General features: G+C 44.0%; 2 protein-coding genes across 3 annotated transcripts; one reads left to right on the top strand and one right to left on the bottom strand.

The window, feature by feature from the left end:
• Positions 1–6,777: 6,777 nt before the first annotated feature.
• On the bottom strand, positions 6,778–7,782 carry LOC137320621 (F-box only protein 30-like). The gene has a single exon (XM_067982304.1). The coding sequence runs from the start codon at positions 7,780–7,782 to the stop codon at positions 6,778–6,780; it is 1,005 nt and encodes a 334-aa protein (XP_067838405.1).
• A 23,786-nt stretch (positions 7,783–31,568) lies between these two features.
• scamp1 (secretory carrier membrane protein 1) lies at positions 31,569–71,865 on the top strand. Of its 2 annotated transcripts, none has more exons than XM_067982674.1 (9): positions 31,569–31,805; positions 46,470–46,547; positions 49,253–49,354; positions 52,249–52,357; positions 53,128–53,256; positions 54,002–54,161; positions 56,509–56,610; positions 59,714–59,831; positions 69,183–71,865. In XM_067982674.1, the coding sequence occupies exons 1-9, from the start codon at positions 31,749–31,751 to the stop codon at positions 69,333–69,335; spliced, it is 1,008 nt and encodes a 335-aa protein (XP_067838775.1). In that variant the 5' UTR covers positions 31,569–31,748; the 3' UTR covers positions 69,336–71,865. The 2 variants fall into 2 exon arrangements, with proteins under 2 accessions (XP_067838775.1, XP_067838776.1); XM_067982675.1 differs by having other exon boundaries at positions 31,574–31,805; positions 49,256–49,354.
• The last annotated feature ends 224 nt before the right edge of the window (positions 71,866–72,089 follow it).

The raw sequence follows: 72,089 nt of genomic DNA, 5'->3' as shown, positions 1-72,089 counted from the left end.
AAATACTTACGGAGCAAACCTTGGACACAACTCTCCCTCCCAAAAAGAATATTTTAAATGCTTTGGAAGGGAGGCGATAAAATCATTAAAAACAAAATTTCAGTTTGTGAGAGTCCATCCTGCGAACCAGGCCCAGACCGCCAGGCGGGCCCCACTTCCACCAGGGTAGTGGCCTGGGTGTACTGGTTGCCACTTGAACTCCAGCCAATCTCCAGGCCAGGGCCAAGGAAACATCGGCTTGGAACTCCCTGCCTTTAGGCATGCCCTCTCGGATGGAGGTTCCATACCTTACAAGGCCCTGTAGATACTGGCAGCACAGGGCCAAGCCCGAGTGTATCCAGGAAAGAGAATGGTGTTTTCCTGTTCTTCTGCCAGAGCTGCAGTGGGAGTGCATGGAATATTGTCCCCCAGGTATGGACAGGTTCAGACTTACCTATGATGCTCCCCATCATGGAATAGCCTGCAACACTTCTCATGCCAATACAGGATCCTTAACTTTATAAATAGAAGCATGGAGTACAAAAGCAAGGAAGTTATGGTAAATATTTATAAATCACTGGTTAGGCCACAGCTGGAGTACTGTGTCCAATTCTGGGCACCACACTTTAGGAAGGATGTCAAAGCATTGGAGAGGGTGCAGCGGAGATGTATAGAATGGTACCAGGGATGATGGACTTAGGTTATGTGGACAGACTAGAGAATCTGGGATTGTTCTCCTTAGAGTAGAGAAGGTTAAGGGGAGATTTAATAGAGGTGTTCAAAATTATATGGGGTTTTGATAGAGTAGATGGGGAGAAACTGTTTCCACTGGCAGGAGTGTCGGTTTTAAGATAATTGGCAAAAGAACCAGAGAGGGGCAGTGGATGAGGAGAATTTTTTTTTACCCAGTAAGTTGTTATGATCTGGAATGAACTGCCTGAAACACTGGTGATCCTCAGCCGTGGCGCCATAGAGGATACAAGCTGGGGCAGAATTAATGATTTCCCACGTCGCAGGAAATGAACAAGGCCAGTTAGGCACCGCAGGCATGGATGTGCAGCAGCCTGAAGCAAGGTTATCTGGTGCCCATGCACGGAGGGGTTAAGAACCATCTGAAGCCCTGGCATCCCTCACAGAAGCTCAGCTGCCACCTCATTGTAGACTCCAAGCACAAGGGTAGCACTTCATAGAAGCACCAGCATACACTCCACTTCACTACAGACACAGGAGGAGTAAGCACTGTGGTGGCAGGCAGTGACATGATGTTCACACAATGGTAGAAAATAAATTGTTTGTTTTATACTTCCAGCCTTCTGGTACATTTTGATTTGTGTTGTCAGCATCCTAGAACGGTGTTCTACCTTCCAGATAGAGGGGGCAGTTTTGGGAGTAGAGACAATAGGATCGATTTTCCTGATCCTTGCCTCTGGTGAATGTCCAATGCCCCGGTGCAAAGGTCAGGGTAAAGATGCGGAGGCCCACATTGCCGAATCTCCGCCCACTTTTACACTACCCTGGGATTCCCGGTGCTTCCATTTGGGGACAAAGTTTGGCGTGCACCTACTGTAGGCGTAGGGTGGGTCAGAGGTAATTAAATAAGGTATAAGGCAGCATTCCCGGCCTTTCACCTAATTTTCCAGATCATTCATTGGCTGGGCACCGAGAAAACATGGCGCCATGGTCTGTCTCAAAACTCCTGCTGGCTGGAGGGTCCGCAGGAGTGCTGGGCATGCCAAAGATATGAAGGTAGGGCCATTTTTAAAAATGTCAACACTCCCCAGGATCTTCAAATTGAATTATGATCCTAACTGGCAGTCTGATATCCAAGGCCCGACATGCACCTGCAGGCCTGAGAGTGGTGTAGCTGTGCCTACTTTTCCTGCCCCTTCTGCTGGCACGAGGTACTGCCAAGAGATGGACCTGTTGTGGGGTGTGCCCCTGAGCCAGGTAAGTTGCCCGGGACAGGAAATGTCAGTGATCCTGGGAGTGGGCAGAAGGGTCACAATTTTTCTGTCAATCTCCAGGGCAGGCAGGGGGCCAGGAAAATCTGTCATAAGAACATAAGAACATAAGAAATAGGAGCAGGAGTAGGCCAATCGGCCCCTCGAGCCTGCTCAACCATTCAATAAGATCATGGCTGATCTGATCCTAACCTCAAATCTAAAGAACACAAGAAGTAGGAGCAGGACTCGGCCACTCAGCCCCTGGGCCCGCTCCGCCACCCACAGGGCCTTGACCGATCCGAACTCAGCTTCATGTCCAATTTCCTGCCCGCTCTCCGTAACCCCTAATTCCCTTTACTTCTAGGAAACTGTCGATTTCTGTTTTAAATTTCATAGAATCATAGAAGTTACAACATGGAAACAGGCCCTTCGGCCCAACATGTCCATGTCGCCCAGTTTATACCACTAAGCTAGTCCCAATTGCCTGCACTTGGCCCATATCCCTCTATACCCATCTTACCCATGTAACTGTCCAAATGCTTTTTAAAAGACAAAATTGTACCCGCCTCTACTACTGCCTCTGGCAGCTCGTTCCAGACACTCACCACCCTTTGAGTGAAAAAATTGCCCCTCTGGACCCTTTTGTATCTCTCCCCTCTCACCTTAAATCTATGCCCCCTCGTTATAGACTCCCCTACCTTTGGGAAAAGATTTTGACTATCTACCTTATCTATGCCCCTCATTATTTTATAGACTTCTATAAGATCACCCCTAAACCTCCTACTCTCCAGGGAAAAAAGTCCCAGTCTGTCTAACCTCTCCCTGTAAGTCAAACCATCAAGTCCCGGTAGCATCCTAGTAAATCTTTTCTGCACTCTTTCTAGTTTAATAATATCCTTTCTATAATAGGGTGACCAGAACTGTACACAGTACTCCAAGTGTGGCCTCACCAATGCCCTGTACAACTTCAACAAGACATCCCAACTCCTGCATTCAATGTTCTGACCAATGAAACCAAGCATGCCGAATGCCTTCTTCACCACCCTATCCACCTGTGACTCCACTTTCAAGGAGCTATGAATCTGTACTCCCAGATCTCTTTGTTCTATAACTCTCCCCAACGCCCTACCATTAACGGAGTAGGTCCTGGCCCGATTCGATCTACCAAAATGCATCACCTCACATTTATCGAAATTAAACTCCATCTGCCATTCATCGGCCCACTGGCCCAATTTATCAAGATCCCGTTGCAATCCTAGATAACCTTCTTCACTGTCCACAATGCCACCAATCTTGGTATCATCTGCAAACTTACTAACCATGCCTCCTAAATTCTCATCCAAATCATTAATATAAATAACAAATAACAGCGGACCCAGCACCGATCCCTGAGGCACACCGCTGGACACAGGCATCCAGTTTGAAAAACAACCCTCGACAACCACCCTCTGTCTTCTGTCGTCAAGCCAATTTTGTATCCAATTGGCTACCTCACCTTGGATCCCATGAGATTTAACCTTATGTAACAACCTACCATGCGGTACCTTGTCAAATGCTTTGCTGAAGTCCATGTAGACCACGTCGACTGCACAGCCCTCATCTATCTTCTTGGTTACCCCTTCAAAAAACTCAATCAAATTCGTGAGACATGATTTTCCTCTCACAAAACCATGCTGACTGTTCCTAATTAGTCCCTGCCTCTCCAAATGCCTGTAGATCCTGTCCCTCAGAATACCCTCTAACAACTTACCCACTACAGATGTCAGGCTCACCGGTCTGTAGTTCCCAGGCTTTTCCCTGCCGCCCTTCTTAAACAAAGGCACAACATTTGCTACCCTCCAATCTTCAGGCACCTCACCTGTAGTGGTGGATGATTCAAATATCTCTGCTAGGGGACCCGCAATTTCCTCCCTAACCTCCCATAACGTCCTGGGATACATTTCATCAGGTCCCGGAGATTTATCTACCTTGATGCGCGTTAAGACTTCCAGCACCTCCCTCTCTGTAATATGTACACTCCTCAAGACATCACTATTTATTTCCCCAAGTTCCCTAACATCCATGCCTTTCTCAACCGTAAATACCGATGTGAAATATTCATTCAGGATCTCACCCATCTCTTGTGGTTCCGCACATAGATGACCTTGTTGATCCTTAAGAGGCCCTACTCTCTCCCTAGTTACCCTTTTGCCCTTTATGTATTTGTAGAAGCTCTTTGGATTCACCTTTGCCTGATCTGCCAAAGCAATCTCATATTCCCTTTTTGCCCTCCTGATTTCTCTCTTAACTCTACTCCGGCAATCTCTATACTCTTCAAGGGATCCACTTGATCCCAGCTGCCTATGCATGTCATATGCCTCCTTCTTCTTTTTGACTCGTGCCTCAATCTCCCGAGTCATCCAAGGTTCCCTACTTCTACCAGCCTTGCCCTTCACTTTATAAGGAATGTGCTTACTCTGAACCCTGGTTAACACACTTTTGAAAGCCTCCCACTTACCAGACGTCCCTTTGCCTGCCAACAGACTCTCCCAATCAACTTCTGAAAGTTCCTGTCTAATACCATCAAAATTGGCCTTTCCCGAATTTAGAATTTTAACTTTTGGGCCAGACCTATCCTTCTCCATAGCTATCTTAAAACTAATTGAATTATGATCACTGGTCCCAAAGTGATCCCTCACTAACACTTCTGTCACCTGCCCTTCCTTATTTCCCAAGAGGAGGTCAAGTTTTGCCCCCTCTCTAGTCGGGCCATCCACATACTGAATGAGAAATTCCTCCTGAATACACTCAACAAATTTCTCTCCATCCAAGCCCCTAATGCTATGGCAGTCCCAGTCAATGTTGGGAAAGTTAAAGTCCCCTACTATTACCACCCTATTTTTCTTGCAGCTGTCTGTAATCTCCTTACATATTTGCTCCTCAATTTCCCGTTGACTATTTGGGGGTCTGTAGTACAATCCTATCAAAGTGATCTCTCCCTTCTTATTTTTCAGTTCTACCCATATAGACTCAGTGGGCGAACCCTCGGATATATCCCCTCTCACTACTGCCGTGATGTTCTCCCTAATCAAGAACGCAACTCCCCCTCCTCTCTTACCTCCTGCTCTATCTTTCATAAGAACATAAGAACATAAGAAATTGGAGCAGGAGTAGGCCAATCGGCCCCTCGAGCCTGCTCCGCCATTCAATAAGATCATGGCTGATCTGATCCCAACCACAAATCTAAAGAACACAAGAAGTTGGAGCAGGACCCGGCCACACAGCCCCTGGGCCCTCTCCGCCACCCACAGGGCATTGACCGATCCGAACTCAGCTTCATGTCCAATTTCCTGCCCGCTCCCCATAACCCCTAATTCCCTTTACTTCTCGGAAACTGTCTATTTCTGTTTTAAATTTATCTAATGATGTAGCTTCCACAGCTTCCTGGGGCAGCAAATTCCACAGACCTACCACCCTCTGAGTGAAGAAGTTTCTCCTCATCTCAGTTTTGAAAGAGCAGCCCCTTATTCTAAGATTATGCCCCCTAGTTCTAGTTTCACCCATCTTTGGCAACATCCTTACTGCATCCACCCGATCAAGACCCTTCACAATCTTATATGTTTCAATAAGATCGCCTCTCATTCTTCTGAACTCCAATGAGTAGAGTCCCAATCTACTCAACCTCTCCTCATATGTCCGCCCCCTCATCCCCGGGATTAACCGAGTGAACCTTCTTTGTACTGCCTCGAGAGCAAGTATGTCTTTTCTTAAGTATGGAGACCAAAACTGTATGCAGTATTCCAGGTGCGGTCTCACCAATACCTTATATAACTGCAGCAATACCTCCTTGTTTTTATATTCTATCCCCCTAGCAATAAAAGCCAACATTCCGTTGGCTTTCTTGATCACCTGCTGCACCTGCATACCAACTTTTTGATTTTCTTGCACTAGGACCCCCAGATCCCTTTGTACTGCAGTACTTTCCAGTCTCTCGCCATTAAGAAAATAACTTGCTCTCTGATTTTTCCTGCCAAAGTGCATAACCTCACATTTTCCAATATTATATTGCATCTGCCAAATCTCCGCCCACTCACCCAGCCTGTCTATATCCCCTTGCAGGTTTTTTATGTCCTCCTCACTCTCTACTTTCCCTCCCATCTTTGTATCATCTGCAAATTTTGATATGTTGCACTCGGTCCCCTCCTCCAAATCGTTAATATAGATTGTAAAGAGTTGGGGACCCAGCACCGACCCCTGTGGAACACCACTGGTTACTGGTTGCCAGTCCGAAAATGAACCATTTATCCCAACTCTCTGCTTCCTGTTCGATAACCAATCCTCCACCCATGCCAGAATATTACCCCCAATCCCGTGATTTTTTATCTTAAGTAATAATCTTTTATGTGGCACCTTGTCGAATGCCTTCTGGAAGTCTAAATACACTATGTCCACTGGTTCCCCTTTATCCACCCTATACGTTATATCCTCGAAGAACTCAAGCAAATTTGTCAGACATGACTTCCCCTTCATAAAGCCATGCTGACTTTGTCCTATTAAATTATGCTTATCTAAATGTTCCGTTACTGTCTCCTTAATAATAGACTCCAAAATTTTACCCACCACAGATGTTAAGCTAACTGGCCTATAATTTCCAGCCTTCTGCCTACTACCCTTTTTAAATAACGGTGTTACATTAGCAGTTTTCCAATCTGCCGGGACCTCTCCTGAGTCCAGGGAATTTTGGAAAACTATCACCAAAGCATCCACAATCCCTACTGCCACTTCCCTCAAGACCCTAGGATGGAAGCCATCAGGTCCAGGGGATTTATCCGCCTTGAGTCCCATTATTTTACTGAGTACCATCTCCTGAGTGATTTTAATCGTATTTAGCTCCTCCCCCCCGAGAGTCCCCTGTTTGTCCTTTTTTAAAAAAATTTTCCCAAAGTAGGACAACCATTCCTCGCACCTGCAGCAGACTGCCGCATACGTCCCTCATTAAGTGCGACACTTTTGAAAGCTGAGACAAACTGAAACCGTCTAGAAACCCAGCAACATGCTGCAAGATCTCAAAAGGCAGCCTGCTCAGCTGGTCAACTGACCCACCTAGGCCAGCTACGCGGTTCTCCAGGGCGTCCAATAAAACGGAAGGGACACACGGTTGGATCCCAAATGACTTCAGATGTCGGTCATGAATGACCCTGGAACCCTGGGTAGAAGGACAGAAGCGTCTCTGGGAATAGGTGCAGCCATAATAGGCCAAAGGACATCGGTGTTCCAACCAGCCATTGAGGCCGGCGTGAATGTCACCATGCACATTCTTAAAGTGAGAGGGGAACTCGTCCCTCCTGAAAAACTGCCCGCATACAAAAGTGAACATTGACCGTTGCTTTGTTTGGTACCTGGTCACACATTCCAGGACCAAGTCCAGCCCGAGTGTCTGGAAAGGGCTTGGATTCGACAGCTGAGGGTTCGCATGGTCACAAGCAGAGGCAGAAGCGATCTCTCCAACCATAGTATTTGTGGCTAATATGGCCGCTGGGAACGAGAAAGTCTGGGTCCCTAAATCGACACGGCTTCCATCAACACTGCGGCTGTCCGAAATCCCTCTACCACTGGGAGAATCCCCTAAACAGAACAATAAAGCAGCTGTGATCAGATCTATTCCCTGTAATTCCAGGGGGTCGTCATCCACCTCCAGATCCGAGGTATCAACTGCTTTGCTTTCCATTTTCTTCCTATACCAATTCAAATCCCCAAGATACGGCCTGCGCCCATTATGCCCTTCTAGCAGTTTGAAAGTGGCAACGTTCTTCAGTGCTTGGCGCTCAGCTGGTCTGTTTGGTAACTTTCTTGCTCCACAAGGATCTGTACCCTGGAACATTGAGCTGCCAGTCCTGCCCCTCCCTTAGCCATGTTTCAGTAATAGCTATAACATCCCAGTCCCATGTACCCATCCATGCCCTGAGTTCATCTGCCTTGCCCATCAGACTTCTTGCATTGAAATAAATGCAGTTTAATCTAAACTTCCCTTGGTCTTTGCCCTGCTTTCTCAGACCATCTGTCCGGTCATGTTCTGTACACTCTCCCTTACTGCCTTTTGTTTCTGTCACCACTTTATTTCCCACTGACTTCCTGCATCGGTTCCCATCCCCCTGCCACATTAGTTTAAACCCTCCCCAACAGCACTGGCAAACACTCCCCCTAGGACATTGGTTCCAGTCCTGCCCAGATGCAGACCGTCCAATTTGTACTGGTCCCACCTCCCCCAGAACCGGTTCCAATGGCCCAGGAATTTGAATCCCTCCCTCTTGCACCATCTCTCAAGCCACGTATTCATCTTAGCTATCCTGTCATTCCTACTCTGACTAACCCGTGACACTGGTAGCAATCCTGAGATTACTACCTTTGAGGTCCTACTCTTTAGTTTAACTCCTAACTCCCTAAATTCAGCTTGTAGGACCTCATCCTGTTTTTTACCTATATCGTTGGTGCCTATATGCACCACGACAACTGGCTGTTCACCCTCCCCCTCCAGAATGTCCTGCAGCCTCTCCGAGACATCCTTGACCCTTGCACCAGGGAGGCAACATACCATCCTGGAGTCTCGGTTGCGTCCGCAGAAACGCCTGTCTATTCCCCTTACAATCGAGTCCCCTATCACTATAGCTCTGCCACTCTTTTTCCTGCCCTCCTGTGCAGCAGAGCCAGCCACAGTGCCATGAACCTGGCCACTGCCACCTTCCCCTGGTGAGCCATCTCCCCCAACAGTATCCAAAACGGTATACCTGTTTTGGAGGGAGATGACCGCAGGGGACCCCTGCGCTGCCTTCCTACTCTTCCTCTGTCTGTTGGTCACCCATTCACTATCTCCCTCAGTAATTTTTATCTGCGGTGTGACCAACTCACTGAACGTGCTATCCACGACTTTCTCAGCATCGCGGATGCTCCAAAGTGAGTCCATCCGCAGCTCCAGAGCCGTCAAGCGGTCAAACAATAGCTGCAGCTGGACACACTTCCCGCAGGTGAAGGAATCAGGGATACAGGAAGGAGCCCTGAATTCCCACATCCCACAAGAGGAACATGACACGGCCCTGGGATCTCCTGCCATGACTTAACCCTTAAATTAGCTTAACAACAACTGCAATGTCAAGAGAAAAAAAAAAGGAAAGAAATACTAATTACCACTCCCTTTAAGGAGTTTACTCGTTTAAATTGTTCTCAATTTAGAGAATGTTAACTACACTAGGGACCTTGATTCACTAAAAAATAAACGCTACTTCCTATAAGACCTGCAGACCTTCCCTTTCCTTTTACTTCAGTTACTGTAGATAAGTAGAAATACTCACCTGAACCTACTCACCAATCAGGTGCCTCCCCTGTGTCGCGTCCCGATCTGATTCCTGACGTCACTTCGAACTCGGTCGCAGCTCCGCTCGGCTCCTCTCAGCTGCTCTCAGCGCTCTGAAATCCCGCCTTTTATCGGACGCTCCCTCCGCTCGGCTCGGCTCCTCTCAGCTGTTCTCAGCGCTCTGAAATCCCGCCTTTTATCGGACGCTCCCTCCGCTCCGCTCGGCTCCTCTCAGCTGTTCTCAGCGCTCTGAAATCCCGCCTTTTATCGGACGCTCCCTCCGCTCCGCTCGGCTCCTCTCAGCTTATTTAATGATGTAGCTTCCACAGCTTCCTGGGGCAGCAAATTCCACAGACCTACTACCCTCTGAGTGAAGAAGTTTCTCCTCATCTCAGTTTTGAAAGAGCAGCCCCTTATTCTAAGATTATGCCCCCTAGTTCTAGTTTCATCCATCCTTGGGAACATCCTTACCGCATCCACCATGCGGCACCATGTCCTACTATTTATTTAAGGATAAAGGGAAATATGTAGGGAGGACTCGAAATGGGAAGCTCAGGGGATTACTTAGGAGAAATAACCCCCAGTCATGATCTTCCCAACTCCAAAAACTCTCAACCTTAATCCTTACCCTGATCCTAAGTACCCTGGATCCTGACCTGGACCCGGAACCTAACCCAAAACCCTAACCCTAAAATATCCCCCAACCCAAGAACTGCTCCCCCCACCAACCCTAATCCTGACCACCCTGAATCCTGACCCAGGCTTGCCCTCTTTCCCTGATCCAGAATATGCCCCCAACCCCAGCTCCTAATGCTATAACCAACCCCCAACACTTAAATAAACCGCAGCCCCTATCTTAACCCTACCAGGGATAAGGAAAACAACTAGATATTGGAAAAACAGTACAAGAAGAAATAAAAAGCATGAGTCAAACAGGAGTGGCAGGCCCAAGTGTAACAGAAACTCCAACATTAAATGAGAATATGAAAACGAGAAGGGATAACCACCCTCTTGTCCACACCCCTTAACCCAACCCATTACTTTTTGAGTTAGAGACAAAAATTCTAACAACTGAGCCAAACTGACACCCTAATTCTGTCAGATAAACTTGCTCATGTCAGTGTTACAACAAGGATGACTGCCTGGAATACTGCTTATTAGCATGAATATTAGCTAGAGTATTAACTGTGTAAGACTGAAACATTGACATTTCAGCTGGAAGCCAACTAATGTTTGAATTTGTGTTTTCCCTTGGAGATCAATTTCCCAGTCTTGGATTAGTCATTTGGATAGAAAAGGAAAACTAGCTTGGGGTGGATAGAGGGTGGAGGTCACTTTCCCCCAAAGATACATATAAGATTCTGAGAGGGCTTGACAGGGTAGACGCTGAGAGGTTGTTTTTTCCTGGCTGGATAGTCAATAACTAAGGGGCATAGACTCAGGATGAGGGGTCGGCCATTTAGGACTGAGATGAGGAGAAATTTCTTCACTCAGAGGGTTGTGAAGCTTTGGAATTCTCTACCCCAGTGGGCTGTGGATGCTCAGTTGTTGAGTATATTCAAGGTTGAGGTCGATAGATTTTTGGACTCTAAGGGAATCAAGGAATATAGCGATCGGGCGGGAAAGTGGAGTTGAGGTCGAAGATCAGCCATGATCTTATTGAATGGCAGAGTAGGCTTGAGGGGCCATATGGCCTACTCCTGCTCCTATTTCGTATGCTCTTATGTAGATCAATTCCTGACTGGCTTATTAAGGCACAACACTTATGATATCTACAAACACGTCTACAAGGTAGACTGAAATGGCTTCCAGACCACAATACCTGAATGTGGACAGTCAGTTAGGGAGAAGAGAAAATGAAGGATAGCAAAACATTACAAAATTTAAGTATTTTGAAGCACTGAAAGTGGTTAGATACAATATAGCATTTCTAGACCATGAGCATGTTGCTGAGCATTCTTTTCTAATGAGCCATTTCATTACAGAAATATATAATTTAAATAAAATGTTACAATAATTTAAATAAAACATTACATGTCTGTAAATTCATTAACTTGGCAACTAATTAGAAACAGTGTGCCTGATTTCTTTTGTAATTTGTACAAAACAAACCATTTTATAACTTTACATATTCATAGAAAACTGCAGTAAAGTTTTTCAGACCAATCAGGAAAATAGACAAGTTCTCTGTCTTAATTAAGATTTTTTTAAATAATGTATGCCCAAATCATCCTTTGTGCAGTAATTTTTGAAGAGCTACAATTATATCTTCATGTAGAATACATGCATTAATCAACATGAAATATTGACATCCATCTGTTGGATCAGGATATGGAATAAACTATTCCCACGCCTCAAAAATAAATTTGCATTTAAAAAGAGTAGTTCAAAATTCATTTTTACAAATGTCTGTCCTGTTTCTAATTTGCATAGTTAATATTTTGTGTGGGGCTGTATTATATGGATATCAGTTATTAACGTTTGAATAGATCTGCAATCACTAACCTTTCAGTATTGACACACATGGGAAACAGTAAATCTAAATTCCACAAAGAAGAGCTGTTTTCGAGACCATGATTAAAGGTCCATCAAATATTATATAAAGTGTTACAGGGTGCATTAGGGTGGAGATGGCAGAAGCTCTGACCACAATTTTTCAATCCTCCTTGGATATGGGAGTGGTGCCAGAGAATTGGAGGATTGCAAATGTTACACCGCTATTCAAAAAAGGGGAGAGGGATAAATCCGGTAACTACAGGCCAATCAGTCTAACGTCAGTGGTGGGAGAACTACTAGAGACCATTGTCAAGGACAAAATTAATTCTCACTTGGTGAAGCATGGGTTAATAAGGGACAGCCAGAATGGGTTTGATAAAAGCAAATCGTGGCTGACTAACCTGATTGAGCTCTTTGATGAAGTATCAGAGAGGGTTGATGAAGGTAGTGCAGTAGATGTTGTATATATGGACTTTCAAAAGGCATTTGATAAAGTACCACATAACAGACTTATGTGGAAAAAAGAAGCACATGGGATTAAAGGGACGGTGGTAACTTGGGTACGTAATTGGCTCTAGGATCGGAGGCAGAGAGCTGGGGTGAACGGATGTTTTTCTGACTGGAGAGAAGTATGCAGTGGGGTCCCCCAGGGCTCGGTATTAGGACCATTGCTTTTCATGTTATGTATAAATGACTTGGACTTGGATGTAGGGAGTACAATTTCGAAGTTTGCGGATAATACATAGCAAAAAGTGAGGAGGATAGTAGCAAACTTCAGGAGAACATAGACAGACTGGTGAAATAGGCAGACACATGGCAGGTCCAATTTAATGTGGATAAGTGTGAAATTATGCACTTTGGGAGGAACAATGTGTAGAGGCAGTATAATCTAAATAGTATTGGCACCCCATCCACCACCCTAAACATTCACTCCCTTCACCACCAGCGCACAGTGGCTGCAGTGTGTACCATCCACAGGATGCACTACAGCAACTCGCCAAGACTTCTTTGACAGCACCTCCCAAACCCGCAACCTCTACCACTTAGAAGGACAAGGGCAGCAGGCACATGGGAATAATACCATCTGCACGTTCCCCTCCAAGTCACACACCATCCCGACTTGGAAATATATCGCCGTTCCTTCATCGTCTCTGGGTCAAAATCCTGGAACTCAACCTAACAGCACCGTGGAAGAACCTTCACCACACTGACTGCAGCGGTTCAAGAAGGCGGCTCACCACCACCTTCTCAAGGGCAATTAGGGATGGGCAATAAATGCCGGCCTCGCCAGCGACGCCCACATCCCATGAACGAATAAAAAAAAACAACATTGGTCGCAGATGAAACCATATGATTTACACTCTGGTCTACCAACAAGAGGGCTCGCAGCAGATCTCTTAATTACTTTGTTTCAGATACGCCCTCAGCACAATGACGACCCGGTGGATAATAACGGCAATGATCGCTCTCCAATCAACTGCCGTAGCCTGGGAGGCGCCCATTGTGTACATCAATAATGACAAATGTCTACACCCAGGACAATATGTTCAGCTCCCAAAGGGAGGGAAAGGAGAATGGATAAAGAAACCTAAAAAGGAGCTGACAGGATCGTTGGGTGAGAAGGGATCCGAGTGTGAACAGGGGACGTGGCGGTCTAAGGGGAACGAACCAGGTAGTCAGGTAGGACAATTTGTGTTGGGGAAACCCAGGGACTCATGCTCATTGCCCCAACAAGTATGCCCAAACAGAGGATGGGTTGTCCTCTTGGGATCAGGCAGGCGGGTGTAAACCTAGTACCTAAGGGTTGGGGTAAGGGGAAGCGGGGATCTACCCAGCTCCTGGGCAATAACAGAACCTGGCAGATGAGTGTAAACATCACGGCAGAACCCGGTAGTCAGACTGGGGAGGGAATGTACTGGTTCTTGTCCAGCCTCAGTGGTGGTACAAGGTCAGGGGAAGAGTCTGGGGTGTGTGACGGAGTAAAAATCACGACTGGATGGACTAATTTAGCACCATTTGTATGGGATCCAGGAGATGGAGAGAGCAATTAAGGATCTGAATCAGGAAGTAGAGGATGCATGAGGAGCTTTGCGTGAAGAAATAGCTAAGCCAGGAAGAGAGGCCAACCATTTGACATGTCCATAGAACCATAGAGCCATAGAAAAGATACAGCAGAGAAGGGGGCCATTCGGCCCATCTTGTCTGTGCCGACTTGAAGAACAACCGGGTGCACATTCTAATCCCACCTTCCAGCACCCGGTCCATAGCCCTGCAGCTTACAGCACTTTAGGTGCAGGTCCAGGTACTTTTTAAAAGAGCTGAGGGTCCCTGCATCTACCACCAATTCGGGCAGTGAATTCCATACACCCACCACCCTCTGGGTAAAAAAGTTTTTCCTCAAGTCCCCTCTAATCCTTCTTCCAATCAGCTTAAATCTATGTCCTTTAGTTCTTGAACTCTCCGCTAGGGGAAACATGTACTTCCTGTCTACTCTATCTGGGCCCCTCATAATTTTGTACATCTCAATCAAGTCACCCCTCAGCCTCCTCTGCTCCAAGGAAAACAACCCCAGCCTATCCAATCTCTCCTCGTAGCTGCAATTTTCAAGCCCTGGCAACATTCTTGTAAATCTTCTCTGCACGCTCTCCAGAGCAGTTACGTCCTTCCTGTAATGTGGTGACCAGAACTGCACACAATACTCCAGCTGTAGCCTTACCAGCGTTTTATACAGTTCCATCATTACATCCCTGCTTCTGTATACTATACCTCGGCTAATAACGGAGAGCATTCTGTATGCCTTCTTCACAACCTTATCTACTTGTACTGCCACCTTCAGGGACCTGTGCACATGCACTCCAAGGTCTCTCACTTCCTCTAACCCCTCAATATATTCCCGTTTACTGCGTATTCCCTTTTACTGTTTGCCCTCCCTAAGTGCATTACCTCACACTTCTCCGGGTTGAATTCCATTTGACACTTTTCCGCCCACTCCACCAACCCATTGATATCTTCTTGGAGTCTACAGCTATCCTCTTCACTATCAACTACACGGTTAATTTTTGTATCGTCTGCAAATTTGCTAATCATGCCCCCTACATACAAGTCCAAATCATTAATATATATCACAAACAGCAAGGGACCCAACACTGAGCCCTGTGGCACACCACTGGAAACGGATTTCCATTCACAAAGACATCCATTGACTTTTACCCTTTGTTTCCTTTTACTGAGCCAATTTTGGATCCAATTTGCCACATTTCCCTGTATCCCATGGGCTTTTACCTTTCTGACCAGTCTGCCATGTGGGACCTTGTCAAATGCCTTACTAAAATCCATGTAGACAACATCCACTGCACTACCCTCATCAATCCTCCTTGTCACTTCCTCAAAGAATTTAATCAGGATTATGAGCTGGAGGGCAGACTGGGATGCCAGAAAGCCATAACCAGGGGACAGGGGATGGTAGGAGGCGTTCTCGACTGGGAGGGACCACCGGCCCTCTATCATTACCCGGACACTGATCAGGTGTGGAAGATGATGGGAAGCCGATGCCCCTAAATGTGATCTCAACCCGTTCGAGCACTACGGGAAAGAACGATGGGGGAAAGACCACCCTCGTACAATCTGACCCATTAAAGCCTGACTGTGCAGGCTCTGGCCAGGGAACTTGGTACTATGTTACTATACCCTTTCCAGCAACGGAGGAGAGGGAGAAAACTTTTAAACATGGGAGTAAAAACAAGCCTGATAAAGGTCTTTCCCACATGAGATTTTTTAATCAGTTTAGAATTAAGTTAAGTAGGAAAAATTGGAGATTGAAAATGGAGTGCAGAGATGAAGGATAAATGATTTAAAAAGGGAGAGATAATAAGCTACAGAATATGTTCTTTTGTTTTCATTGCACTGTCTCTTTAAAATGCCTGTCCTTATTGTGAGTGCTTTCTGTTCGTCTTGCAGGCTACGCCCCCTTCTTACTGCTTGTTATGTGTTTTCCTCTTTTGTGTAATGTATCTGTTTTGTCTTGTGTTTAATTCTGATATTGCTGAATTAATATTGGAATAATTACGGTTAACTGACCTATTAAATTCTAGTTCTCATAAAATGTGACCATGTCAAATTCTGGACATGAAATCTACACATAAAAATTGGCATTTTGAACTTCGGAAATGCTTAATGATTTGAAGTAAATGTCGAGTGATTTGAAGTTTAAGTTGTGTTGAGAATTGGTGAGTGTGAATTAATCTGTTTGAAGTTGTGTTGAGTATGGTATTAGTGAATGTGAATTGATGTGTAAGGAGTTAATGTTGTGTGCAACTGTAAATTGAACGATATCTTGTTACCTAGTACAGGGTATCAATTTTGATAATTTTGGGATAAATCTTGGTTGTACTAAAATGTAATAGCTGTTAGCTCTGACAGCACACCCTTTTTTATCTTGTGATTGGCTGTGGGCAGGAAAAAAATAAGTGACTGAAAAACGGAACAGATTATAAAAAAGGATATCTGGTATCTCCTCGATAGGAAACCCAGAACAGCTCGGAGAGTTGGTTAAGATCATACCCACAAAAAGAATGTGGAGAAAAATGAATTAGAAAGCTATAGTTGTGTTATGGCAAGGACAGCAAATTATAAAACTTAAGAAATAATTAGAAACTGAGGGTGGCCTCAACAAAAAGTTGATCACAACAATCTGGAAATACTGGACTAACTAAAAACTAAAATGAACTAAGGGATATCTCCCAACACGAAATTTGTTTTTGAAGAATTTACATGAAAGCTACGTTGATGTATGCTGCGTCCATCTGATATCTGGCTCCGTCGTTTTGTTTCTGCAAAAATAAAGTTAACCCCACCAAGCAACAACCTTTGCATTTATTTAAAATAATTGACAAAATGAGATTTAAGTGTAAAAGAAAAGATAAGGTGCAGCTTTAAAGAATTACAAGTTATAGTTGTAGGATGGTCTCTGGTTATATATTAAATTGAACTTCTACAAAGCACTGTGCTATTGTGATTGATTCCTCCCCCACTCCTTAAGGTTTTGACAAGCAAGAAGTAACTAACCCTTATTCTGTATTGCTGAAGTTAAGTATTTGGACTGTACTAGTTTTTTTAAGAAGTAGGTCTGACACATTTGGCGTCACAGCTTTCTGAAAGTGGAAAGAGCAGTTCCTGTATGAACAGTTTTATTATCTCTGATTTTATAATCATAGGGTCCTCGCCATGCACCCCTGAAGAAAGGGGTGTCTCCCTTCGAACTTCACAAAAATAATTGTTTTTATCAATAATTATCAATTATCTCAATAACAAATCATTGTTCCCATTGTTCAATTACTGTTTTGCCTGCCAATTTTTGATTCCAATCCACCAGGGCAAGATCCCTTTTTAACTCACTAAAATTACCCCTCCTCCAGTTTGGTATTTTCATATTTGATTGTACCTTTGTCAATTTAAAATAGTTGACAAAATGAGATTTAAGTGTAAAAGAAAAGATAAGGTGCAGCTTTAAAGAATTACAAGTTATAGTTGTAGGATGGTCTCTGGTTATAAATTAAATTGAACTTCTACAAAGCACTGTGCTTTTCCACAACTATTCTAAACCTAATGATATTATGATCACTGTTCCCCAAATGCTCCCCCACTGAAACAGGCTCCACTTGCCCCGCTTCATTCCCCAGAACGAGATACACAACTGCTTCCTTCCTCATTGGGCTGGAAACACACTGTTCCAGAACTTCGCTTGTACACATTTCAGGATTTCCTCCCCTTTTTGCCCTTTACATTGTTACTGTCCCAGTCTGTATTGGGATAATTGAAGTCCCCCATTATCACTACTCTGTAGTTCTTACATCTTTTTGTAATTTGCCTGCAAATTTGCTTCTCTATCTCTTTCTCACTACTTGGTGGCCTATAGTTTTTTTTATTGTTCTTTAATTCTAACCAAATAGTTTCTGTCTTTGACCCCTCAACTATATCAACTCTTTCCAGTGCTATAAGTTTCTTTGATCAATACTGCCACCCCCTTCCTTTCTTTCCTTCCCTATCTTTCCAGAAAACCTGTAGCCAGGAATATTAAGTACCCAATCCTCACCTTCTTAGAGCCAGGTCTCTGTTATTGCCACTGTATGATAGTCTCATTTGGTGACTTGAGCCTGCAGCTCATCAACCTTATTTACCATGCTTTGTGCATTTACGTACATGCACTCTAAACTTACCTTAGACTGCCTCGCAATTGCCCCCTGTCTTATCCCTCCAATTTCTGAACTCTTCTTTACTCTAGTACTATTTGTCCCTCCCAAATAGGCTCACTTTCAATCTCTGATCTGTGCTAAATTAGCTGATTTGAACCTAGGCAATGTTTGGGGTACTTGAATTAGCTTCCATGTACTAGGGTGAGCTCTTGATCTCTAATTAATGTGTGGATACCAGGTTAAAACAGAATAGGGCTTAGATGTGGTACCCCCATGGTCAAATAACCTAACAGCACTCACCTGCCTAGGCTCACACATAAAGTGTTCATGTGGGCAAGCTACTGGAGGGCTGTCAGCCCTTTTGAACCTTATCTCAGAAAGAATAACCACCTTCAGGAGAAGAGGCATCAAACAGAAGAATGACAGAAATACAATTAAATCATTACACGTTCACTTTCATGTCACTTAATAATCTGTTAAAATGTGACCCCTATAACTGTGCAACATTACGTATAACTTCTGTATATATGTAATCAATGCACATACCTAAATATAACGTTCAATTAGTATCGTTGTCACTAAAATGTAAGTTATACACACGTACCACACTGTGGGATGAATTTAGTTCCTGGTGTCATGCCATTTTTTTGAGCTCATACTGTGGATAAACGTTTCTTGTGTCAAAAACAAAACCCTCATATAGATGTGTCACCACCAATTACAACCAGAATTCTCAGAGCATCATTAAGAGAAATGGCTCAAAAGAGTTACTACTGATCGTGCGAGGCAGATAGATTAACATGAACAACTGCAATATCAAAATTTTGGTGATTGTTTCAATTTCGGGATTCAGCTTCAGTGACCATTTCAGTAAGTGAGCCTCACATATTCTACAAACCAGTGGGCATTTACTACCCAATATCTAGGGAACTGTGCTGAGACTCATGGATCGAACAGATAACACTTGTCACTGATCTCTGACTGACTGGAATATATCACGAGCTGCCCATGATCTCATTCTCTTCGATAGATGGGAGAATATACACTCTATCAGATAACGGCTTAAGCTATGAACTTCTAGATAAATTGATTGAGCATTGTTAATGTAATGTACAAAAAATACACTTTATTCATAAAATTTGCAACAATACATACAATACAGTTGTCATATCACATTCCAAATGTACACAATACAGATTATACAATTTGCAAGATACATAAAGTACAGTTCAAATGTGATTCCAACTATACAGATCCACATCGTACATAATTACAGTTCATGACACTCTAGGGTGCCTCATTGCATCACAATCAATACAGATGATTGATTACAGATTCATTACAGGTACATTACATCAATTTGAATTTTACGTTCTGCCCGAGGGGGTTTTTCCCTGATTGCAACAGAATATAATGGTGGGAAGGTTCTAAACGGTTGCCTTTCACCACAGAGCCTTTGCGGCGGCCTCACCCAGCTTCAGTGCGTCCCCGAGCACGTAGTCCTGGACTTGGAATGTGCCAGTCTGCAACACTAGGTCGAGGACAGCTCCTTGCATTGGAAGACCAGCAAGTCTCGGGCAGACCAAAGGACGTCTTTCACCAAGTTGATGTTCTTCCAGCAGCAGTTGATGTCTGTCTCGGTGTGCGTCCCTGGGAACAGCCCGCAGAGCAGAGTCCCGTGTTACGGAACTGCTTGGGACGAACCCGGACAGATACCACTGCATCTCTCTCCATACCTTCTTTGCAAAGGCAAATTCCAGAAGGAGATGGGTGACGGTCTCGTCCCCACCGCAGCCTCCTCGGGCCAGCGCGCGGTGGCACTGAGATTCCGGGAGTGCATGAAGGATCTGACGGAAAGAGCCCTTCTCACCACCAGCCAAGCTAGGTCTTGGTGCTTGTTTGAAAGCTCTGGCAATGAGGTATTCTGCAAAATGACTTTGACAGTCTGCTCAGGGAACCAAACGACAGGATCGACCATCTCCTTTTCCAGCAGAGTCTTGAGGACGTTACGTGCGGACCACTTGCTGATCGCCTTGTGGTCAAAGGTGTTTTTCTGCACAAACATTTCCATGGAGGACAGGTGGGGCGGAACGGTCCAACTGGATGGAGCGTTCCATGGCAGCGTGGCCAGGCCCATCCTTCACAACACCGGGGACAGATAGAACCTCAGCACGTAGTGACACTTTGTGTTTGCATACCGAGGGTCCAAGCACAGTTTGATGCAGCCGCACACAAAAGTGGCCATCAGGATGAGGGTGACGTTGGGCACGTTTTTCCCCCCTTTCTCTGGAGATTTGTACATCGTGTCCCTGCAGACACGGTCCGTTTTTGATCTCCAGATAAAGTGGAAAATGGCTCGGGTGACTGTCGCGGCGCAGGACGAGGTATGGGCCAGACCTGCGCCATGTACAGCAACACCGAGAACACCTCGCACCTGATGACTAGGTTCTTGCCCATGATCGAGAGGGATCGTTGATCCCACAGTCCCAGTTTCTGCTTGACTTTGGCAATGCGCCCTTCCCAGTTCTTGGTGCACGCCCCGGCCCCCCCGAACCAGATCCCCAGCACCTTCAGGTAATCCGACCTGACGGTGAGGGGGACAAAGGATAGGTCGATCCAGTTCTCAAAGAACATGGCCTCGCTCTTGCTGGGATTTACTCTGACCCCCGAGGCCAGTTCGAACTGGTCGCAGATGCTTATCAATCTGTGGACCGACAGCTGATCTGAGCAGAAGACGGTGACATCGTCCATGTACAGGGAGGCCTTGACCTGAGCGCCTCCGCTGCCTGGGATCGTCACCTCTCTTATGCCCGCATCCCTCCTGATGGACTCGGCAAAGGGTTCGATGCAACACACGAACAAGACGGAAGAGAGAGGACAGCCCTGTCTGACTCCCGATTTGATCAGAAAGCTTTCTGATTCCCACCCGTTGATTGAAACTGCGCTACTGATGTCTGTGTAGAGCAGTTGGATCCAATTGCGGATTCCCTCCCAAAACCCCATTTTGGAGAGCACATCCATCAAGTATGTGTGCGATATTCTATCAAAGGCCTTCTCCTGGTCCAGTCTGATGAGGCAGGTGTTCATCCCCCCTGTCATGTATGTAGGCGATCGTGTCCCTGAGCAACGCAAGGCTATCAGAGATCATCCTGCTGGGTATAGCGCAGGTCTGATCGGGGTGGATCACCATCTCCAGGGCTGACTTGACCCAATTGGAAATGACCTTGGACAGAATTTTGTAGTCCACGTTAAGTAGTGAGATGGGTCGCCAATTTTTGATTTCTTCCCTCTCCCCCTTCTGCTTGTTGATGAGGGTGATAATGCCTTTCCTCATGGGTCTGACATACTGCCTGCCAGAAGCATACCCCCGTACACTTCCAGCAGGTCTGGGCCTATCCAGTCCCACAGAGCCGAGTACAACTCCAACGGTAAGCCATAGCTTCTGGGAGTCTTTCTCTTCTCGAAGGAACGGACAGCCTTTGTCAGTTCGTTCAGAGTTAGCGGGTGATCCAGACTCTCCCGCTTGCTGTCGTCTAGAACCTCCGTGATAGACGACAAGAGGGACTGGGAGGCCGTGCTGTCTGTGGGTTTCACGACATACAGTCGGGCATAAAAGGATTTGCAGATCCTCAGTATGTCGGGCTGCGAGGATGTGACCGAGCCGTCCTCTTCCTTCAGGCTGCTGATCACAGAGCTCGCTCTGTGCACCTTTTGGAAGAAGAAACGCGAGCAAGTCTCGTCCTGCTCCACGGAGCGGACTCTGGACCGGAAGATGATCTTGGAGGCCTCGGAGGCAAAGAGTGAGGCTTGCTGGTCCTTCACCTCTCTGAGTTCCTCCCCGACATCGACCCTCATCGACTTCAGCAGGAGCAGGTTCTGCATGCTTTTCTGGAGTCGGGATGTTTCCCTCTGCCTCTCTCTCACCTTCTGAACACCTTTGAGGATGAAGAACCTCTTGATGTTCGCCTTGATGGCTTCCCACCAGTGCACTGGGGAATCAAAGAGGGGTTTTATGGTTCTTCAACCTTTGTAATCTCTTTTTAGTTCCTCAATGTTTCCCAGGGTCAACAGTTTCACGTTCAGCTTCCATATCCCCCTGCCCAACCTCTGGTTGTCCTGTAGGTGACAGTTGGTCAGTAGGAGACAATGGTCAGAGAAGAACACCTTGGTGGATCTGACCTTGAGCACTGGGGACACAAACAGGAAGTCTATTCTGGAACTGGCTGAACCATCAGGTCTGCACCAGGTGTATTGACGCGCCGCTCCATCTGCAGGGTTGCTGAAAACGTCGCACAGCTTGGCGTCTTTCACCGCTTCCATCAGGAGCTTGGACGTGGTGCCCAATTTGCTGTCGTCTCTGCCGAATCGTCCAGCCGCATCGATGATGCAGTTGAAGTCACTACCGAGAATGACCGGCCTGGATGTCACCAGCAGCAGTGGGAGCTACTGGAAGACGGCCAGCCGCTCGTTCTTTAGAGTCGGGGCGTACACGTTGATCAGCCAGAGCGGAGCATTTTTGTACGTTACGTCTGCTATGAGAAGGTCGACACACTTCGCCAAGTGCATCTAACGCTATGCACGTTAATGGATGCGACTTTCAGACCTATTTTAACAACAGTTTAAAGTCTCACCCGACAGTCCGTTTGCCGTTTCCAGCTCTTGGCCATGTCCCTGCATCCAGGTGATCTGTGCAAACTGTCCCACACTCCCTGAGCTGAGGTACGAGTCCTGTTCTACCTCAGTGGGGGGGGGGTCGTTGTTCCGCTGGGGTGACATTGGCGGTGTGGTGTCGGATGGAGAGCCCGTGTGATCCTCAATCGGTTGAGGCTCCTCATTGTTGCTGCTCCCAGTTTCCCAGAGCTGGTCTTTGCTTTCTGCGGTGCTGCTCCCGGTGTCCCGGAGCTGGTGTGCGCTGGGCACTTCACTGCTCCCAGCGTCCCTGAGCTGGAGGGTGCTGGAGGCGTTGTCGCTCCCAGTGTTATGGAGATGGGGTGTGTCGATCGCGTCGCTGTCATCTTCAACGCTTTGACGCATTCGATGGGAAGCCTGGCTGCTTCACTCCTGTCGTCCCTCCTCGTCAGATGCGGGGTAGTCGGTGTAGTCCGACTGCGACTCGAGCGCTCGTTTGCTCCTGGTTGCAGTGTCGGCAGGAGTTCGTTTGCTTTCCTCTGGCTTCCTCTTTCTGTTCTTCCTGGTCACAAGCTGCCATTCTTCCTCTGGTGCTTCCTCCTCCATGGACTCTGTCGGCTGGTGGGGAGGCTTGGAGCTGGGTGTCAAGGTCTGGCAGTTTTCGGCTTGACCCTTTTCTCGCTCCTTGTCTTCCTGGGTCGGGCCATTTTCAGAGGGGGTCGCGGCGGGGCGAGGGCTCTTGGCCTTCTTTGGGGCAGCCTTGCTTGTTGCCCCTTCCTCCTCTGCTGTCTTGCTCTGGACGTAGCTGAAGCCGGGTTTGGGTCAGGCCCTGTAGAGATGGCCATCCTCCCTGCACAGGTTGCAGCACTTGCTCTCATTGCAGTCCTTAGTCTGGTGCCCTTCCTGCTTGCAGTTCTTGCAGACGGTTGCAGTGCAGGAGGCCGCCACATGGCCGGATTTGCCACAGGTGCGACAGACTTGGGTTGCCCCACGTACATGATGTACCCTCGACTTCCTCCGATGGCGAAGCTGGAGGGGGAGGTGGAGGATGTTGCCATGGGCATCCACCCTCAGGGTTGCCATGACCTCCCTCTTGCTGGTCCAGATCCTGAACCGGTTGTTGACGTCAACACTGTTCTCAGCCCCATTGACGTAACTGGCGAGGACCGTCAGGACATCGATGACTGGGACGTGTGGCTTGTACATGTGTACGACCAGCTTGCGGTTCCTCTTCGTTGGGAGGATGAACAGCGGCTCCGCAGTGAGAATCGCCAGCGGCCCTTTGCTCCCCTTCTCCTTGAAGATCTGAAGAAGCTCCTGGCATCCAGTGACGGTCTTGAAGGTGATATCGAAGTATCTGCTTCGAGGGAAATCCTGTATGCAGAAAATGTCCGCTGCTTCAAATCCGCAACAATCGAACAGGACGCACTTCACAAAGAACGCGCAATCCATAGGCGTAACTGTCTTTACCGCACGCCATGGCCTAGTTCCTGGGTGCCTTTCACTGCCATTGCAGTGTTGATGTAGTCCCTATGCAAATTTAGGGGTGAAGCCAGCACACGAATCGACCAATCGCAGCAAAGTCCGCACTTTGCGAGTGCATTTGGTCACAGCCAGCGTTCTGATCCGCTCAGATCCAAATAAGCCCTAATAGGAACACACTTGATCTTAGCCAAAAGGCCGAGAAGCAGTATACTCAGTATAAAGAGTATATACTTACAATTATTACAAAGTTTACTAATCCCCTTAAAAGATCAAAATCTAGACATTTCTCCTGCTCTAATCATCAACATAAAATTAATGAATGTGAACAAGTTAAGTGAATTGAACTATAGACTGCAACTCTTTTTTGGAACCGTAATGCATAAAATCAATTAAAACTCCTCATATCCTTCCTCACAACAGATAATGTAGAGGGGAAGTAAAAATAAGAGCCAGCATGCAACCTCTTACAGCACATTATGTCCTTTGCATATGTAGATTGGAGTGTGTTCCAGATTTATAGCTGAGGTCGGATGAGATCACCGCGTTTATGGAAGGCAAACCATTAACAATGGGCCGGATTTTGCTCAAAAAATAGCCCAACAGCGCCACCGTTATTTCAGTGCAAATCGGACAGCAACTTCCAGTGACCGCACAAGCACAGTTAAATGCAGAAAGCTGGAAGCTGCTGTCCGAGATGCCCTGCTCCTCCAGAAGCTTTGTGGGAAGGAGATCTCGCCGGCAGACTCAACGCTAAAATGAATGCAACAGTGCAAAGTTCCTCTACTGACTTGATGGAAATGAAGTAATTACGCCAGAAAAAGATACGGCAAGTTTTTTAAGTCTAATCAAACTTTTAACTTTTTTTATATTTCAAAACATACATTATTTCATAAAATTTAAAGATACCACAATTCCAAGGGGATACAATTCAAAACAATACAACACAGATCGTACACAATACGATTCCAATATTACAATTTAAACACAGTACATATCTTAAAATACATGCTGTACAATACAAGGTGGGATGGCCTTTCATGGTGGCCTTTCCCTATAGAGCCTTGGCATCGGTCACAACTCGTTTCAGTGCATCCCACAGCACGTACTCCTGGACCTTGAAATGTGCCAGGCGGCAACACTCGGTCTTGGACAGCTCCTTCAGCTGAAAGACCAGCAGGTTTCGGGCAGACCAAAGGACCTCCTTCACCGAGTCGATGGTCTTCCAACCGCAGCTGATATCTGTCTCAGTGTGCGTCCCAGGGAACAGCCCGTAGAGCAACAGCCTCCTGAGTTATCGAACTGTGGCGGATGAACCGGGACAGATAACAACACATCTCTCTCCACACCCCCTGCGCGAGGGGACAGTCCATCAGGAGGTGGACGACGGTCTCCTCCCTGCCGTAGCCTTGAGGGCAGCTTGCGATGGCACTGAGATTCCGTGCGTGTCGGATGGACTACACTGGGATGAACCTTCTCACCACCATCCGGGGTAAATTCTGGTGCCTGTTGGTCAGTTCTGACGATGAGGCGTTCTGCCAAATAGCATTGACCGTCTGGTCAGGGAACTGCCCGATAGGATCAACCCTCTCCTTTCCTTACAGGACTCTCAGAACATTCCGTGTCGACTACTGTCTGACGGCCTTGTGGTCGAAGGGGTTCCTCCTCGGGAACTTCTCCACCTGGGACAGGTGGTGCAATACGGTCCAGCTAGACAGGATGTCCTGTGTCTGCTCGGCCAGCGTGGCCAGACCCAGCCTTCTCAGTATGTTGGACAGCTAGAAGCTCAGCACGTAGTGACACTTTGTCTTTGCATACTGGGGCTCTACACACATCCTGAGGTAGCCACGCACAAAGGTGGTCATCAGGATCAGAGCGGAATTGGAGCCGCTCTTCTCCCCTTTGTCTGAGGGCTTGTACATGGTGAACCTGCGTACGTGTTCTACCTTGGAACTCCAACTGGTATGCACTACCACCGTGCGAAATGGGATAGATTCAGAACAGACCTAGCAGCTCAAAACTGGGCATCCATGAGGCACTGTGGGCCATCAGCTGCAGCAGAACTGTATTCCAGCACAATCTGTAACCTCATGGCCCGGCATATTCCTCATTCTACTATTCCCAACAAGCCAGGGGATCAATCCTGCTTCAATGAGGAGTGTAGAAGAGCATGCCAGGAGCAGTACCAGGCATACCTAAAAATGAAGTGCCAACCTGGTGAAGCTACAACACAGGACTACGTGCATGCTCTGCAGCCCTGCCACATCCAGTCGTGAATGGTGGTGGACAATTAAACAACTAATGGGAGGAGGAGGCTTTGTGAACATCCCCATCCTCAATGATGGCAGAGTCCAGCACAAGAGAGCAAAAGACAAGGCTGAAGCGTTTGCAACCATCTTCAACCAGAAGTGCCAAGTGGATGATCCATCTTGGCCTCCTCCCGATATCCCCACCATCACAGAAGCCAGTCTTGGTTGTTGGAGACCAATCATCTCAGCCCCAGGACACTGCTGCAGGAGTTCCTCAGGGCAGTATCCTTGGCCCAACCATCTTCAGCTGCTTCATCAATGACCTTCCCTCCATCATAAGGTCAAAAATGGGGATGTTCGCTGATGATTGCACAGTGTTCAGTTCCATTCGCAACCCCTCAGATAATGCAGCAGTCCATGCCCGCTTGCAGCAAGACCTGGACAACATCCAGGCTTGGGCTCATAAGTGGCAAGTAACATTCGTGCCAGATAAGTGCCAGGCAATGACCATCTCCAACAAGCGAGTGTCTAACCAACTTCCCTTGACATTCAACGGCATTACCATTACCCCACCATTAATATCCTGGGAGTCACCATTGACCAGACACTTAACTGGACCAGCCACATAAATACTGTGGCTACAAGAGCAGGTCAGAGGCTGGGTATTCTGCGGAGAGTGACTCACCTCCTGACTCCCCAAAGCCTTTCCACCATCTACAAGGCACAAGTCAGGAGTGTGATGGAATACTCTCCACTTGCCTGGAAGAATGCAGCTCCAACAACACTCAAGAAGCTCGACACCATCCAAGACAAAGCAGCCCGCTTGAATGGTACCCCATCCACCACCCTAAACGTTCACTCCCTTCACCACCGGCGTACCGTGGCTGCAGTGTGTACCATCCACAGGATGCACTGCAGCAACTCGCCAAGGCTTCTTCGACAGCACCTCCCAAACCCGCGACCTCTACCACCTAGAAAGACAAGGGCAGCAGGCACATGGGAACAACACCTTCTGCATGTTACCCTCCAAGTCACAAACCATCCCGACTTGGAAATATATCGTCATTCCTTCATCGTCGCTGGGTTAAAATCCTCCCTAACAGCGCCGTGGGAGAACCTTCACCACACGTACTGTAGCGGTTCAAGAAGGCGGCTCACCACCACTTTCTCAAGGGCAATTAGGGATGGACAATAAACGCTGGCCTTGCCAGCGACGCCCACATCCCGTGAATGAATAAAAAAAAAGACAAAGTGGAAGATAGCTCGGGTGACTGTGACGGCGGTGATGTGGGAAAGGGCCAGACCCTGTCCACTTAGAGCAACATTGCGAGTACTTCACACCTCATCACCAGGTTCCTGCTGGTTATGGAGAGGGATTGCCCTACCCACATACCAAGCTTTTGTTTGGGCTTGGCGACCTTCTCCTCCCAGTTTTTGATGCAGACCTGGGGCCCCCCGAACCAGATCACCAGCACCTTCAGGTAGTCACACCTGATGGTGATGGGGACAAAGGATCAGGTCTCCCACCTGCCAAAGAACATAGCATCACTCTTACTTCGGTTCACTCTGGCCCCTGAGGCCAGCTCGAAACAGTTGCAGTTGCCCATCAGTCTGTGGACCGATTGGTGATCGGAGCCAAAGACAGCAACGTCGTCCATGTTACAGGGAAGCCTTAACCTGAGAGCCTCTGCTGCCTGGGATCGTCAACCCCCCAACCGAGACCTGTGTCCTTCCTGATGGATGCGGCAAACGGTTCGATACAACATATGAACAGACTGTGGAGAGAGGACAGCCCTGCCTGACTCCAGATCTGATTGGAAAGCTCTCTGACTCCCACCCGTTCATTAGGACAGCACTACAGATGTCCGCGTGGAGCAGTCGGATCCAACTGTGGATTCCCTCCTCAAACCCCATTTTGGAGAGCACATTCATCATATACATGTGGGATATTCTGTCCAAGGCCTTCTCCTGGTCCAGGCTGATGAGGCAGGTGTTCACCCTCCTGTCCTGCACATAGGCGATCATATCCCTGAGCAGCGCAAGGCTATCAGAGATCTTCCTGCCGGGTACAGTACAGATCTGATCTGGATGGATCACCCGCTCTAGAGCAGACTTGAGCCTATTGGCGATAGCTTTAGACAGAATCTTGTAGTCGACATTTAGCAAGGAAATGGGTCGCCAATTTCTGATTTCTTCCCTCTCCCTCTTCTGCTTGTAGATGAGGGTGATGATCCCTTTTCTCATGGACTCTGACATGCTGCCTGCCAAGCATACCCCCGTACACTCCCAGTAGGTCTGGGCCTATCCAGTCCCACAGAGCCGAGTACAACTCAATTGGTGAGCCATCGCTTCCGGGAGTTCTACTCTTCTCGAAGGACCGGATGACCTTTGTCAGCTCGTCCAAAGTCAATGTCTGATCCATGCTCTCCCGCTTGCTATCCTCTAAGGCCTTTGTGATAGAAGCTAGGAAGGACCAAAAGGCCGTGCTATCTGTGGGCTTTGCATCGTACAGCCCAGCATAAAAGGATTTGCTGATCCCCAGTAGGTCGATCTGCGAAGACGTCACCGAGCTGTCTTCCTCCTTCAGGCTGCTGATCACAGAGGTCTCTCTGTGCAGCTTCTGGAAGAAGCGTGAGCACTTCTTGCCCTGCTCCACGGAGTGGACCCTGGACCGGAAGTTGATCTTTGAGGCCTCGGAGGCAAAGAGGCTTGCTGGCCCTTCGCCTCTCTGAGTTCCTCTCCAACATCGACCCCTATCTACTGCATCTGGAGCAGATCCTGCATGCTTTTCTGGAGATGTCTCTCTCTCGCTTTCTGAATACCTTTGAGGATGAAGAACCTCTTGATGTTGGCCTTGATTGCTTCTCACCAGTGCACCGTGGAGTCAAAGAGGGGTTTCACGGTCCTGCAACCTGTGTAATTCCTCCTTAGTTCCTCAATGTTTTCCGGGGTCAACAGTCTTACGTTCAGCTTCTATATCACCCTACCCACCTTCTGGTCCTCCAGTGATTGACAGTCAGCCAGTAGGAGGCAGTGGTCAGAGAAGGACACCGGCTGGACACCAGTGGATCTGACCTTGTTCGTTGGGGATACAAAAAGGAAGCCTATCCTGGAATGGACGGACCCATCTGGCCTGGACCAGGTGTATCTCTGCGGCGCTCCGTCTGCAGGGTTGCTGAAGACGTCGCGAAGCTTTGCATCTTTCACTGCCTCCTTCAGGAGTTTGGACGTGGTGTCCAGGGACAGCCGCCCCTGCTGGATAGTCCAGCTGCACCGATAATGCAGTTGAAGTCTCCGGCGAGGATGACTGGCCTGGAGGTCGCCAGCACAATTGGGAGATGCTGGAAGACCTCCAGCTGCTTGCACCTGAGGATCGGGACAGACACATTGATCAGTTGGAGCAGGGCGTGTACAGAATGTCTGCTACAAGCAGGCGGCCCCCCACCACTTCATCAACCTCAGTGATGGTGAATTGGCCTCCTTGCAGCAGAATTCCCAGACCCGAGGGATGACTATCGTTGCCTCCTGACCAGATTGATTGCCCCTGGGTCCACATGCGTGACCACTGCCGGTAGTTGTTGAGATGCTCCTGCAAGAACAGCAGGTCCCTCTTGACCCTAGACAGGTCATTCTGGATTTCAGCATATCGCGTCATCGATTTAATACTACGCAGGTTTATGGATGCAATTTTTAAATCCATTTTAAAATACAAAAGGCCAACCATTTTGGTTTTACAATTGCATCAGTCCGGGTTCCACATTACTGTCCATTTTGAACCGTCGGTCCAGATTCTACATTTGTGTGGTGTGCAGGAACTTTGGTCCTTGGGCTGAGGAAGGACGCCTGTGATACCGAATTGCTAGGGTTGAGCTGGGACAGATACCAACTCATCTCTCTCCACATCCTCTGTGTGAAAGGGCAGCCCATCAGGAGGTGGACGATGGTCTCCTCCCTGCCGTAGCGTCGAGGGCAGCTCTCAGTGGCGCTGAGATTCGTGCGTGTTGGAAGGACTGCACTGGGAGGGCCTTTCTCACCACCATCCAGGCTATATCCTGGGGGCTGTCAGTTCTGGGGACGAGACGAGGCCAAATGGCATCGACCATCTGCTTGAGGAAAAGACCAATCGAGTCCACCCTCTCCTTTCCTTGTCAGACTCTCAGAACGTTTCATGTCAACCATGGTCTGATGGCCTTGTGGTTGAAGGGGTTCCTCCTCAGGAACTTCTCCACCCAGGGCAACTTGCTTTTTAAAATTTCAAAATATACTTTATTTCATTGAACTGTGTGTATCTGTAAATTCTATGTAAATATCACAATTCCAAACCAGTACAATTCAAACCAATACATTACAGATGGTACACAATCTCAATATTACAATTTAAATGCAGTATTGCTTATGATTCATGGTGTACAATACAAGGTGGGGCAGCTAACAGCGTGGTAAGTCCTAATGACTGCAAAACCTCTCTGGCACTGCAAATTTACAAGTGTGGAGTCTCATTACTTCACATTTTTGTTGGACATTTAAAGAAAAATTAAATTTTTATTTTTTTACTTTTTCTTTCTGTCTCTTTATTCAATATTTCGCACCCTTTTTATTTCACTTTCTGTGACTGGTTTGACATTGAATTTACTATTCCAACTTACAATTCTGTGCCTGCTTGGCTTATTTAACATGGTTCAAACTGATTGGTTAAGAGGATGCACGGTACCTTGCCCCGTTCACACAGGTCCCAGATGTCCAGGAGGGGGTTTCTTCCTGGATTGAAGACCCGCTAAAGGGAACTTCCAGTGCAAAAGCCCATGAAAAATCTATGGGCAAGTCTAACGAGTGGTGGGCGCCGTTTGTTTGCCGCCCAGAGCAAAATCCGGCCCAATGTCTTCAAATGTGCAAAGTGTGGCAGAGTCTCCTTAAACGGTCACCATTTCAAAATGTTACTCTTTTTTTCCACATTAAGTTATCACCTCGCTCTACATTCTTTTTAAAGGCATGGTATGTGGCACATTTCTATATTAAAAATACACTGAAAATACGTTGTGAGGGTATCAATTCCTTGCACCTCCAGGGAAATAAAAAGATGAATTTCGAAATTTGTCAACGGTGCACCTTTCTTATTGCGGTGTTTGTAAACAACATAACCGCACGCACCACAGGAACTGACTGCACGCCTCCCAGAACATTCCCGACTACTCGCCTGGCTCGAACCAAACGGCCCGGAGACCGGCACGCGCTCCGTTATACCGGTTCTTTCTGCGGCGCGCGGGAGTCCGGGGGGGGGGGGGAGGAGAGTGACGTCTGCTAACCGCGTGACCGAACCCGAAGTCACGTTCGGCGCCGCCATTTTCTCATTATCTGATGTGAGTCGAGTGCGGTTTAAAGGGGGGAAAAAAAGCCCGTTGATCGGCGCCGTTGAATAAACACGGAAGGGGAGAAGCTTTCGGAAGCCGCCGACATGTCGGACTTTGACAGTAATCCCTTTGCGGATCCCGAATTCAACAATCCGTTTAAGGTAAATGGCACCCGAGCCGCCATGTCATTACTTTAATTTAATATCAATTGGTGGCGACCGAGCCCTGGGATACCCGCGGGTGAGGTGAAAGGGGGTCTGATTGGGCCTTGCGAATCGGGAGGGAGAGGATGAGACAAAACCAGGCCCTGGAGCCGGGGCGGGGTATGAGATTGGGCCCTGGAGCCGGGGCGGGGTATGAGATTGGGCCCTGGAGCCGGGGCGGGGTATGAGATTGGGCCCTGGAGCCGGGGCGGGGTATGAGATTGGGCCCTGGAGCCGGGGCGGGGTATGAGATTGGGCCCTGGGCCCGGGGCGGGGTATGAGATTGGGCCCTGGGCCCGGGGCGGGGTATGAGATTGGGCCCTGGGCCCGGGGCGGGGTATGAGATTGGGCCCTGGGCCCGGGGCGGGGTATGAGATTGGGCCCTGGGCCCGGGGCGGGGTATGAGATTGGGCCCTGGGCCCGGGGCGGGGTATGAGATTGGGCCCTGGACGGGGTATAAGATTGGGCTTTGCACCCGGGTGGGGAGAGAGAGAGAGATGGATGCGACTGGGTTTTGGACCAGTAGGGATGGGAGGATGCGACCGGGCCCTGGATATGGGGGAAGAGCGAGAGGAGGATGCGACCGGGCCCTAGGTGGGTGGGGGAGGATGCGACGGGGCCTTGGATTGGTTCGGGATGGGTGGGTGGAGAGGAGGAGGATGCGACCGAGTTTTGGACCGGTTTTGGGGGGTGGAGGAGGACAGAGGTAGAAGTGACTGGGCTTTGGACCGGTGGGTGGAGGAGAGGAGGATGCGATCGGGCCACGGACCGGTCGGTTGAAGGGGATGGGTGGAGGAGCGAAGAGGATGCGATCGGGCTTTGGACCGGTGCGGGAAGGAGGATGCGTCTGGGCCCTGGATCTGGACCCGTGGTGTGGGGGGGTGGGGAGACGATGCGACTGGGATTTGCACCCGAGAGGGAGGAGAATATGACTAGCTCTGAGAAGCGGGGGCCTCGGGTGATCTCGTCTTTGCAGGCAGAGTGCTGATGCTTTTCCTACCAAGTCTCAGGCTCCTGACTGGGCTGTTTGTTGTGTTGAGGTAGATCCTGTAAGAGTAAGTGTTGCTGCTGTCGCCGCCTCCCACTTCACGAATTCCACTTTGTTTGTACTCAACTCTTGGAGGTCCCAGAGGACGCACAGTGCTGATGAGAGGGAGATAACGAACACTAGTTTTAGGACTATTAGACTGACTGGTTTCTTTCGATAACATGCATGTTAAATTCCACCCTTGTTCATCGTGTAGCCACAAAACCTGACCAAATAGTATTTTGACGGTGGCCTTGATACTGACAAAGATTGAAGCTTTTTTTGGTCAGGATGCATTTTTGTGAAGCATAGCATCACTGAAATGTAATAGTGTGAGGTCTGAGGGTTTGTTAACTGGTGTAGGGCACATTTTAAATGTTCACCACGTCTTGTAAAATTTTGTTACATGTAGGTAATTTTTACCTATAGCTTAATGAACATTTACAAGAAATGTTTATTTCTTCACGAGATGAATGGCTGCTGATAAGTTTAGAAATTTGTACGAGTGCATGTTTATGTAACACTGTGCACGAGGTATGAGAAATCTTTACTATAGGTACATTCTTAAGAAAAATTTCATGTGATCCATAGGTAAGGATGAACAAATGCTTCCGTTACTAAAGAGTTCCAGTTAATCTCATGAGTTGACTGATACCATTACTCTTGAAGCATGTTTTCAGTGGAAAGATACACTTTGGTATTTATTTTCATTTTTGGAACATTGAATACAGAAGTTTGGGAAGAATGTTTCTTTTGAAGCGCTCCCTAAATAGACTGGACACTGCGCTGCCCAACATTGGGAAACCTCACATAGTTTGTCAGGGATTTTTTTTTGCATTTATATGTCGTATTTCATCACCTCCCAAAGTGCTTCACAGGCAATGAATTCTCTTGAAATATGTCACTGGTAACGTAGGAAAATGCTGCAGCCTATTTGTGATGCCTTTACTATGGGTATATTTCCAAGAAAAATCTCGGTGATCCATAAGGATGAGCCAATGCCTCCATCACTAAAGAATTCCAGTTTGTCTCATGAGTTTTCTGATACCACAGCAAGGTCCCACAAACAGCAGTGAGATAAATAATCAGATCATATGTTTTGTGGAGTTGTGGGTTGAGGGATAAATGTTGGCCAGGACATACAGAACTCAAAGCAAATAACTACAAATGCTTAAAATCTGAAATAAAAACAGAAAATGCTGGCATCAGGCAGCATCTGTGGAGAAAGGGAGTATAGTGTTAATGTTTCAGTTCTGTGACTTCATCAGAACCAAATGGTGACATGAGATTATATTTATGTCCACCAGAGAGGGCAGATGAGGCCTCAGTTTATCAGAAAGGCAGGATGACACTGAAATTTGTGGAGTTTTTGTGGGGTGCTATGATCTTCGGTTACTGTTCATGCTTTTTGCTACAAGTGGCAATGTTGAGGATCTGTTTCCATACCTCTTGCCATTCCTCCTCTTAATGTAGGATTTGTTCCTTCTGTTTTTAATCCTATTTTTGTTGTCAAGATGGGCATGATGCACAGGATGGAGATGTACTTGCAGGAGCCTTTTGGGAGTTTGACTTTTTTTTAGCTCCTTTAGGGTTAACTAAGGCTTGGTTAACTACAGGCAAAATGAGAAAACCCAGTTCTCGTTTTTTTTTTCTTGGCACCATAGATAACTTCAGAATATTATAACATTATAATTCTATATTATTTGCTTGGGAACTTTGGAGCACTATCTGTGGAGTACAAATTGGACTGGAACCATTGGAGTATTTGATTATCGAGGATTCGGCTTACTGTACCCATCACAATGTTACAGCACAGAAGCATGCCTTTTGAGCCATGGAATCTGCTGGCATTTTTATCTGTGAGCGAACTAGTTTGATCCCATTTAGCTGCTCAGATGTTAAAACTCTTCAAAAATGGAATCTCTTTTTCAAGCAACTCTAATTCCATTTTTAAAATTTATGGCCTCTGCTTTGGCTACAGTTTATGCCAGTGAATTCCACATACTAACTACAGTCTGTGTAAAAGAGTTTTTTTTTCTAACTTCCCCATTAATTTTTTGTGATTATCTTAAACTTGTACCCTCATATTACTGCCTCACTGACTTGTGGCAACAGTCTATTGTTGTTTACCCAACCATAACCCTTCATAATCTTGACGATGTCTTGAGTCACCCATTAACCTTCTCCAGTGAAAAAGCCCCAACTATCCAAGCCTCTCCATGACTAACCCCTCATCCCTAGCTATTAAATTTACACTGCACTTTTTCTATTATATGCTTCTGATAATGGCATTCCCAAAAATGACAGTACTTCAACTGAAACCGGCATTTGATGTGCAACATTTGGACATAGAGTATAACATGGGTGGGTGTAAGATAAAAGCATTAAGGGAGAGAGACTTGAGTGGTCGTCGGCAGTTCCCTAAAGGCTCAAATGTAGAGTCAGGCGGTTACGGCCAAAGTGCACAAGGTCCTGGAAGGTGTTACCAATACTGTTCTATATAAAACTGTATGTTAATAAGATTATTTAAGGCCTTGAGACCCCAACTGGAGTATCTTGTACCCTTTCTGTCTTGCTTTAAGAACAACATTTTTGCTCTAGAGGAAGAGAAGGGCAAAGAGGATGATCCCTGGTCTAAGTGAATTGATCAATAGTGATCGACTTCATACCTTGGGATTGCATTCACTGGAGAGGCATAGACTTGAAAAGTGTCTGATTCAGGTCTTTAAAGTTATTAAGTGCATTGGTAACCTACAGGTGGATAGTTCGTTTTGAGGTGGTAGTGTTGGATAGAACAAATGGTTATCCGTTTAATTTGAGAAAGCGTGGAGTGAGGTTGGATGTGTAGTTTTATTTTTCTTGGGGTGATTGACCTGTGGATCAGCATGTGAAGGCTGACTCCTTGCATTCTTTCAAAAGCCTTGAAATGTACTTTTGGAAAACCACAAGATCATGGCAGAAAGAAGATTGAGATATTAGGTAATAACCAACTGATTGTGACTCCTGGGGCTTGCTTGATCAGTTTGAGGAATCAGAGGAATTTTGACAGAATTTTCCTGAATTTTGCTCACTAGGATTGAAGGAAGGGAAGAAAAGGTGGCAGGTACAAGGATGAATGCAGTAAGTGGGATGAGTGCGTATGGGCCAAACGCCCTTTCTCATCTTGAGTACATGACATAACACGTCCTAATTTCTGCCAGTAGGTCAAAATATTACCTACTGCTTCTTTTGCCTCTGGAATTTGCCTAAAACACTTTTACTTGCCTATTGTGTTCCTCCTGTATAGAGAGAGCGACCCCTGTGTTCCACTCTTTAAATTGTGCTGAGCTTCCATGTGGAACATGGAGACCCTGTTGCTGCACCAGTGAAACTTCTTGGGTCAGTTTAGTTTTCTGAAATTGATATCCTTAATTTGAAGGTCTATTTGTGACTGTTGTGGGTCTCTGATAATGTTGATTCTCTTTATATGGGGGCTTTCATATTATTAAAAGTAGATAAGGTATTAAATGAGTACTTTGCATCTGTCTTTACTAAGGAAGATGATGTTGCCAAAGTCTCAATCAAGGAAGATATAGTTGAGATATTGGATGGGCTAAAAATTGATAGAGGTACTAGAAAGGCTAGCTGTACTTAAAGTAGATAAGTCACCTGGTCTGGATGGGATGCATCCTAGGTTGCTGAGGGAAATAAGGGTGGAAATTGCAGAGGTGCTGGCCATAATCTTTCAAAGATACAGGGTTGGTGCCAGAGTACTGGAGAATTGCAAATGTTACACCCTTGTTCAGAAAAGGGTGGAAGGATAAACCCCGCAACTATAGCCAGTCAGTGTAACCTCGATGCTGGGGAAACTTTTTTTAGAAACAATAATCCGGGACAGAATTAACAATCACTTGGACGAGTGTGGATTGGTTCGGGAAAGCCAGCAAGGGATTTGTTAAAGGCAAATCGTGTTTTAACTAACTTGATAGTTTTTTGATGAGGCAACAGAGGGTAGATGAGGGCATTGCAGTTGATGTGGTGTATATGGACTTCCGAAAGTCGTTTGATAAAGTGCCGCATGGTAGGCTTATTATCAAAATTGCAGCTCATGGAATAAAGGGGGCAGTAGCAACATGGTTACAGAATTGGCTAAGTAACAGGAAACAGAGTAGTGGTGAATGGTTGTTTTTCGGACTGGAGGGAGGTGTACAGTGGTGGTCCCTGGGGTCGGTGCTGGGACCACTGCTTTTCTTGATATATATTCTTGCTCTCGAGGCAGTACAAAGACATACTTGCTCTCGAGGCAGTTCAAAGAAGGTTCACTTGGTTAATCCCGGGGATGAGGGGGTGGACATATGAGGAGAGGTTGAGTAGATTGGGACTCTACTCATTGGAGTTCAGAAGAATGAGAGGCGATCTTATTGAAACATATGAGATTGTGAAGGGGCTTGATCGGGTGGATGCGGTAAGGATGTTCCCAAGGATGGGTGAAACTAGAACTAGGGGGCATAATCTTAGAATAAGGGGCTGCTCTTTCAAAACTGAGATGAGGAGAAACTTCTTCACTCAGAGGGTAGTAGGTCTGTGGAATTTGCTGCCCCAGGAAGCTGTGGAAGCTACATCATTAAATAAATTTAAAACAGAAATGGACAGTTTCCTAGAAGTAAAGGGAATTAGGGGTTACGGGGAGCGGGCAGGGAATTGGACATGAAGCTGAGTTCGGATCGGTCAAAGCCCTGTGGGTGGCGGAGCGGGCCCAGGGGCTGAGTGGCCGGGTCCTGCTCCTACTTCTTGTGTTCTTTAGATTTGAGGTTAGGATCAGATCAGCCATGATCTTATTGAATGGCGGAGCAGGCTCGAGGGGTCGATTGGCCTACTCCTGCTCCTATTTCTTATGTTCTTATATTAATGACTTGGACTTGGGCATACAAAACTTGGAAGAGTAGTGAACAGTGAGGAGGATAGTGATAGACCTAAAGAGGATATAGACAGGTTGGTGGCATGGGCGGACATGTGGCAGGTGAAATTTAACGCAGTAAAATGCGAAGTGATACATTGCGGTCGGAAGAACGAGGAGAGGCAATATAAACTAGAGGGCACAACTCTAAAAGGGGTACAGGGACAGAGAGATCTGGAGGTACATGTCAACAAATCATTGAAGGTGGCAGGGCAGGTTGAGAAAGTGGTTTTAAAAAAAAGTGTATGGCATCCTGGGCTTTATAAATTGAGTACAAAAGTAAGGAAGTCATGATGAACCTTTATAAAACACTGGTTTGGCCACAATTAGTGTATTGTGTCCGGTTCAGGGCACTGCACCTTAGGAATTATTCCAAGGATGAGGGGCTTTAATTATGTGGATAGACTAGAGAAGCTGTTCTCCTTGGAACAGAGAAGGTTGCGAGGAGATTTGATAGAGGTATTCAAAATCATGAAGGGTCTAGACAGAGTAGGTAGAGAGAAACTGTTCCCATTGGTGGAAGGGTTAACGACCAGAGGACATAGATTTAAGGTGATTGGTTCTTTTGCCAAAGGTGACATGAGGTAAAACTTTTTTACACAGTGAGTGGTTAGGATCTGGAATGCACTGCCCGAGGGGGTGGTGGAGGCAGATTCAATCATGGCCTTCAAGAGTAAACTGGATAAATAATTGAAAGGAAAAAATTTGCAGGGCTGTGGGTAGAGTGTAGGGGAGTGGGACTAGCTGGATTGCTCTTGCATAGAGCTGGCGCATACTCGATGGGCTGAATGGCCGCCTTCTGTACTGTAACCTTTCTATGATTTCTAATGGTTGGAAAGCTATGCAGCTCCTGTTGTTGCCCTCCTATCATCCAAATGCGCTTCTAGAATCTGTCGCCTAAGACTTCATACTTTATATAAACGGTGAACAATGGTGCAGTTTTTTTTTTCTCTCCTTGCCTTCCTGGAGCAGCATATATCAGGCTATGGAAATACTTTGTATGAATAAGTACTTATGTATTTAAATACTTTTTTGCAAACCCTTCTATCCTTTCAGCAATTGCCGGAGTCAAATTTGAGACTGCTAGCTTCACGAGCAGTCTCAGCTGACATCCTGTTTTGCCACATTCTCCAATTGCACTTGTTCGGAGGTTTCATTTAATTGCACCCAAATTCTCAGGTGCAGAGGCACCCGTGGTCATGTGAATACACTGTTAATCAGCTGACCAGCAGTGAATTGAAGCCAAGGGCCGACTCTGCTGTTGCAGAAATCATCCATTCATTAAAAAAAAATTTGAACGATGTGATGACCAGCAAATGAGCCACTCATCTTTGTCATGCTGGAGGAGGGAGTGTGATCTGGAGACTTGAGGTGCAAAAAATTAGACTCCACGCAAAAAGACTGCATCAAACTTGCAGGTACCCTGCCCAGAGAATACAAGCCTCACATAAGATATGAGGAGATGTCAGAGGAGCTGGTTGTGTGTGGCCACACCTCAGTAAGGGTGTAGTAGGTCAACTTTGTAACTTGCTGCAGCGTGACCTCAAGCTTCGATCTACAAGTTGCAGGGTCATCACGGTCGAGATGAAGGTCACCACAGCTCTGAACTGTTACGGGCGTGGATCGTTCTCTGTATCCATGGGGCATCTGTGCAGCTTCAGTCAAGGAGCAGTGAGGGACATAGAAAATAAGAGCGGGAGTAGGCCATTCGGCCCTTCGAGCCTGCTCCGCCATTCAATATGATCATGACTGATCCTGCATCTCAATACCATATTCCTGCTCTCTCCCCATACCCCTTGATGCCTTTTGTGTCTAGAAATCTGTCTAGCTCCTTCTTAAATATATTCAGTGACTTGGCCTCCACAGCCTTCCGTGGTAGAGAATTCCACAGATTCACCACCCTCTGAGTGAAGAAATTTCTCCTTATCTCATCTCAGTCCTAAATGACCTACCCCGTATCCTGAGACTGTGACCCCTCGTTCTAAACCCCCCCCCCCCAGCCAGGGGAAACGTCCTCCCCGCATCCAGTCCGTCCAGCCCTCTCAGAATTTTATACATTTCAATGAGACCCCTTCATTCTTCTAAACTCGAGTGAATCCAGGCCCAGTCGACCCAATCTCTCCTCAAGTGATAGTCCTGCCATCCCAGGAATCAGTCTGGTGAACCTTTGCTGCTCTCCCTCTATGGCAAGTATACCCTTAGGTAAGGAGACCAAAACTGCGCACCAGGTGTGGTCTCACCAAGGCCCTGTATAACTGCAGTAAGACATCCTTCCTGCTGTACTCACATCCTCTTGCAATGAAGGCCAACATACCATTTCCTCCCTGCTTGCTGCACCTGTGTATTTGCTTTCAGTGACTGGTGTACAAGGCCACCTAGGTCCATTTGTACATCAACATTCCCCAATCTATCACCATTTAAATAATACACTGCCTTTCTGTTTTTCCTTCTGAAGTGGATAACTTCACATTTATCCACGTTATGCTGCATCTGCCATATATTTGTCCACTTACTCAACTTGCCTAAATAGCTTTGAAGTCTCTTTGCATCCTCCTCACAACTCACAATCCCACCTAGTTTTGTGTGGTCAGCAAACTTGGAAATATTACATTTGGTTCCCTCATCCAAATCATTGATATATATTGTGAATAGCTGGGGCCCAAGCACTGAGCCCTGCGGTACCCCACTAGTCACTGCCTGCCACCCTGAAAAAGACCCATTTATTCGTACTCTCTGTTTCCTGTCTGTTAACCAATTTTCAATCCATGCCAGTATATTACCCCAATTCCATGTGCTTTAATTTTGCACACTAACCTCTTATGTGGGACTTTATCAAAGGCCTCCTGAAAATTCAAATACACCACATCCACTGGTTCTCCCTTATCTATTCTACCAGTTACATCCTCAAAAAAAACTCCAGTAGGTTTGTCAAACACTATTTCCCTTTCATAACTCCATGTTGACTTTGTCTAATCCCGTTGATATTTTCTAAGTGTCCTCCGCGTCCAGCAGGCGACCTGGCTCCCTATTTCGCAGGGCAGCTGAGTTCACTTCATTTGATATGTCAGTGGCAGAGCAAAGGCAGATGGCGTTTGCTTTCTATCCTGTAGCTGGCTTCCTCACGGTGCTTGGAGGAATTGATGGGACGCATATGGCACTGAAGGCTCCTCATGAAAATCCGCAGATCTACTTGAACATGAAGGGATTCTATTCCCTTAATCTGCAGATTGTATGTGATGCTCAGCACATAGGTGCATGTCATGATTCATTCATCGTGCGGCATTCGATAATAGTGCGTGTGCTCGGGGAAGGTGAGATGGTTGGCGTATTGGTGACAAAGCATACCCACTGCTGCCATGGCTTATGATATTTCTGGTGGCACAGACCTAGGTGGAGGACCGGTATGATGAGGTGCATGTGTCCACCAGGCAGGCAGGTGGAAAGAGCAATTGGGGTGCTGAAGAGCAGCTTGGGTCTGGACAGGCCTGGGGGCGTATTGCAGTACTTCCCAGAGAGTGGCTAGAATTGTGGTGGTTTGCTGCGATCTGCACAACTTTGCATTAGCAGAAGGTCTCGACCTCTACGTTCTGAGAGAGGAGCCGATAAAGATGGAAGATGCAATGCCGTGGGAACCCCCGAGCAGAGTGATGCTGAACCTGCAAATATGAACAAGAGCGCGAAGATGTATGAAATTCCATCTTCGCAGTCTTGTTGGTGTTTGTAAATTGTGCAAAAACTTTTAAGAGTTTAAATATTTATTTGCAGAAGTTCAAAAATTTGTGAAATTTAAATAATGCATTAAACTTTGACATCTATCGCAGCCTGGCAGCTTTCTTTCTCCCTCCCTCCTCTTTCTTCCTCCCCCCTCCCCCCACCCCACCCCCAAAATGTGGGTGTCCAGGAGGAGAAAGTAGAGGTGATAGAGGCAGAAATTAGATTTCCCCCCTACTCTCTCCAGGAACCTCACTTGGCCCTCGTTTCCAGTCGAGCTCTTCTACCAGCTGCTCCCTGTGCTGTCTACCAGTCAACCTGGATGGCATGGCTATCTGTGGTGTTGTGGAAGGAACACCGCCCCTAAGCAAGAGGTTGCTTCTGCTCCCTCCTGCCCCTAACCCTAGTACCCCTTCCATCATGTACTATACCACCGTCATTGATAGACAATGCCAGAAATGACCTTTAAGCCAGGAGCAAGAGGTACTTTAGCAGAAATGATTTTTTTCCTATTTTTGGCTGAAAATGTTTTGATTCTTCTGATTTTTGCCCCATTTCACCTCCCCTACCAGTTTCATTTGGATATATATCTTATGAATGGTCCCTTCTAATTAAATAAGTGCAAATCTTTTCTGAAAGCACTTTTGGAATTATGGTAGAAAACATGCTTGTTTTGAAAGCTGGGTTTAAATGTTTGCAGTACCCCTTTTCAATTTAGCACAGATCTAAGATCAAATTCTATCATGGTCTTGTGCTGGAGATTCTGCTTGAAAATCAGTCTTTAAATATGTCTCTTGCATCACCCCCAATATTTCCTAAACACAACTCACTTGTGATTTACCTTCTAAATGTCTTATCCATTTCAGAGAAGCTGTACTGCATAGAGTTAACTTGGTAGCATCCATCCAGATTATCTCCAGCAGTCCTATAATAAAGTTGTTTGTGTAGCATGTCAGGCATTGAGACTTCAAACAAGTTAGCGTTCCCTAGTACTTTTATGGTAAGTCCTACTTGCAGAGTATCTTGAAGAATCCCCAAGATAGGGTTCTCCATCTAGTATCTAAAATATTTTGGTTGCTTAAAATAGCTGTATATGCTTGAATTCTGTTGGCTCTGAAGACAGGACCTTGCTACAAAAACATTTTTTCTTCAAGGAGTGGTTACTAAATTAAAAATATAATTGGGTACCCTGCCTCCGATAAAGGAAGTAATCACTCCAACCATATGGGAACCTAATCTAAATGCATCTTTCCATTAAAGCTAAGGAACTCAATATTTCAAATTATAAGAATGTTTACCATTGTGCAGAGATTTATTACACACACACCATCTGTCTACCTGGGAGCACTGCCACTCTATTGAGGATGCACTGCTGTTGCCGCCTACGTGCAGATCCCACCCCCATATACGCTTTGTCATCACTGCTCTTGCCACAACTGCTCTTTGTTTCCCTGGCTTTACATGGTCTTTATTATTTGTCTGAGCAGATGGCATCCTTCTGCTGAATTAACACTCGTGTGCTTGCAATTGGCATCAGTAAATACCAGCTACCTTAATGCCCAGCACAGTCTTTCAATCATTGATTACTATTCATCCTTGGTAGTCTGTTGATTCCCAAGTGTAGAGACCTTTCTTGTTCTCCTAACCTTAGCACTTGCCACAAGAATATTTGTACATTGGCATGTCTGTTTCTACAGATTTCACTTACTTTTCCATTTCCCATATAGGGGCTATCTACTCAAACATCCCTACCCCTTGTACACATTGTGGAACAGTAACTAGACATTGATTAGCCATTTCAAAACATTGTGGCTTGAAGACCATGTTATCATGATTTATAAATGAAAGTTAAAACTTCATACAGCTACAATATGCTCAGTAACCTTGTATAAAATGAAAGCAGATTAGCAAATTCCAACACTGATCAAATTGGCAGCAAAATCTCTGTTGTTGTCCTGATTAACCCTTTCCATTCTGGTCAATTACAATTTCCTAAGTTATTAGCTGTCATGCCTCTGCTGACGTATATAAATAATTGCCACTTAGGAAAGGTATTAAGTGGGTGATCGCCAATTTGTGCACAACAAGTGCTAATTACCTGATCTGTTTTCATAATGTTAGTTGAGGGATAAATATTGGCCAGGACACAAGGGAGAACTCCTCTGTTCTTTATCGAATGATGCCGTGGGACCTTTTACGTCCACCTGAGAGGACAGATTTGGTTTAACGTCTCATCCGAAAGAGGACACCTCTGACAGTGCAGCACTTCCTTAGTATTGCACTGAAGTGTCAACCTAGATTATGTGCTTAAGTCTCTGGATGTGGAGATGCCCGTGATGGACTGGGGTTGACAATTGTAAACAATTTTACAACACCAAGTTATAGTCCAGCAATTTTATTTTAAATTCACAAGCTTTTGGAGGCTTCCTCCTTCCTCAGGTGAACGTTGCAACAACGTTCACCTGAGGAAGGAGGAAGCCTCCGAAAGCTTGTGAATTTAAAATAAAATTGCTGGACTATAACTAAGTCTCTGGAGTGGGACTTGAATCCACAACCTTCTGACTCAGGCAAGTCTGGCTGACATCCACACCAGACATACTACCCACATGTGTTGCCAGACTATGTTCCTGCCAAGTTGCTGTTCAGGATAATTTTTTTAAAATGGTTATCTAAAATCTATAAACTTATCAGAAGTTGCTGATAAGTGTATGGAACTTAGGAGTCCAAACAATCTTTGAACTGGATGTTCACTTAAACAAATTGGTTCTTTTATGAAGTAATTATTTATATTTAAACTTGTGCTTTCTAATTATAGTAAACCTGTGTTTTGGGTCAAAAATACTATTCAGGCAGAATTGTCCCATTTTTTCCATCATGATTTATAATGTCACTTTCAACTGCACAGTTCAGATATTGCAGTTTTTTCAGTTAACTTCATCAAGTAAACCATTGATATGAGCGATAATATGTTCATTCAGATATGTATTCACCTTCTAAGTGCCCCACTTGTGATTTTTGTGATTTAGCTATGTTTATGATGGCCCAAGTTGGCAATTTCCACGCAATGCTGAGGCCAGTTTTTTGGCTTGTCTTTTCAAGGGGCATTCTTATAGCAAAATGCCTCGCAAAATACTTCACTGTTGGATTGAATGCTAATTATGCAATTATTTGTAGGTTTTGGTGTATGTTACTAAATTTTTATATAGAAAAACTGCATGAAATGGAAAGAGAAGAAACTGTGGTAAAATGCTTCATAGGCAGGGATTACTGCAGTGCAAAAGCTTGGATGTGATTCAGTTTGAGTTTTCAATACTGAAAATGCCCCAGATTGACAATTCAGTAATCAACAAGGTTAAAATGAAAAGTTGACTTTTTGCTGCCAAAAGAACTTGCTGTTAATGCCCCAACTCAGTTGCACCATGTAATCTTGTATTTTGCATTATTTGAATCCATATTCAACACTCCGCTTCAGGACAGGAGAATTTGGGTTTATATATCTTGTGCATCTTGCAAACTGCTAATGTGCACTTTCAAGCCAGCAATAATCAGTCTACAGGATGCTATAGTAAAATATTTGCTGAAGCTTTAAATTAATATGCATTTAAGCCATTTTTTAAAAAAAAATTGCATGAAGGTAAATTGTATTCATTTTGTAAATGGTTCTCGAGATTAAAGCTGCAATGAATTGCTGCTGCAACATAATTTCTATTTTACCATAGAGATCTCCTGTGATGTTCAGTGAGTCAGTGTAAGAGGGTGGGTGGTGGGGAGAAGAGATCTGTTTCAGGAAATGTGCCTTTAACAGGTGTTGTGCTCTACACGAGAGTTCAGTACTTCTAGTGAATCTCCTGTAGCATTGGTCGTGGTAAGTTGACACAGCTTCTCTTTCCAGTGTTTGTTTTTATGTTGCTGGTTCTCTTTTTTTTTGATGCTCATGCTTTCGCTTTTTGATCCTTTTCAGGTAGTGGGTGTTGTGGCAAGGAAGGGGGCCAGGGCTGCAAGCCACGTACTCCGGTGTACTTTAAAGCTGTCCACTTGCTGCAGTGAATTGCAGCTGCAACGTAACTTGCAACAAGTCGATTTCCTGTGCCAGGAAAGGGCATTGTGGACAGCTACAGCCAAGTGGCTGGTGTGGGGCCACAGTAACACGAGGGATTCCTGCAGAGTCATGGGTGGTGGTGGTGAGGGGAGGGAGGGAGGAAGGAGGGATATTGCGACGATGCAGGGAGCTAGCAGAAAGCAATACAAAAGGCATGGCATTGCAGCCCACTTGCTTGAAATATGCTCCTGTAGCTTCTCACCTGATTTTTGCCCTCTATCTCTTCCCACCATTCCCTTGCTCCTTTCAGTCTCTGTATCCTGCCCTTTTTTGTCCTGCACCATCTCGGTATCCTATTAATTAGAATCCGTTTCATGTATGTAGCCATTCTGCTCCCAGTTGTATTTGTGTAGGCTGTGAAACAGTTTTTTGAAACAGTAACAAAAATGTGAAATACAAAGTTATTTCTGGGCTTTAAATTGGGGCACAAGGTCTTGCAAAAGTATGCTTTCTTGCAAAACTTTTTTTTACTTGTGAGCACTAATGACAAAACAGTCCTCTGTTGTGACAATGTGAACAACAATCCCCACATCCATATTCAGGAGAAAAGCCATGATGTGGAGATGCCGGTGATGGACTGGGGTGGACAAATGTACGGAGTCGTACAACACCAGGTTATAGTCCAACAGCTTTATTTGAAATCACAAGCTTTCGGAGCTTTGCTCCTTCGTCAGCAATTGTGAAGCACTGGTTGGCAAGGCTTACCTAGCACTTTATGCAGTGAGATTAGAAGAGGCTTCACCGGAGGACATCACGTGCTTCTGCCTGAACTATTGATAGTGGTTTGCAGTTAAATTTTCATAATGCAGAGATACTGAAATTGTTGATTCTTGCTGCTTTCCATCCTAGGATCCATCGGTTACACAGGTGACGAGAAATCCTCCACCAGCATTGGAGGAGTACAATCCTTTCACAGACACACAGACGGTATGACCATTTCAATTCATTATTATAGTGTTGTTCAAAGACAAGAACATGTATGTGACACCAGACAAAAATTGTGTAATATGCATGCATCTCCTTGATGGTAAATGTAATTACCTCATTATTCCACTTTATCAGACAGAGGAATTAAATTTAAAAAAAATTATGTTGCAGAGGCCAGGTGCAACCCACACAGAAGAATGAGGCAATCCACAGACTAGTCACCTTGGATTGCCTATCACATTGTCACTGGTTCAAAAGTGGCATTGGTAATGGCCTGTGATGCTGGCACAGATATATTTTGACATATACCCAGATTTGTAGGTCTTACCATTTGAAGACACCACCCTGCTGTTGCTAAAACTCCCCATTTACCATGTTGCCAATTTAATTAGGGTTTTGTGATTTTAAAAAAAAATTCATTCATGTGATATGGGTGTCGCTGGCAAGGCCAGCATTTACTACCCATCCCTAATTGCCCTTGAGAAGGTGGTGGTGAGCCACCTTCTTGAATCGTTGCAGTCCATGTGGTGAACGTTCTCCCACAGTGCTGTTAGGTAGGGAGTTTCAGGATTTTGACCCTTGATGAAGGAACGGCGATATATTTCCAAGTCTGGATGGTATGTGACTTGGAGGGGAATGTGCAGGTGGTGGTGGTGTTCCCTTGTGCCTGCTGCCCTTGTCCTTCTAGGTGATAGAGGTCACGAGTCTGGGAGGTACTGTCGAAGAAGCCTTGGCAAGTTGCTGCAGTGCATCTTGTAGATGGTACATACTGCAGTCACATTGCACCGGTGGTAGAGGGAGTGAATGTTTGAAGTGGTGGATGTCGTGCCAATCAAGTGGGCTGCTTTGTCCTGGACGGCTGATTTCCTCCCAAAATGGACCTCGTGGTTAGTTATTTAAGTGGCCTTTATTCCTCAAACAAAACTTCAGTCTGGGCACATTAAAATTGGGGCTGGATTGGGAAGGATGTTTTCAAAATTTGAGCAAGTGCTAATATGTGACAAAAGCAATGTTTTACCTGTCCAAATTCAGTTGTTGGAACGTGATTGGAGCTTCATATTATCCATTTTGATTTTATTTTGTTTTAACTCAATAGTTTTGCAAGCTTTATTGTGTGGTGCTCAGCAAATATTGACACTCCTGGGATCTCCTGTCTGAACTCCCAAATGGGAGCAGCCAACCAAACCATATTATAATTCCAGAAACCATTTATTGTGCATACAACATAAATAACATGCTGTGTGTCTGGAAAAGGGGCCACCATGCCGAATGCTCTCAGATACTTGTAGCTGGTTTGTAACTCTACGGTAACTTTCTTCCTGTTCCTTACCCTGACCATTTATTTGGGACCGTTAGAAAAATTCCACGGTTTATATAAAAGCTGATACTCTGTGCCCATCCCTACCTTCCCCTAACTACTGGCTTTGTGCCAAATTCCCTGCTCTTGCCAGGAACTGTCTGCTAGTTAATTTTAAAACTGCTTATTGTGCTTTCACTGAATTTTCTGCCATACAGTTTGCAAATATATTAAAAATGCACTAAACAAATGAGCTGGATACCACCAGTCAGTTGAATGCTGGGAAGCGAGTCTCAAACAGCACAGATACTGGGGTGGTGAGGGGTACAGGAATATTCACAGCCTTGGTTCTGTTTTGCCTCTTACCACATCTGTTTTCCCCATGCTCCCCATCATCTCATTTGTGGCAGATCCCTTCCAACTGCACCCACATCCCATGATTGCCTCCTCTGCCCTTTACACCAGTTCCAGTACTCTCAGACACTGTCACCTTCCTCACAGTACTCACAAACCCAGCAACTTCTCCCCAAAGCTTCCAGACCATGACAACCCCCTCCCTGATCTCCGGGCCATCCTCTCAGTTCTACCAATCTTTAGACTTCTTTGCCCACCACTGCCAGACGCTGAGGTGCAACTCTCAGTTCCCGGTCTTCATTGCTTCTAAGTGTGTCTCCCTTTCCTCCCCCCCCCATGTTGTCAAACCACAAGACTGCATCACTCTGATTCTACACACTTTCTTCCTATCTAATGAAGAAACGAGGAATGCAAATATACACTCGATGAATAGCGCTTCAAATATATAACTACTTCCAAATGCAGGTAGACCATGCCACAAAAAGATGAGTAGCATTTTGGGTTTTATAAATAGGGGCATAGTGCAAGTGGAAAAGGGTAATAAATTTGTGCAAAACAATAGTTAGACTACAATTAGTGTGCAGTTTTGCTGCAGAGAAGGCCAAGATAAAATTTAATAGAGGTTTCAAAAATTACCAGTTGTTTTGATGAAGTGAATAGGGCTAAAGCTATTTTCTCTCAGGAGTCAGTGATGAGGTCATCATCAATTTAAAGTTGTCATTGAGGGGTTAGGAGAAATGTTTTTATATAGCGGGTTGTTGGAGCTTGATCTGAAGTTATGTTTACTTCACAAATAGTATTAGATTTTGTAATCTTTAAAGGGACACAGCTGTACCTTTGCAGCAGAATAATAGTTAAAATTTATAACACTCCTTATAAAGCAGCGTATCATCAGGCTTGCTGTACAACATGGTGGTGGTAGTTCAAAAAAGGCTAAAGATTTGCAAGTCCTTTTTTGATTAATGTAAATGACGGTTATATTAAGGTCAGTTGGCATGGTGTTGCTGCTGGTTGTATCAAATGTGTATTCTTGTGTTTTTTACTACTTTTTAAGCAGGCACCACCAGGAAATGTCGAAAAGCCTCCTATGCCCAGTACACAGCCAGCAATTATGAAGCCTACAGAGGAGCCACCCACGTATGCACCGCATACACAGGTAAGTTTAAAATGCATTAGCCTGGGTGGGGGGGGGGGGAGGAATTCCTTTCTCAATAGCCGAGAAAACAGTTTGAATTCTTTCTATCGCTCTGGGTGGGTGGAAAATAAAAAGCAACTCTATTGGCTGTCGAGATGTAACTATTGGAATTCTGCATCTGGGCAAGTCACTCTTCTCTTAACCCCCACCCCCTCCCCCAATGAAACAGTATGCATTAGCAAGCCATCTAATGTCACAGGCTGGAGAGAATTTATCTGCTTTCAACTAAATGCCTCTATCATAGTAGGTACAGCATAGGAGGAGGCCATTCAGCTCATCATGCCTGTGCTGGCTGTTTGAAAGAACTATCCAATTCGTCCCATAGCCCGGTAAATTTTTTCCCTTCGTGTATTTACCCAATTCACTTTTTGAAAGTTACCATTGAATATCCTTCCACCACCCTTTCTGGCGATGTATTCCACATCATTACAACTCGCGATTTAAAAAAAAAGTTTCCTGCTGTCTCCTTTGGCTCTCTTGCCGATCGCCACCTTAAATCTGTGTCCTCTGGTTACCGACCCTTCTGCCAGTGGAAACAGTTTCTTCTTATTTACTCTATTAAAACTGTTAATGATTTTGAACACCTATCAAATCTTCCCGTAACCTTTTCTGTTCTAAGGAGCACAACCCCAGCTTCTCCAGCCTCTCCCCACAACTGAAGTCCCTCATCCCTGGTACCATCCTAGTAAATATCTTCTGAACCCTCTGAGGCCTTGACATCCTTCCTAAAGTGTGGTGTCCAGAATTGAACATGCTACTCCAGCGGAAGCCTAACCAGTGTTTTATAAAGGTTTAGCATAACTTCCTTTCTTTTGTACTCTATGCCTCTATTAATAAAGCCCAGGATCCCATATGCTTTAACAACAGTCGTCTCAACTTGTCTTGACACCTTTTAAAGATGTGTATGTGCACCCTAGGTCTCTTCCTGCACCCCCTTTAAAATTGTACCATTTAGTTTATATTGCCTCTCATTCTTCCTACTAAAACGTATCACTTCACACCTGTTAAATTTCATCTGCCATGCGTCCGCCTATTTCACCAGTCTGTTTACGCCCTCCTGCAGTCTGTTACTATCCTCCACGTTGTTTACTACATTTCTGAGTTTCGTTTCATCTGCAAACTTTGAAATGATACCCTCTATACCCAAGCCCAGGTCATTAATATATATCAAAGAGTAGTGGCCCTAATACTGACCTGGGGAACACCACTATATACTTCCCTCCTTCATTGTCAAAATCCTGGAACTCCCTACCTAACAGCATTGTGGGAGTACTTTCATCATGTGGACTGCAGCGGTTCAAGAAAGCAGCTCACCACTACCTTCTCAAGGGTAATTAGGGATGGGCAATAAATGCTGGCCTTGCCAGCGATGCCCACATCCCATGAATGAATTTTTTTTTTAAAGTCTGAAAAGTACCAATATTCTTTGCTTTCTATCCTTTAGTCAGTTTTGTATCCACGCTGCCACTGTCCCTTTAATCCCATGGGCTTTAATTTTGCTAACAAGTCTATTGTGTGGTACTTTTTATCAAATGCCCTTTGAAAGTCCATACACAATATCAACCGCACTATCTTCTATCAACCGTCTCTGTTACTTCATCAAAGAACTCCAGCAAGTTAGTCAAACACTATTTTCCTTTTTCTAAAAAAAAAATCCGTACTCCATTTCATTTATTAGCCCATACTTTTCCAAGTGCCACTTAATTTTGTCAGATTATTGCGTCTCAAAGTTTCCCCACCACTGATGTTAGGCTGACTGGCCTGTAATTGCTGGGTTTGTCCCTCTCCCTTTTTTGAACGGATGTGATGTTTTCAGCCCTCCGGCACCGTCCCCATATCTAAGGAGGATTGGAAGATTGTGGCCAGAGCCTCTGCAATTTCCACCCTTACTTCCCTCCGTAACCTAGGATGCATCCCATCTGGACCGGGTGACTTTTCTACTTTGAGTACTGCCAATCTTTTTAGTACCTCCTTTATCTGTTTTTATCCTGGGCAAGATCCCTTTTTTAACTTTCTGAAATTAGCCCTCCTCCAGTTTTTAGTATTTCCACATTTGATTGTTCTTGTCCTTTTCCATAACTATTCTAAACCTAATGATATTATGATCACTGTTCCCCAAATGCCCCCCCACTGAAACATGCTCCACCTGCCCCACTTCATTCCCCAGAACTAGATCCAACACTATTTCCTCCTTCGTTGGACTGGAAACACACTGTTCCGAAAGTTCTGTTGTCCGTATTTCAGGCATTCTCCACCCCCCCCCCCCCCCCCCTTCCATCTGGGCATAATTGTACATTTGCTTTGCTTACAGACTGTTGAGCAAAATGGCAAATTATTTGGACCAGCAGCTACGGCTTGCATTTTTAAAATCCCACTCCTGTGGCCCAGCTACAATTTAAATTGCGATCATGTAGAAATTTTAACATGACGTTTGATAGAGCCTGTGTCCATCACAGTCTGCAACTACACGGTAAGCATTAATGCATCACAGTGGTTGTGCTTTGTGGGGGTCGCTCAGCTTCTTATCATGGAGGATGTCTACTTCCACTGAAACTGGTTAGCTCAGTTCTCTGGAGAAGTCCTTGGGGCAGGGTTACTCTTGAAAGGTAGAGCAGTTTGGAAATAACATTGCTGGGCTTGTAATAGTCTAGGTACTTTACAGTGAAATTGCTTTTTCCATTTTATTCCTCCTCCATTCACACAATCAGATTTGCATTATCCTTTTATGAAACCCTAGTAACAAAATTAGAGTGCAGACTTAATGTATCCATCAAGCCATTGAATCATGTGTTTAATTTGAGTTGTAGCTTTCACTTTCCTAAAATTGAAAAATGAGCTTGTTTTCTGTGTTTTAGGAAACTGCTGCAGCCCAGGCTGAACTGCTGAGACGTCAGGAAGAACTAGAGCAAAAAGCAGCAGAACTTGATCGGCGAGAACGTGAGATGAAAAATCTCAGCTACGATCGTATGTAGTCACACATTCCCTGTTTAAACAATCCTTGTATATAGATTTCCTATGTTAGTAGGATATGATATTTATAGTTCATAGTTCACTACTCCAACATAGTTAACAAAGTTCAGGTAAGAGTTATTAAACGTTTAGCACCCATCTTTGCTAATTATCCTGTAGCATTTCTTTTCCGATTGCCAGCTATAGAACCACCATTCAAAGTAACCATATCTGTGTTGCATCCACCATTTTTGTTGAAAGCAAAAGTTTTATATTTTTCTCTGCTTCTGAAATGCACGTGAATGTTTACAAAAGAAAGCTAAAACACAATTTAATATAATTGCAGTCAAGATCAGTGTTGGTTGCTCAAACTTGTCTAATTGTAAACACTATAATGTTTACAAAATTTGCAATTATTCCTGTACAGCATCTGAATGTACCCAAGTTTCAGTTAAACTGAGTATGAAGTATCTGTGGCTGAGGTACTGCTTGCAGAAGTAGAAAGCAATTTGTACAATATTGACTGCTTTTGTAAATAATAGTTTATTTTCAGAAGTTAGGAAATACCATGTATAGAGGAATGTAAAACTGCCACCGTGGTGTTCTACTTAAACTGACATTAGATTAGTTTTGCTTTCTGTGGCCTTTACTTCATTATAGTCAGTAATAATGTTTTTTTTTTCCTTTGCAAAATTGTCTCTGGGCAGAATGGAAAATGGGTTTTCTTATCTGTTCTCAATTGAACTATAGAACGATACACAGTAAGTAATTTTTTCCTTTTGTAGCTCGGAAGAACAATTGGCCTCCACTTCCTGAACGATGTCCTGTGGGACCGTGTTTCTATCAAGACTTCTCTGTAGATATCCCTGTTGAATTTCAAAAAACAGTCAAGATGCTCTACTACTTATGGATGTGTATGTAAATTCTGCAGCACCAGGCTACTTTATTGGCTTTTAATGTTCATAGTATTCCATTGGATGGTAGTATGTAAAATATTTAAATTTTTGCAGGCATCATTTTGTCAAGTTGAGTTATGAATGTTTGTCTCATTGAGAATGTTTGCCACTGATTTACAGTGTAAGTGTTGGAGTTACTACCTGATGGGGTTTTCACAACTTTTTTAATTGAAACATTTTCAGAATCAACAGTACAAACAAGTTCTCAAGTCAGCATGCTTAAAAAAGTAGTATTAAAATTAACCAGAAGAGAGAATGTTTTGGGAAACTGTGTAAAGCTTAAATGAATAGACAAACTAAGTAGACTATACTATTTGTTAGGAACTGCTGACCTTCCAATTGGTCTCGCGACTTCACATCAGGTACCATGACGTTGTGATGCAACTTGCTTGCTGATGCAAGTAATTTTTTTTTTGTATGGTGTTTCAAATGAAACCTTTGACTTGTGGAGCTAATTTGTGACCAATGTAAATTGGGATGGGTACGACTGGACTGGAGTGGATAAGTGTAAAATTACATATTTACAGTTAGGCATTCATCTCAGATTATTTTAACTTTCAAGTGTTGCGTTTATTCCGTAGTTTGGATCACATCAGACAGTATCATTGGTTTCAACTGTAAAGCTATGTTCATGCACCTCCTAAAATGTAATGCTTGAAAACAGTTCTATTTTTAGATTTAACTTTGTTTTTCTCCTCCACAGTCCATGCAGTAACACTCTTGGTAAATATATTTGGTTGCCTTGCCTGGTTCTGTGTTGATAGTTACCGAGGGGTGGACTTTGGCCTGGCCATTCTCTGGTTCTTGCTTTTTACCCCCTGTTCGTTTGTCTGTTGGTACAGACCACTCTACAAGGCCTTCAGGTTAGTAAACTGACCCTTTTGACTCACTATTTATAATGGTTAGAAGGTGAAATACATGTAACCTCAACAATTTACGCTGCCTAAAAATGGGTTCTGTTTTTAGCTTGCACAAGTAAACAAAAAAATGTTTCTGGACATTGTAACTTCATAATAAACATTGCTGTTACTGAAATTTTACTAATCAGATTATTTTCATTACATTAACAGTCACAAGATATTTGAAATGTATGACCATCAAGCTATTTATCAGTACTTTGTTTATAGTAAGTGGTGATCAAATTGAATAGGAACATGCCATGATGTGTCAAAGTTCCTGGTTGCCTTTGTGGAAAAACTGATGATATTCTGAAAATTGATATTAAATTTTACACATCAGTTGTCACACATGAGAAACACTCTTTAACATCTTAGAGTGGGGAGCGTCCAGTATGTATTTGTTAAATAGGTTGCCTTGATGTAGTGACTGGATAGATAAAGGGAATGTGGTAAATATAATGTATATGGGTTTTCAGAAGATACTAACATATAAGATGAAATTTAGCAGAATGGATAGAAAATTGATTGATGGAAAGTTTGGGTGTTGCTCAGACTGGAGAAGAGTTGGATGTGGTGCATCCCAGGGGTTAGTAGATGTACTTTTTTCCTTGGTATGTGCAGATATAGATGATTTGGACTTGAATCTAGGGAACATAATCTTGATATTTTCTGATGTCACAAAGATGGGAGGTTTGGCGAATAGTGTGGAGGACTTTTTATAAGCTAGATTTCGGGACGATATAGACTGGTTAGTGCAATGGGGAGACAGGTGGTAGTTGCAATTCAATGTGGTTAACTGTGAGGTAAAACATTTTGGGAGCAAAAATTAACAAATGGGAATATACACTTAATGCAATAACACTGAAGGGTGTGGACAAAGAGCCCATGTGGTCAAATACATAATTGCTCTCAAAAATGGCTTACAAAATGTTGACCTCTCCAATTCAGTAGGCCTTGTAAGAGCATTGTAACTGTTTGCTTGCTGAAAACAAATCCTTGAAGTTTACTGTCTTCAACTAGCTAAGATTGATCCTGGTTTTACCTTCTACTCATTTGAATGACTTGAGTCACATCAAAGCGTCACATCTGTATGGCTTTTTGTACTCTAGACAGAATTACATATCCCTTTATACCAAGTCCTGCTCAGACCACTTCTGGAGTACTGCGTTTAGTTTTGGGTACCAAACCTTAGGAAAGATATATTGGCGTTGGAGGGGGTGCCGCGCAGTTTCATCAGAATGATACCAGGCTTAAGTTAAATTGAGGCCAGGTTGCGTATACTTGCCTTGTATTCCGTTGAGTTTAGAAGGTTGGATGATCTAATCAGAGATTATTTCCTCTGGTGGGGGGAATATAGAACAAGCAAGAATAATAAAATTAGAGCTGGCTATTTAGGAGTGAAACTGTGAAACACTTTTTCAAATGGGCAGTGGAAATCTGAAACACTCTTCCCCAAAAGATTGTGGATGCTGGGGCAATTGAAATTTTCAAGATTGAGACTGATAGACACTTGTTAGGTAAAAGTATCAAGGGATATGGAGCTACGGTGCGTAAATGTAGTTGAGATACAGATCAGCCATGGTCTGATAGAATAACGGAACATGCTCAGGGCTGACTGGCCTACTCCTGTTTCCATGTCCTAAATCTTGCATTTAATCTTGTGTCTGTGTCCCCTTCTAAATTCCTCAACCATGAGCAGTCTGTTTCAATCTACTTTGTCCCTTCCCTTCAATATTTTAAACACTTCTATCAAATTACCATATAATCTCTTTTAATAAAAACAGCCCCAGTTTTTCAAGTCTTCATATTTTTTCGTACAAAGCAGCATCCTAGTGATTCTGTGCAGTACTCCAACTGGTCTTACTAAGGTTTTACATGGATTCAACACTAGATATCAACTTTTAAATTCAATACCTCCATTACTTTTCTTATGGCCTAACGGTGCTGCTTTTAATAGCTTGTGAACCTGAACTTCTAAATCCCTCTGCTCTTCCCCATCACCTGTCTTTTCCCTCATTCAAAGTCTAATTATTACTTTATTAAGCTCCTGCGCTCTCACAGGACTCCCTGGCTTTCAGTCCACTATTTGTTCAGGTTGACCTTTTTTACCTTGTTGGGGAAAGAGAAACTCTTATTAGCTTTATTTCTCATTTTGACTAGATGTGAAATGAACATGGTCTTGGACAATTCTGTGGCTCTGACCAATTTATCCCACTCTTTCTTACCCAAGAAACACAGGGAGAGGGGGTGCAGGGTTCATGGAAATGATTAACATTTTGAATGAAACTGATGATGGTATATTATATTTCAGGAGCGACAGTTCCTTTGGCTTTTTTCTCTTCTTCTTCGTATTTATCTGTCAATTTGCTGTCCATGTACTGCAATCAGTAGGAATTCCACAGTGGGGAAACTGGTGAGTACTTCCTATGTTTCAAAGTCATTAGTCATCTGACTGTTCTCATTACAATTAGAATAAATTGTTCCATTGACTGTGATTGAGTTGCAATGAAATCACTTTTTAAGGGGATTTTTTGAGTTCACAAACTTTAAATGAGATTAAATAGAATTTAACGAGTGTGCAGAATTATCCAGGTAAATCTTGTGCTGCTTTTTCTCTCTCTTCCCCCTTCCCCCAGCATTTATCATGTTCATCACAAACCTGGTGTGCTGCTGGATCATTAGTATTTACAGATGATAAGAGATCCTATGGCATCGTAACCCAGCATGAGGGTGAAGGGGATTTTCAAAAAAAATGTTTAAGTAAAGCCTCCATATACTTTGTGCAATAGTGGGTACTTGAGAATTAGTTTTCCTTTTTAGAACGTAATTTTCAAACTGAATTGCAGCATTATCACTCCCAATTATCCATTAATATATAATTGAGTGTTTTGAGTCTGACAGAAGGATTGGTTTTGTTTTGCTTTTTCATACGCTCAACTCTGAAGACTACCAGTTGTCCATTAGCTTCACTATAGCTGAATTGCAAATGAGCTTCTTAATGTTTAATTTTTGCCCTTTCCAGGTTTGAAAAAGGAATGCAAGATATTTGTAATGCTAAATATCGTGTTGATATTGTCTGGGCTCACATGGCTACTTATGCAAGTTGTCAGTGTTCATATAACCATACCCCAGGATAGGAATCACTGCCTTCCAAAGGGATAGAGTAAGATAAGAAAACTGAAAATTGCTAGAAAATAATTTAATAGAAAGACTTGCATTTATATAGCACCTTTTTAACATAGTAAAACATCCTAAGGCGCTTCACAGGAGCATTGTCAAACAAAATTTGACACCACGTAGGGATATTAGGATAAGTGACCAAAATCTTGGTCAAAGAGTAGGTTTTAAGGAGGGGAAAGAAGGGTTCAGGGAGGGAATTCCAGAACTTGGCACTTAGGCAGCTGAAGGCACGGCTGCCAATGGTGGAGTGATGAAAATTGGGGATGCGCAAGAGGCCAGAATTGGAGGAGCACAGAGATCTCGGAGGGTTGTCTGGCTGGAGGAGATTGCAGAGATAGGGAGGGCTGGGCCTTATAATGACCTCAGGATGTCCAAAGCGCTTCACAGCCAATGAAGTACTTTAGTCACTTAAGCTCATCTGCTGCTGAAACCTTCATCCATGATTTTTGTTACCTCCTAGACTCAATTATTCCAGTGCTCTCCTGGCTAGCCTCCCACCTTGCACCCTCTGTAAACTTGATCTCATCCAAAACTCTGCTGCCCATATCCTAACTCGCACCAAGTGCCGTTCACCCATCACCCCTGTAGTCGTTGTCAGACTGGGAGCCAATGTAGGTCAACACCATGATTTAAAAATTCTCATCCTTGTTTTCAAATCCCTCCAGACTTCGTCCCTCCCTATCTCTGTAACCTCCTCCAGCCCTTCAACTCTCCCAGATCTGTGCTCTCCTCCAATTCTGGCCTCTTGCGCGTCCCCTGTTTTCTTTGCTGCACTACTGACAGCCGGGCCTTCAGCTTCCAAGGCCCTAAGCTCTGGAATTCTCTCCCTAAACCTCTCTGCCTCTCTCTCCTCTGAAGATGCACCTTCAAACCTACCTCTTTGACCAAGTTTTTGGTCACTTGTCCTAATATCACCATATGTGGCTCGGTGTCAAATTTTGTTTGATGCTTCTGTGGAGTGCCTTGGGATGCTTTACTACATTAAAGGTGCCATATAAATACAAATTGTTGTAATGTAGTAACCAGTATGCCATTTTTTGGGACTTTGAAGATGCAGCACAAATGTACACCTGATCCCAGATAAAGTAATTACAAGACAAATCTGAAGTTTACTAGCCATTTTCAGTTTTCTCATCTTGCTCTATCCCTTTTGGAAGGCAGTGAGTGATTCCTGTCCTGGGGTGTGGTTACATGAACATTGGCAACTCTCAGCTGCCTTACGCAAGTAGCCACGTGAGTCCAGAAAGTGTCAGCAAGATATTGGACCTTGGGTGAGCACTATAGCCAAGGCTGGTTTACTTCTCAATCAGCATCTACACACTTTTACTTTTGGAGCATGAGTCACCAGGCAACAATCAAGCTGGAGGAATCTGGTTCTTCTCAACCCCACAACTGCTGAGGCCTGTTGTGTTCCTACCACTGCAGTATGTGCAATGAAATTCAGAAGGAGACTGAACCAATATGGTGTGCAGCGAGTATATTTTATCAATAGCAGATTTAAAAGGACACATAGCAGTCATAGAGTTAAAAAGCTGACTAACTAGCAAAGCACAACTCTTGCGCTCAAGAACAGCCCAGTAATTTCAACAAGTTAGTGATTTTAATACAACAGAAACTTACCCGCTCCTGTTGGGAGGAGAGTTGACATCAGGACTCTTCCTTCTCTGCTTCAACATTTGGAACTTCTTGTGCTGTTTTATACCTTGCCTTGTTATTCGTATTCATTCCAGTCTAGCTATTGTGGGAGATTGATAGCTGCTGGATCTAACCAAGGGCTTCGATAATTGCCAGATCTAATCAAGGACCCTTCCTTTGTCTTATTTACAGCCTGTCATTCTAGCTATTGTGGGAGATTGATAGCTGCCAGATCTAATCAAGAACTTCTTGGCCTGTTTGAAAAGCATGCTGGGATACTTAGCCTTCTCCAATAACTTAAAATATCTAAGCATGTGTAGGCATTCTAGGCTATATCTTACAATGCTGACTTAGGTGATCTCAGCCCAGAAATCAACTGAGACCTTCCTGGTCTGTGGTGGCTTAGTGGCACACTAGGTGGTGCAGTTACCTCCTACCCCAACATAAGTCTATAGGAAAATTCTACTTTTATATAATTGAGGCGTTAAATCATTGTACAAATATTTCATATAGTATTAGGAAAAAAATGTGGAATGTTTGAAGATGTATTCTGTATGTGAAAGTGTTTCAAATCATGTAAGAAATATATTGACACCTATGTAAAATCTATAGAGCTTGTGGGTTTCTGTTATCTATAAGTGTTACCAGTTGCTTAAACTTGGACTTTGAAAGATAGGACTGAGGTCATCTCTCTCTTTCAGTGGTTGGATTTCAGCACTTACAGCTCTTAATAACAGCATTCCTGTTGGAGTTCTGATGATGATTGTTGCAGCAGCTTTTACTGGTTCATCCGTTGTCTCACTAATTATGTTCAAAAAGGTAAGCTAATCTTTACCCATCCATTGTACCACATTGTGTGAACCACTTTGCATTCATTAGTTTCCACACTATTAACCTTGAAAGTATTTTTATCAAAAAAAAGCTTTCTCATTTATCCCTCTATCTCATTACCCTTTTTTAAAAATATAAAATATTTACTTAAATGTGGAAAATGTTTAAAATACAGAGTATTGATATGAAATTGGTGGCATTTAATTGGAGTAATCAATGTTTTTGAATACCCCAAGGATCTGAAATGTAATCAGTGAAAACTATCATTTCTAGATTCCAGATGACATTGTGAGCTTTACTTTTTATGGATTATCATGGTCATCAGAACACTTGGATTAAATAACTGTCTTGAAACAGTATTTCTATGATGTTAAACTGGGCTCAGGTGATTTAAGGGTTTTAGTTGAATTTTGGTCCGATTGCAGAATCACTTCAATTTGGAATTGGAAGGTATGAGATGAGGGCCCCTTTGAATAGTCATTTTACCGAGTCCCAAATGATCCTTTTTTAAAAAAAAAATTGATTTGTTTTTAAAAAGTGTTATTCTTGCATGGTACTAAGTATTTAGTTTCTGTTGTGCAAACCCCAGCTTCTGTCCCCAAAATAAGAAGGACACACCTGTTGATAGTTTACAAAAACTACTTCTGCTCCAATAGTTAACTATATTGTAGATTTTGACAATCTCCGAATCCATTTGAAATGATCACTCTAATATTGAAACATTGTATTTCCAGAACTATTAAATATAATTCTTCTGTGAAAGTAACTTTATGGTCTTTAGCCTTTGCCGCAAACTCCATTCTTTTGCCATTGATTCCAGCCATTGTCTCAGGCTGAACCAGACAGTTCACAAGCTCAGCATCCTATTCATGCTGAACTTCCAACCCCATATACTGTCCATCACAAAGGCTCTACTTCCACCCCTAACATCGCATTCCTCTGCTCCTGCTTACGCCCATCTGAAATTCTCATCCACGCTTTTTGTCACTTTAAATGTGACTATTCCAATGCTTTCCTTGCTGGCCTCCCATCCTCCTCCCCTCTAAACTTCAACTCCTCAAACTTTGCCCGTATCCTATCCTGCACTAAGTTCCATTCACCCATCACTGTGTGCTCGCTGACTTACATTGGCTCTTGGTCCTCCAACTCCTCAAATTTAAAATTCTCATCCTTGTTTTTAAATCCCTTCATGGACTCGCCCCTCTCTATCTCTGTAACCTTCTGCAGCCCTACAACCCTCAGAGGTTGCTTTCCTTCAACTCTGGCCTCTTGTGCAATTCCCACTTTCTTCGCTTTACAATTGATACCTGTGCTTTCAGACGTCTAAGCCCTACACTCTGGATTTCCCTCTCCTTGATGGCCCTCCTTTAAAACCCACCCCTTTGTCCAAGCTTTTGGTCATCCCTGCTAATATCCCTTTGTCTCAACATCCCATTTTTGTCTGCACTTGTGATGCCCATTGGGATGCTTTTCTATGTTTAAAGGTGTTCTACAAATGGAAGTTATCTAAACTTTAAATATTTACTTTTCATATGCATGTGCATTTACAATTTTTATGTAGATTTTCTTTTTTAACTTCTCTATCTGAACTTATTCAGTGAATGGCTGAGCTGTACAGAACAGCATGAGTTGAGTTAGCTGATCTCAGGCCAGGTAAAGGAAAGAAAGAACTTGCATTTACATAGCACCTTTCTAAGACCTCAGGACATCCAAAAGCGCTTTACAATCAATGAGGTACTTTTTGAAGTGTTGTCTCTTGTAATGTAGATAAGTGTGGCAGCCAATTTGCGCACAGCAGGATTCCACAATCAGCAATGAGATAATGAACCAGATAATGTGTTTCAGTGATGTTGATTGAGTGATAAATATTGGCCAGGACACGGCGGAGAACTCCCCTGCATGTCAAATAGTGCCACGGAATCTATTGCGTTCACCTGAGAGGGCAAAAAGGATCTTGGTTTAATGTTTCATCCCAAAGACACTCCCTCAGTATTGCACTAGAATTTCAGCCTGAATTATGTGCTCAAGTCTCTGGAGTGGGGTCTTGATCCCATAACCGTCTCTACTTAAAGACGAGAATGCTGCCACTGAGCCATGGCTGACACATATGTAGCAGTTATGGGATTACATTGGCTTTAGTGCCGCCAAGTTGCCCATGTTTCTAGCTCTTATTTGCTGTCCAGAGACCCCTGTCGGTCGTGTGCATTGTGGCCATCGGGTCAAGATGGGTTCAAGCTCAGTTGTGACGTCCCCATGCAGTTGAATAACCTATCAATATTTGCTGTTGAAGCTCTCGTCAAAGCAGTTATCACTTGGGCTAGCGCCGGAGGGTCCCTGTAGAACCGAGAATTAAAGAGTGGGAAAATATATATTTTCTGCAAAATGATGAAATACATGAAGTTGTTTTTATTTGGTCAGTTCTACCCCAGTTGTAGAAGTTTTTCTGCAGATAGAAGACAACTTAAAGTTATGGGAATATACTTTTGGAAGTAGCCTTTTAACATATAGTAGAATAATTCCTTACTTCATTATATCGAAGAATAGCTGATCAGTTGTAATTATAATTTCTAAGAGTATGTAAATTTGTATTGTATTGTACTGCTAATTTGCTGTTGCAAATTTTCATCTAGATTTGCCAGCAGGTGGCAGTCTGATCCCTATTTTAGGCGTCTGACCTGAATTTTGTTGCTTGAAAATAATCAATATGCTGTGATATTTTTGAAATTGAAACCTTTTTTTTGTGCCATATCATTGTCCATTTTAGTTTTATGTTCCCAACTGCTGACCACCTTGCCCCTCTTTTTTCCCCCTCCCCCCACTTTTGATGTACCCACTGAGGTTTAACCTCTCCATCCTTCTACTCATCCTACCCAGCACTTCCTGACTTACTCTGCTAGCGGATCAGCAATCGCCACCCCTCCGTGTTGCCTTCCAAAAAGTCTGTCTACATGCAAACCAGGCCCTTGCCACTCTCAACATTATTACGGATGATTATATTGATATTCTGACTTTGACTGAAACTTGTCTCCTGGGTGACGATATTTTGCCTGGCTATACTTTCCACTATCTGCCCTGCCTAAACTGCCATGATGGCAATGTGGCTCATCACCAAATCACACCTTGGTTTATCTCTTTACCTCTCTGGCACTTACTTTTTCCTTTGAGCACCATGCCCTGTTCCACCCTTCCCACCTCTCCTTGAAAATCCTTACTGTCTGCTGCCCCCTGTCTGAGATATTCTTCCTCCCATTGCTCCCTCTGCACTGAGCAACACCTCATCCTCTATGCTTTCAATCTTCTTTTCATTTCTGCTTGCCCCCCCACCCCCTTCTGAACTCACTGCCCCACTGTCCTCCCTAAAACTGTCCCTGCATACAAACTCACCCACCTATATTAATGGACACCATCTTGACCTTGCTATCCCACATGCTTTGTCGCTGACTAAGCCATCTCCACTCACTCATTTCTGTCTGCCACGGGGCAAAGTGGTTCTCTTGCTCATGTCACTTACAACAGCACTTTCAACTGCCTAGTTTTGGGCCCTCCATCTGTTACAATACCTCTGGCTGCTGATCAACCACTCTCTCACCGCTTGATGCCTTTGTCCCCAGCAAAACTTTTGTCTTCCATCCAGGTTGTTTAGAACAAAGGGATAGCTCGATGAAAGAAAACCGTGGTCGATCTAGTTTGTCTCCTACCATCTTGGTAGTTGCATGATGCAACAATAATTGAGTTGTTGACTAATCTGTCTCATCAATTAGTCTACAACGGACCCAGACATGAGGCAAGGAAAATCCCCAGTGGTTGAAAGCTTTGGGAACCATAGCTCCCAAGCATGCTACATTTACCATATTTCTTGTCTCAAATTACTCATGTATCCTAAAATATATTTTGTGAAAGAAATCTACCTAAATTGTATTTGCATGAAACAATACTATTCCACTATCTCCCTTGGGAGCCTCACTCACTGAAATGATATTTCTGCAGATTAGTTTTGAATTTTCCCCCTTCAAGCACAGGCCATGTCCTGGTTCTACTGTTCTGGACAAAGTGAAACACCTTGTCATGGTCTACATTATCTAGTCCCTTCTTCGAATCCTAGAACACCAATCATACCACCTCTCTACCTTTTTTCCAGTGAGTACACGCCCAATTTATGTAATTGCTCATCATAATCCAGTTTCTTCATCCCTTCAATTATTCTGGTTGCCTTCTTCTGTAACCTTTTCAATAGCTACAAGCTTAGGCAACTGGTAACACTTGTAGATAACATCAAGCTGTACCAGGTCTTACTATGCCAAAACCACCCACTATAGGGTCATCCTGGAGAGCAAAGATAACCATTGGCTGCTTTTCTCCATTACCAACTTCCTCTTTAAACCCCTCTCCACTGACCCCAAGAACAAGTGCAAGGAAAGCGGGGATTTCTTTCTCACCAAGATAGAGACCATCTGTTCAGCTGTGTCCTGCTGCTTTTCCCTCTGGCTTCACTCTTTCTTTCCCTGCCCCCCCCCCCCCAATGTTTTTTTTTTGTCTTTCTCAGCACATCTTGTCCATGAGATCTACCTCCAGTTCACTCGATCTCATTCCTACTAAACTTCTAACTGCAAAAGTTCCCTTCCTGACTATGCAATCCAATATTGAAAATAGTTGCCTCATCTTGGGCACTGTTCCCCTCCCTTTCAAAACTCCTGTCATTATCCTTGACTCTTGTGTCTGTAAACCGATCTCCAATTTACCTTTCCTCTCAAGTTCCTGAACTTGTTGCATCCCAGATCTGTGCCTATTTCTCTAAACTCCTGTTTAAATCCCTCCTTCAGCACTGACACAGTCCTAAGTAAAGTTATGAACAACATTCTCTGACTATCACCATGGTGTATTATCCTTCCTGGACAACTCTAACTTTTGACATGCTTATCTCACCATCTTCCTTCAAAGGCTCTCCTTCATTATCCAGCCCGGTGACTGTGCCCTTGATTGGATTGGTGAGTGGAACCAATCACAGCCAGAGCATCTTTACCAGTAGCAAAGGAGTCCCTTAGGAAATATCCTCATCCTTATCCACCTGCTGTCCCATGATAACATCCTCCACAGACATGGTTAACTTCCACATGTACGCTTATGATATCCAGCTCTATCTCTCAATCCCTCCGCTGCCTCTGTGCTGTCAGACTGTTTGTAGCAAGGGTTGAAAATAATAAGACAAACTCCATTCCCCTGCCCAGCCACTGTCTCAGGCTGAACCAGCCTGTTCGCAAACCAGGCATGCTATTTGAGGGGATGTGGCATCAGAAGTTCAGCTCAGGCTCAATCACAAAGACCCCCTACTTCCACCCCAGTTGCATCACTTGTCTCCACTCTTGTTTCAGCCCATCTATCGCTGAAATCTTCATACATGCCTCTGTTACTTCAAGGCTCTATTTACTCAAAGGCTCTCCTAGCTGGACGCCCATCCGTCATAAATTTCAGCTCATCCAAAACTCTGCTGTGCATATCCTATCCTGAACTAAGTCCCCGTTGACCTATATTTCACTCCCAGTTCTCTAACTCTTGTTAAAATTCTCATTCTCAAGCTTAAACTTTCATTCCCGAACTCTAATCTTTAACAATACACCCCTAACCATTCCAGTGGGAAGCTCTGTTCCTGACTCCAAGCTCTTGGGCACCTTTCTTCCCCTGCCCCCCAAAACCACTGGCAGCTGTGCCTTCAGCCACCTAGGCACCACACCCTGGAATTTTCTCTTTCCCTTTCCTCTTAATACCCTCCTTTTAAAATCCACTTCTTTGATGCTGAATCAAACAAGAAATTAGGAAGTGTAATCAATTTTTCTTTCCCCATGTGCTTCTCTGAAACACCGTGGAACTCTTCTACATTAAAAGTGTTAATCACAAATCCATCCTTGCTGTTGAATATTAAGATAGCTGTGAAAAACTCGTATCCAGCTTTTTCAGCTGAAGGAGGAAGCATCCCATTCAAAGGCAGAAATACCATTTTATTTTGGGCAGGGGGGGCATCCCAATAAGTAACTAGAGGAAAAATTGATTAGCATTTATTTAGAGAACATTGTATAGGTTTTTCTTTTGTTTTTCCACAGTACCCAAAATAACCAGCAAAGATGAATTTCACAGGAACATTGAGAAAATGGTTAAAATATGTACAGTAGATTATCCTCTCTCATGTTCAAGCAATAGAGATTGTTTAATTCACTTGAAGGAGCTGTCAATTATATACAACCTTTGGCTAGGTTATTGTGAATGGCCATATATATTGAGTAAATTGCTCTGTTTTTAAAAAAAAAAGCGCCAAACTTAACTGTTGAATATCTGCTCTGAGATCCTCCCAGTGTGTGATACATTGAAATGTAGGATAGTTTAACAGGGACTTCTAAGCTATTCAAGCCTTTCTTTTCTTAATATAGGATCATAATGTGTGTAAATGTAAGCAAATAACTTTTAAAATTATAAAACCCAATGAGATGCAATATTGATAAGTGTTGCAATAAGAAGGGTGGGTTCAGACATCTGATCATTGCTTGGAGTGCAGTCAATTCTTACAATTTCAATTCATGGCAAGATTTGCAGGTTAGACATTTTTACTGATGTTGATCCCAGGGCTTGATAGATAGGTATTACCACTTAATCAGTTAAACCCATCTAAATAATAGTTTTCTTGCAACTATGTGTACTTCCTATGTAATGCTTTTGTCACCACTTGTGACATTTGATGACACCTGCTTACATTAGTTTTAATGTGTAACACTGTAATGCCTGCGAAACGTAGTACATTCACTCATCTTTCATTGCATTTCAATTTTTCCATTACTGGTTGCACAAGTTGCCCAGGTCTATCTGCCAATTTCTTTTTCAACCCATTTTCCCCTTTTCTACAGATAAGTCTCTGTTAATTTTAATCTATTTCTTCTATTTTTGGTTTTTGTGTATCTTGCCCCTCTTCCATACCACTGCTTTCCATGGCCTCGCCCCATCTTTATTGGCTCCACCCATGGCGCTGCCCTCTTTTCATCTGGTACCTGCTCTACTGCCCTTTCTTAGGTTGCACTAGCCATTTGTATTTTATTTTCACATCATGGCCTCTTCTGCACTTCTAATTCTTGAATGTTACTGGACATATACTATGCAAGAAGTCTAGGCCTACAATCCAATAACTTGAGTGATGAGTAAGATTTATAATGTAGCTATGATCAATATTTCAAAAATGCTGCATAGCTGGTCCACAAACTGAGCTGTGCTATATGTTGGAAGAGCATTCTCCTTGATTTTAGCACATTAAATTGCAGATTAGACTGCAGAGTCCCTCCAACTGTAAGCTAGCCACATTTCCTTAAGTGAAAAATGAAATCAAATTAAATTTCAGATAAATTGAAGCACATATGTCAGTAGAACAAAAAATACAGGCAACCGTTCCACACTGAGCGTCATACACATTCACCAGAACAAACCAGAGACCCATCACAAACACCCCTTCAACAGACAAACCTCACACATGCCCCACATCAGCAGATGGAAAAAACACACATAGCATCAAGATACTGTACAGGGATTGTTTTATCCGGTGTGTTCAGAGATGAAGGGCACAGCAGACGCACGTGTCAAATTAACACCGTGAGACACACAAAAATCAAAACTTTAGACAGCTCCCTATGAGCAATACCACAGGAGTTCTAGTCTTGTCTATAGTGCACACCTCCTAGTGTTGCACTTCCTGTAACACTTCCCCATCACGGGTTACCCTGATTGTACACCCGCGCGTTGTCTGACTCACTGTGCGCAGCACCGTGAGGGATGTGCTATTAAGTGCAATAACTTAATAATTGAGATGAAACTGTCCAGATAGTGCCAGAAAAGCTGCTCAGTAGAAATGGAAAAAAAACTGCTTATAAAAGTAATAACTTGCGCTCAAATTTAATCCTTTCAAATGAATCAGAGGTGCCATCTTAGATGGAGCAGATTTTCTCAATGTATGGGAAAGTAGAGAGTGAGGAGGACATAAAAAACCTGCAGGGGGATATAGACAGGCTGGGTGAGTGGGCGGAGATTTGGCAGATGCAGTACAATATTGGAAAATGTGAGGTTATGCACTTTGGCAGGAAAAAATCAGAGAGCAAGTTATTATCTTGATGGCAAGAGACTGGAAAGTACTGCAGTACAAAGGGATCTGGGGGTCGTAGTGCAAGAAAATCAAAAAGTTAGTATGCAGGTGCAGCAGGTGATCAAAGCGGCCAATGGAATGTTGGCGTTTATTGCTAGGGGGATAGAATATAAAAACAGGGAGGTATTGCTGCAGTTATATAGGGTATTGGTGAGACCGCACCTGAAATACTGCATACAGTTTTGGTGTCCACACTTAAGAAAAGACATACTTGCTCTCAAGGCAGTACAAAGAAGGTTCACTCGGCTAATCCCGGGGATGAGGGGGTGGACATATGAGGAGAGGTTGAGTAGATTGGGACTCTACTCATTGGAGTTCAGAAGAATGAGAGGCGATCTTATTGAAACATATAAGATTGTGAAGGGGCTAGATCGGGTGGATGCGGTAAGGATGTTCCCAAGGATGGGTGAAACTAGAACTAGGGCATAATCTTAGAATAAGGGGCTGCTCCTTCAAAACTGAGATGAGGAGAAACTTCTTCGCTCAGAGGGTGGTAGGTCTGTGGAATTTGCCGCCCCAGGAAGCTGTGAAAGCTACATCATTGAATAAATTCAAAGCGGAAATACAGTTTCCTAGAATTTAAGGGGTTACGGTGAGCGGGCAGGAAATTGGACATGAATTTAGATTTGAGGTTCGGACCAGATCAGCCATGATCTTATTAAATGGCGGAGCAGGCTCGAAGGGCCGATTGGCCTACTCCTGCTCCTATTTCTTATGTTCTTATGTTGTGCTCTTCAGTGCACTAACCTGCGTCAAACAAAATGCAGCTTTTAACCAAGTAGTCATTCTATAAGCACTAATTTGTGATTTCATATGCAAGTGCTAGAAAACTTGATTTGGTCTGGTCTCAAAAGTTCAAAACATGTTAAGAAACCCTGAAATATCTTTGCAAATTAATGTATGCAAATTACAATTTAGATAAACATAGTGCAGATAACTTGAATGTCAAAAAAAATTCTGAACAATAGTTGTTGTCATTTCTGAAGCTTTTCCTTCATTTTCACCATCTTTGCATGGGTTCTATTATAGTTTGATTGCTGTTAACAAATGAGCATTTTCCTGAACAATGCTACAAACATTTTTTTAAAAACTTTTTTTTGTGCTTTATTGCCCACATACATATAGTCTTGAAGGGAGAAGAACTTACTAAGATTTTTTTTCTTCTTCAGGTACACGGAATGTATCGTACTACAGGAGCTAGCTTTGAGAAAGCTCAGCAAGAGTTTGCAACAGGAGTCATGTCGAACAAAACTGTACAGACCGCTGCAGCAAATGCAGCCTCTACTGCAGCTCGCGGTGCTTTCAAAGGCAACCAAATTTGAGAGAAAGGGAAGCAACCTCCTCCCACCACCCCCCCCTCGCACCCACCCATCCAATCATCCTTCATCTAATCCTTGTACCACTCCAGTCATTACACACATACTGATGTCTATGAACATGATCTCACCATAACTTCAGCATGAACCTTCTTTTTTAAAAACAAACCCTCCATGTAGCCCTTAAATTAGGTTTTCGCATGGGCTAAAAACTTATGAACAATACTCTTATACTTGCTTGACAAAAACGTTCTGTTTTTGAATTGCTTTTTTATTTTCCATAGTTGATTTGGATCATACTTACTGGCCTTTTTAGTTAATGTAAGACTGTAAATAGCATGCTGTCACTGCTTCTTTAATATTGTACTCCAGAATTGCTGGAGAACCTTGTCTTCTGTGCTACACTGGACTGATGACTGATTTGCACGCAGCTTTGTGATCTTGGAGAATTGTTTGTACTGCCAGAGTACATTGGATTGGAAACTTTTTTCTGTGAAACATCTGTAACTGCCTTATAAAAAGCACTTCCAAGTCAATGTCAAAGTAACTTTAACCGTATTTAATTGTTTGCAATTTTTTCTCATTGCTCTCCTACATTGTCTGTTAACTGGAAATGAATGGTGTCATCTTTTAGTGGTATAATCATCAATGGTTGATTTACTGTTTTGTATTGTAATTGAATACATGATCTTAACTAAGATGCCTAAATTGTTGAAGTATGAACTGTGGTACAGTGTAACTTGGTGTTGCCAAGTACAGGTGGAGTGAACTATGTGGAGTAAGTCTTTTGGAAATTGAACTGCAATAATTATGTATGTTGTGCCTTCCTACTAATAGTATAAATTGACATGTACAAAAATTCCTCCCATTTATAGTCCTGGAGAAATATGAACCATACAAATGTAAAACTTGGGGTTGTACTTGCCCGTTTTAAAACTGGATTTAAAAAATCCATCCGTTAGCCACACTGGCTTGCATAATAATCTGAAATGCTATCATTGGGTATCTAAACTTATTGGATCATGTGCTTAGTTCCAGGAATGTTCCATTTTTTTTGTTAAGTAAAATATTACTTTAATTAGATTTCTGAAGGCTATATGAATAGACTGAGTAAAGAATGGTTGAATTGACTTCTTTTTAAAATGTGATGGTGTCTGAGTAAAGCAACTGATTGTACTGCTGTTAAATCTTTCAGTCTTGTTGGTCATTGAGATTTTCTCATGCTGTCATGATAGTTATTATGATTGTCCATTTGATTTTTGTATATAAACCTTTCACAGGCCTGATCTAGAAGTAGTGGTGCAAACATTTTTGGTTAGTATCCTAGTCATTTCCCTGCTGCTACCTAAAAACCAGACCAGTGATGTCACTGAACAAAAGTTAATGCTGCTTCTATCATGGACCTGAAGAAGGAACCAGTTTTAATTTGGAAAATGGATCCTGTACTATATGGCCTGAATTGGTAAAGTAAATCTATTTCCTGAGAAGGGAATTGTACAAAGTTATTTTATATTTACAGAATTCTCCAACACTGATTTAAGTTCAATCTAAAAGTGCTTATCAGGTACAGATGTTTTCAAAAGCAGATCCCAGATTTAATCAGTTAATCTTTATTTGTTGGTGTGTAGATTGTAAACACTTTTTTTGGACTGTTTTCTGCAATGCTGGTGGTTATAGTATAAAGGAGTGCTTGCTAGGGGCACATGCCTGTTACAGATCTCTCTACACTGCTGGAGTGGTCCAACTTGAATCCCTTCCATTTGTGTTTTATTTTCCATTTTATTTGATTCAGAAGAGCTGTTGAGGTGTGTGTGTGTGTTTGTGTGTGTGTGTGTTAGCTTGACTTTCAGTAACAGCTGATGGTACACCAAGTTGGTCAGGAGACAACTCTTTCAAGTTTTGTTTTGTCACGTTCGTACAAGCATTAAATATTCTGTATTCTTTATTGTATAAATGTGCTGTGTTTTGAAGGGACAATGTATACACTACTTGTATTTCAAAGACAGTTGTAATGTTTTTCAGATAAATTCTAGGCGTGATGTACATGGATGTTGGAATGGACATTGTCTAAAATGCTAAGAGTTAAATGAGAGTTGAATTAATAAGTTGTTGTTTAATTTGTAATGTTTCAAAGTTGTGTGTATAAACACCCATAAAATTGCCACTGCTGTTCCATCACCTATGACTATTAAATAGTACTTTTGGACTGGTCAGGGGAAAGCTGTAGATTTTAGCTTTTACACAATAGTTGTGGTGTCATTTGACGCAGCCAGAATCCACTCTGCAGCTGCAGTCATGGAACCATCCATTTACCTGTAACTAGAAGCTAGAGTCAGGGCATGTCCAGATGTCATGTTCAGCAGTGAATGGGTCAAAATAAATCTAGGTAGGTAGGCAGGCAAAGACTTTAATAACTTAATATTCATACCCCCCCAAGCTTTGAACAATTCTGAATTTGTTCAATCGTAATGAATAAAGATGCATTTCCTTGCTGGCATGTTTTGAATCAATTTGCAATTAAAATATATTTTTTAAATACCTAGTGAATGAAATCTTGATTTATACACCATTTAAATTATTACAGTTCTGAAAATGTAAACGGAGTGCTGTTTTAATAGGGTTGTAATGTGACCAGATACTCTGTTTGGAGTGAATCAATGAGCTTCAGCTGGTAAGTAATGGCGCAATTTGTTACTTATACTTAAATATGGTACTAAATATTTTGACAATACAAATAGGCCCTGAAGGAAATGTCGTCAC

Source organism: Heptranchias perlo, chromosome 4 (genome assembly GCF_035084215.1).
Source record: "Heptranchias perlo isolate sHepPer1 chromosome 4, sHepPer1.hap1, whole genome shotgun sequence".
Classification (NCBI taxonomy): domain Eukaryota; kingdom Metazoa; phylum Chordata; class Chondrichthyes; order Hexanchiformes; family Hexanchidae; genus Heptranchias; species Heptranchias perlo.
Note: the sequence above shows the minus strand (reverse complement) of the source record. Positions and strands in the feature narration are given on the sequence as shown.

What these genes read in the sequence shown, in the direction of transcription:
- LOC137320621 (XM_067982304.1), bottom strand. Translation starts at nt 7,782, where the DNA reads ATGTTCCAGGGTACAGATCCTTGTGGAGCAAGAAAGTTACCAAACAGA.
- scamp1 (XM_067982674.1), top strand. Translation starts at nt 31,749, where the DNA reads ATGTCGGACTTTGACAGTAATCCCTTTGCGGATCCCGAATTCAACAAT. An exon ending in GAAAAATCTCAGCTACGATC is followed by an intron (nt 52,358 to 53,127) that starts GTATGTAGTCAC and finishes TTCCTTTTGTAG; the next exon opens with CTCGGAAGAACAATTGGCCT. An exon ending in ATTCCACAGTGGGGAAACTG is followed by an intron (nt 56,611 to 59,713) that starts GTGAGTACTTCC and finishes TCTCTCTTTCAG; the next exon opens with TGGTTGGATTTCAGCACTTA.